We start from the raw sequence: 72089 nt of genomic DNA on the forward strand, positions 1-72089 counted from the left end.
GCGTGTTTCTTGTTTTGATTTTAGGTATTACATGACCCGAGGATCCAACACACCCCTAGTTCCTCCATATGAAGATCTAGAATCCGCTCTTAGAAAGAACAAAGACAAGGCCGTAGTAGACACTAACCCGTCACAGAAATCACCTTTCAAAGACCTTAAGTCAGTCTTTGGGAAGAAGAAAAGCAAGAAAACAGGTGAAACCAGCAGTCAAAAGAGCGAGGAAAGCAAGTTAGAGCATTTTGAAGAAAATCCAATTAAAAAAGAAACCGATTCTGATTCCGAGTCCGAAGAAGAAAGCGACTTTGAATGCGAACTCGCTAACACCATGTCTAACATCGATAAAGTTCCCATGGGTGAATGGAAGAAAAGGATACGTGACGATACCGGCCCAGGACTTGTGAAACCTGCAATTCCTGCAACTGCCACCTTTGAACTTAAAGGCCACATACTTGCTCAACTTAAGGAGATCCCATTCTACGGGAAGGATCATGAAGACGTATACAAGCATCTATACGAGGTCAACGACGTAGCCGACTACTTCAATGTTCCTAATGTACCTCGTGACACTGTTTTACTTTGTATGCTACCAGTCACATTTAAGGAGGGCGCGGAAGATTGGCTGAAATCACTCCCTCCAGGATCCATCACTACTTGGGCTAAAATGGAAGTAGAATTTATAGACCAATTTTTCCCTCCCTCAAAGATAGCCAAGTTGAAGAAGGCCATAGCCAATTTTGAACAACAAGCTGGAGAGTCACATTATGAGGCATGAGAAAGATACAAAGGCTTACTAAGGAAATGCCCACACCATGATCTAAACAGTCAGCAAGAAGTGTCTATTTTCTATGATGGAGTAAATGTAACAACTAGGCAGCTCCTTGATTCGCAAGGACCTCACACAAAGACGCCACCCCCGGTGATAAAAGAGCTAACTGGAGAATTCTCTAAGCACTCTAGAGAATATCATAATCCAAGGAATGACTTAACTCGAGGGGTGGTGAATTCTATTACTGATGACATGGCAGCAATGATGGAAAAATTGTAAAGCATGGACCGAAGAATGACTAAGATGGACCAATCCATCCATGCCATTAGAGTGAGATGTGAAAACTGTAGAGGGCATCACCTTATTAAAGATTGAGACCTTGACGAGAACGGGAACCGGAAAGTCCAAGTGTGTTATTCAAGTGGTGATAGGTATGATGACAATTGGCGAAAACCCAAGAAAGAATGAATACCATATGATGAGTACAAAAAGACAAGGGATGAAAGTATAAGCAAAAAGAAAGAGGCTTTTATCAAAAGGAGGAACCGATGCATGAAAATAAATCAGAATTTGAAGACATGCTTACAAGATTCGTAGCCATGTCCGAGAAAACGCATAATGATACCGATGCTGCGATAAAAGATCAACAAAACATGTTGAGAGAACACCAAATTATGATGAAAGATGAACAAGCTCTGCTTAGGAATCAACAAGCATCTATTCTCAACATAGAAAAGCAGTTGGGCCAACTTGCATAACAAGTGAACGAGAGACGACTAGGTGGACTTCCTAGTAATACCGAAAGTAACCCAAAAGCCGCACATATAAATATCGTGACAACTAGGAGTGGGAAAATTATAACTCCTCTGACCTCTATTCAGAAAGAAGATCCTAAATTGGCGCAAGAGGAAGAAGCAGAAGATGAAGAATCAAAATTTCCCGATCCGAATCGCCGAGTCAAAGTTATGGACTCGACGAGTCCCCCACCTGAATAGAAAACAAGCCTCTTGTTAATCCATATCAGCCTCCACTGCAATTTCCAGCTCGAGCTAGACAAGAAAAGAATGATGTTGACTACCAAAAGTTTCTGGAACACATAATGTAACACCGTGAATTTCAAAATAATTTTTCACAATTTATAAAAACATATCTCATTAACTTTCCATAAAAACATCAGGTTTAAATCTCAATTCACATTATACAAAATCCCAAGATCAATGTATATCAAAAATCCCATGCGTGTGTACAGATCAAGCCGGCGCCTTCCCACGGTCATCGCTAGTACCTGAAACAACAACACTAACACTGTAAGCACAAAGCTTAGTGAGTTCCCCAAAATACCACATAAACACACACACACACACACACACATATATATATATATATATATATATATATATATATTAGCCACTCGAGGCTATAACACTGTGGGTCCGTGCACCCAAGCTCTGTGAACCCTCAGGTTCTAAATCTGGGAACCTTCCGGTTCCAACTCTATAATCATGCACAACATAAATCACATAGACATCATGCAGTACAACACATAGCATACACATAACATACACATACTCTGACACATAACTCTGATTACCTACTCAAGGTAAAGTATAGTGAGAAGACTCACCTCGCGTATCTCGATGACTCACAATCCTGGAATCCCTCGTGCTTGATCCTTCGAGCTATAATCCTCCTATAACATCATATGTCTCTAATTAACACTCTTTACACTAAGGTTGACTACTCCTAAGAAGTCAACACTGTTCAACTCTGGTCAACGGTCAACGGTCAACTTTGACCGGACTCGGCGAGTGCACTATGGCGACTTGGCGAGTCTAGACGTTTTCACCAACCTCTCCGGAATTCCCTTTTGACACGTCGAGTACTCCCCCTGACTCGACGAGTTCCACCTGGAAGAATCGCGGGGCCACCCCGACTCAACTCGCCGAGTCTCAAGAACAACTCGGCGAGTCCCATTTCAACTCAGACCACCTGTCAACCCTCTCAGACTCGCCCTGACTCACTGAGTCAACCTATGACTCGACTGGACCACTCACTGGGCGATCTGAGGGCAATCTTCAAGCTACTCGCCGAGTCTGCTCATCGGACTCGGCGAGTCCATGCCATGCAATCACTCAAACTTGATTCTAAGATTAGATCCGCTCCAACAATTCATAGATCTGGCCTTCCTAGACTGGTTCAACACGTAAAGTCCTTATCTTGGTGTTCATAACATACCCCATGGCTCATAAATGGAATTTTGACCTAAGGCATAAGGATTCCAATCCAAAACCTCCATTGATTCACAAAAAGCTTGGGCAAAGGGACACTCTGGACCTCCAAAGGTCCAGATCTACAACTTAACTCACTCAAGGGACCAAGGAAGCACTAGATCTTATCATAAAAGGGCTCAATAAGCCCTAAATCAACATAAATCTCGACATAGCAGAAATAGCTCGAAGAATATACCTCAAATGCGATGCTCTGGTCCCCAAACTCTCAGAAAGTGGCTCCTCTTGCCTTTCCTTAGCTGATCCTCCCTTTTCCTTGCAAGATGACACTTCCAAGATCAATAATGGCCTCCTTCTATGCTCAAAACACTCACACTCAATTAGGGTTTCACTCAAGGGACTGGTGAGCACAAATGATGGCCATAAGGCCCTTTTAATAGGTCCCAAACCCGAGAAATTAGGGTTTCATTAAACAGCGCAGACTCGCCGAGTCCATACCCTGGACTCGTCGAGTCCAGGCGCGAACCCGCGTCCAGAACCGCGATCCTACTCGGCGAGTCTGAGCTCCAACTCGCCGAGTCCCCTCTCAAAACACCAAAAACATAAACATAAAAGATACCTGGAAATCCGGGCTGTTATAGCTAATTACTTAGAAATTGAATACATTCCAAAAGACTTAACCCACCAACAAAAGAAGAAATTCTTTTCAGAAATCAAGTACTACTTTTGGGACAAGCCATACCTTTTCCGAAGCTGCGCAGACGAGATGATACAGAGATGTGTTAAGTCGGGAAATCTTGGAACATTACCATAGCAGGCCTACTGGGGGAAATCATGGAGCACATTATACGGCTAATTTTTTTTTTTTTATATTGGGTTCTATTGGCCTATAATTTTTAAAGATGCTGCCCAATATGTCAAAGAATGTGATTCATGCCAACGAGCGGGGAACATATCATCCCGAAATGAGATGCTCCAACATAATATTCAAGTTTGTGACATATTTGATGTTTGGGGGATTGACTTTAAGTGACCTTTCCCAATGTAAAAAGGGAATAAATATATCTTAGTGGCATTCGACTACATATCTAAATGGGCGGAGGTACAAGCATTACCTACTAATGATGCTCGAGTGGTGGTGCGATTTCTCAAAAAGTTATCTACAAGGTTTGGAGTTCTTAAAGCTCTTATTAGTGACGGGGGCACTCGCTTTGCAAATGATCAATTAGCTAAAGTGTTGAAACGATATGGGGTACACCATAGGTTCTCGACATCCTATTATCCACAAACAAGTGGACAAACTGAAGTGACAAATCGGGCATTAAAAAGGATTTTGGAGAGATCGGTTGTAGGAAATCGAAAGGAGTGGTCGGATAAACTTGATGATGCACTTTAGGCGTTTCGAACAACTTTCAAAACGCCTATCGGTACTACACCATATAGGTTAGTTTATGGGAAGAATTGTCATTTTCTGCTTGAAATAGAGCATAAAGCATATTGGGCTTTAAAGATGTGTAATTTTGAGTTGGCTAAACTTCATACCAACCGGTTAATGCAAATGAATGCCCTTGAAGAACTTTGAAATGAAGCCTACACAAATTCCTTGATTTACAAAGAGAAGACTAAGAATTGGCATGACAAAAGACTAACGGGTAATAAGGACTTTCATGAAGGACAAAAGGTGTTACTCTTTAATTCAAGATTAAAGCTTTTCCCGGGCAAGCTAAAGACAAGGTGGGATGGGCCTTTATGGTTAAACAAGTTTTCCCACATGTAGCTATTGAGCTTATCTCAAAAGATGGAACCCCTTTCAAGGTTAATGGGCATAGGGTGAAGAAATATGAAGAAGGAATCCCAAAAGATGAAGGACTTGAAGAAGGGATGCATTTGGAAGAAAGCACTGAAACGTAAAGCGGGAAAGAGTCCAGCTAACGACTCCTCAAAAAGAAGCGCTTCCATGAGGCAACCTGAATTTAGAGTTTGCTTTCTTTTTACCCTTCTTTTTCATTTTATTTTCGTTTTTTAGGATTTGCTTTTATCAATCTTCTTTTGTGATTAAAACGATTGCTTGAAGGAAACCAATGCTCAAGTGTGGGGTATGGTGGCATAAAATTAATGAACTCAAATAAAATTTCAAACAGAATGAACAACTTTTCGAGTCCACTCCTCTACTCGGCGAATCCATTTGAAAAATCCCGGAAAATCACGGATCCGCGTATCTATTCGGCGAGTAGGAATCCCTACTTGGCGAGTCCACATATTTACTCGAAAAAAAATAATTTTCACATTTTGTAAAATAGGGGGTTTAACCCTAATTGGTAAAACACATTCACAAGTGCAGCCACCAACCGCTTGACAAGTCCATGTTTCAGTTGCCCAAAATCTTTACAATTTTATTTTTTCTGTGTTTTCTTTGTTGTGTTATGGGTTTTGCTTTGCAGAAAACATGTCGAGGCGTGGTTAGAGCTTGAGAGGAGGTGGTCATGGGGACATCTCATGGCTAGACTTCCCAAAACTCACTTCCAAATCCTCACTAGCCCGTGCTAGAAACAAGCTAAAAGCAATTAAGCGCAAGGAGATTTATGTTCCCAACGAGATAGATTGGCATTGGATTGGACAAGCGGGGTTGGAGGAGGAATTAGCCCCATATTCAGTCAAGTCCTTTCAACACTAGGTTTAAGTAGGAATTTCTTTTATCTATCACTAGTGGTTGTGTTTATCTTTTCAGTTTGAAGCTTAGGATGCATGCAAAAGTCTAGAGTTAAAGCTAATCGAATGAGAGTCGAGTCTAAACGAGGACATGGAGGTTTTGAGTTTAAGATCGATTCTGGTAGTGAAAGGGTTAAAGAGTGTTATTTATTGAATTAAAATGAAGGAGGAATACTAATTTTCAATTGCCAAACACCTCAGAAACGGATTCAAGGCAGAAAACTATTTTTTTTCCACTCAGCGTTGTACTCGCCGAGTGCACACCCTGGACTCGGCGAGTCCGTGATCAATTTTGCGACTTTTCTGCCAGATACGCTACTCCTCGGCGAGTTATCATACTGACTCGACGAGTCGCTCAATATTCCATTCTCAAGCTTATGATTTGACCACAATTGATACGGACTTTACTCATATTCTTTGAAGACTAATTCGTGAAGATTTTTTAGACTATTTTCCTACATATTTGTAGCTTTTCCGCACGAGATTTGACACCCAAGATATGGATGAGTTGTTCCCATGTCTAAAGTCAATTAAAGATGGAGCTTTGAAAGAAGAAATATCGACCTTGCCACTACTATCCCATGGGAGTTTGTTCCAATTCCCTCTTTATTTTGTCATTTTCTTTTTTATGCATAACATGTAATGGGGACATTGCATAAATTAAGTGTGGGGTAAGGGGTTGATTATATTAGTTACATTAGAATCCTAATTTAGGTATAATTTTGAAATTTTTGCATTAAAATTTCTAGGATTAATTTAGAAAATTTGGTAAAAACAATTAGGATTCCATGCTAGTGTTATGTTTGATGATTGCATGAAGACCCAAATGTTTAGTTAAGCCTATACACGTTATAGTGCATTTGTGGCCTCCTTTATTCTAGTGAAATCTTGAGACCAAAACACGACCTCATTTAGTTTGAGGGATGCAATATGTTTAGCATCGTGTACTAGAAATGTATCCAGAAAAACTAATACTTTAACCAATAAGGGTTGAAGTTGAGCGCCCCTGCATAAGCATGTAGGTATTATATGAAAAAAAAGAGAATTACAAGAAAAAAATTGTAAGAATTTTGAAGTAGTCAAAGTGAATATCAAAAGATCAAAATTCTGAAGATTCAAAAAGTGAAGATACCAAAAATCATAAAGGTGTGGAATTCAAAGAGATTAAAGATCAAATTATCAAATAAGTGAAGAATTCCAAAAGTTCCATAGTGGTATCAAAAAGTTGTAATTGTCTAGATTATGTATGCTTGGGTTGCTCAACCAAAAATACCTTGAGGTTAGGAAGTTTTCTGCGGATGGATTCGGAGGGATGCATAAAATGAGCATTGTTCAAAAGAAGTGGGTGAGTGTTTATGAGGATTGTGAGTATTTATAATTGAGGGGGGTCCATAGGAAAAATTTTAGACACAAATGCATGTGTTTTGGTCTTGGCATAATGGTTGGGTTCAATTGGGATTGTCTTATGCGATATTAGTATGCTAAAATTTAGTTTTGCTTGGGGGCAAGCAAAAGTCAAGTGTGGGGTATTTTGATATGTGCATATTTAGCTATATATTTAGTATAGATTTTTATTATTTGTTGGCTAATTTATTGCAATTTATGGACAAAAGGTACTTAATTATGTCCAAATTGTATTTTCAGTCCAAAAGATGTGCTCGGAAGCAAAAGGAAGCAGGAGATACAATCGGAAGCTCGGGAATTGAAGAAAGAAGAAAAAGAGCAAAAATCATGAAGGACTCGGTGAGTCTGAACGTCTGCTCGACGAGTACCCACGAATGTTCGCGAAGCAAACACAAAGTCCTTGTTGTACACAGATTCTACAAAGGGGACTTGGCGATTCGGTTACCTACTCGATGAGTCGACCGTGTTTTCTGAAATCTATAAATAGAATCCAAATTCCCGAATTCAAACATTCTTTGGAATCCTTGGGGAAGTATTTTGAGACTAAGAAGGCAGCTGAAGCTCTGGAAATCGTGAGAGAAACCCTAATCTTCAATTCTAAGGAGATTTAAGGCAACACAAGTTTTACTCTTTACTTTATTCTTTAATTGAACCATGTGTGAATTGTTAAACTTCGATTTTGAGTTGTCTTTTACTGTAATTATGAACTAAAACCTTATAGTTTCTGTTTAGGTTAGATAAATTTACAACTACGGATTGATTTATGGATAGATTAATTGTTTATTGGTGAATTATGTTTTATTAAGCTTGTTAAAGAACCTTATGCATTAACCATAACTATTTTCTGTTAATTGACAAGTAACTAAGCTGCATGAACATTTCTTAATTGCTTACCTCATGTGATTTATGTGAAAACATTATTATGTGCCTAGTAATAGCGAATGTGAAACTACGGTTAACTAGAAAATGGGTAATTAATGTGTGAGTTTGTGTGATAAACCATCAACAAGAGGTTAATTGAATTATTAATTTGATGAGCTAATTACAAGTCTTATTTAACCCGAATAAATAAACTAGGAAATTCATTAGTTTAATCAATTGATCAATGCTTAAATTAATTTGTTTTCTAAGGATTGGTAATAACGGATGTGAATCTAATCACATTAATCGGTAGCCAATAACAATTAATCCATTCCACTAGCCATAAAATCAACCATAGGAGTAAAGGAATTGAACCTAAACAGAAGCCTTTTTATTATTGAATTTAGTTGGTTTTTACTTGTTTTAGCTTTCAGTTACTTAATTTGTATGTTAGTTAGTTTGTTAAGTTTCTAGTCTTGTAAAACTAGAGAAAACCTTTTACTCTCATTACATCTTTAGTTAATTCTAGTTATTAGTTTAATTACCGTTCCCTGTGTTCGACACCCTACTTATACAACTATACCAGCAATTGACAGGTCCACTGCCTTTGTGTGTTTAAATTATATCTTAAAATTAGGATTAAAACTAGTACATTTTTATACACATAACTTGTCCAAGTGGGAGACTGTTGGATAAGGTGTCTAAGTTCATAACTATATTTGGTATGTACTTGACCCGATTTAGCATGGTCCATTTGGGTTGCACTTCACCGGAACAATTTGGACTTTGAAAAGAGGATATGTATGATTTATTAATATATTATTAGTTATAATATATTAATATGAAATCATATTATTTAATTATTATTGATTAATAATTAATTTCGAATTAATTTTGTGGTCAAAAGAGACTAATTAAATATATAGGGATTGATTGTGTAAATCATTCATTCTTATAATGTGGGCTAATGATCCATGATTCCTTATGATGGGCTTAACCCATGTGGTGACCCATGGATGCTCCATGGAGGTTAAAACCCATGGATCATAAGGAATGTGGAAAGTCATGAGTTACATGGTGTAACCCTAATGAGCACACTATATAACAAGCCCTTTGGCTCAAGAAAACGGCACCCTAGAGTATACACAAGAGTCTGGCCGATTTTTGAGCTGGAGAGAGTCCTCTTCCAAGTTCCAAAGTGTTAATGGTGATTTGTGATTCCACTTGAGGCATTCACATTATTGGTGCTAAGCTCTTAAAGCTCCAAGCAATAAGTCACAACAAAAGGTATGTTTCCTAACTTGTTTTATATGTATCATAGTTTTGTATGCTAGTTAGGGTAATACCTTGGAAACTTCAAGTTTGCATATATAATATTCAAAACATAGATCCAAGGTATTTAGGGTTGCATGATATGACATCCCCATTTTCACGGCTAGAAAAGACCGATTTTGTTTATGATTTGTTTAAAAATCAGAGTAACATTTTAAATAAAAGTGTTGCGGAATTTGTTCTCATAATAAAATATGATAAAAATATTTATCAAAGCATTTCTGTAGAAATCTATTTCATAAAAACCTCGAGATGCCATGTTCTAAACAGATCAAAAGCATAAACAATACAATATCAGCCTTACTAAATTTATTCATATTTACAGGCTTATATCCGTAATCTCTCATCCCAAACATCATATCTATGCTCGTGTGCCACTAACTTTAATACAAGAAACTGAGTGGGTCAGGTTTGGGAGCTTGGTGAGCACATAGGGTTTTCAACCCACAATAAATAAGTTTATTAATTTCATCAACCAACAATAACCCGATTACCCGTTCCCGTTATCCTCACATTGCGTCCCTAAAACACCTATCATAAGGGACCTAGAATAAGGATTAACATCAAGATGGATACTAATGCTAAGGGGATTACTCAGCAATAAATGTCCTTAAGGCAACCATGAGGGGGATGGAGTACACCGGTGAGCACATCGTTCACAAACACCTACAGGTTGAGAGCCTGCTAGCGTTCCACTGGACTCCCTAGAAGAGTCTGTGGTCGTCATCCATACTTTGCTGGATGACAGAATCAACAACAACAACATCGAGGCCTCTCATCATTTTATCACACATCGTCTATTACATCTACCCATGTTTTACCCCAACATTTTTGTAGATATAAAATACATATACAATTTAAATCATTTAAAACATGTATAAAAATCTTTCATCGGCATAGACGGAAAGTATTCAAATAATATGCACACATAGCACGTAGTTTATATTAAATACTTCATATCTATGTGTAAGTTGAAAGTAACTATGCACTCACCTGAAAAGATGGTGATTCCGAACTCAGACAGCGCTTCGCTTTTTAAAAATAATTTCCTTAGACGAAACTTAGTATTATTACCACTAAATTTTAGTCTAATATTTACCGTAACTAATTATTATTATTATTATTATTATTATTATTATTATTATTATTATTATTATTATTATTATTTTTATTATTATATTATTATTATTATTATTATTATTATTATTATTATTATTATTATTATTATTATATAAGCGATTAAACAATATTTTCCAACCACTGTGTACAGACAGACAGGGGTCAAATATAAAACACCGGATGACAGGAGCATTTTGGCATATAGCACTTCTGAAGTCCAACAACCCTATGCGGCCCTTTAAACCAGATTCCCCATACCACGAGTAGTTAAAAAGATATTATAACGACACTTATATAACTTCTAATAATAGCCCAAATAATTATTATAAGGTCCTAATAACATTACTATAATTAATTAAAAACTATATTAAAAATAGCGTAGGCATAGCTTACCTACAATGGATTTTCTCGAAAACCGGGCTTCGCTTGGAGCAGCGTTCCCGAGCCGAAAAGCTCTTCTTCTCGGAGCCTTCGAGCACTACAGGGCTTTCTTCTAGCGCTAGGGGAGTTCCCTTAGGCTTAGGGTTTTTTTGGGAGGTTTAGAGAGAGAGAAGAGAAAAGAAAGAATGCGAAAGGTGTGAAGAAAATGAAGGTGAGAGAGGTTCTATTTATAGGGTGAAATATGGCTGAACTTGGTGCCACATGTCACCATCTGGTGGCTAGACTTGGGGAGAAAGCAATGGCCAAGATTGTGCCACGTCACCCATTTTCGCACAACACACTTCCGACTTCTAAAATCCGTAACTCTCGTATACGAGCTTCGTTTTTGACGTTCTTTATATCCACACGCAGGTAAAAACAAGATCTACAACTTTCATTTTGACTCTGTCGGCTAATTCTCGACTGATCATAAATTTAATAGTACGAGGAGATTATATTGTTAAATGTCCGCGTAAAATTCATAACTTCTACATACAGACTCTGTTTTCATCTGTCATTTTACCGTTGAGTTCATTATTAATGAGATCTTAAATTCTCATTTAGGTCGCATAGGCCAAAAACCGCTTGATCTAAAATTTGAGTTTCGGGCTGTGCACTGCTAAGTCAAACCTTAGAAAATTCATAACTTCCTCATACGAAGTCAGATTTGGGCATTCTTTTTATACACACTCTCGTTTTAACATATACTACAACTTTGGTTTATATTACTAAGGCCAAAAGGTCCTCTATCGTAAATTCACTATTTACGTCACACAGTGTCGTGCCAGTTTTGTCGTGAAACTTTGACAGGTCATAACTTCTTCGTTATAACTCGGATTTCGGCGTTCTTTATATGTCCGGAATCCTTGTCACGACCAATACAACTTTCTTCATCGATATTGGGTTTATCTAACACTTTACTTTTGACGCTTATTTTTATCCTTTATTTATTATATCATTATAAACAAGTAATAAGCACATAAATTCACATAATTCACTTATTAATCAAATAATTCATCTTTATTACTTCAAAATAGGTTACAATGGTTGACCTGACTATTACATCACTATACTATTGCTTAGCCCAGAAACACGGGCGTTACAATTCTCCCCCCTTAGGATGATTCTGTCTCGGAATCATGCATCAGCAAACAGATGCGGATAGCGACTCATCATGTCACTCTCTGTTTCCCAGGTGAGATTCGACCCATTCGAATATTTCCAACGGATTAGCACTAAATCGACCATCTTGCGTCGTAACTTCTTAGTCTTACGGCCAACAATTGTCTCGGGCTCTTCGATTAGCCTCTTATTCTCATCCATCCTTAACTCTGAGATTGGAATTATGTCGGGAACTTCTCCCGTGAACTTTCTCAGATAACACACATGGAAGGTGTTATGAATACCATCTAGTTCTTTGGGTAATTCGAGCTTGTATTCTTGGTTCCCAATTCTCTGAAGAACTTTAAACGGTCCAATAAACCTTGGACTCAACTTTCCTCGTTTCCCAAATCTTATAAGTCCCTTCCATTGTGAGACTTTAAGAAAAACTAAATCCCCAACTTCGAATGTCATCAGTCGTCTCTTCTTATCAACATAGCTCTTTTGACGATCCTGAGCTGCTAACATCCTCTCCCTGATTACTTTCAACTTTTCAGCGGTCTCATGAACTATCACAGGGCCCATAAACTGCTTTTCCCCAGCCTCAAGCCAACAAGACGGCGTTGACACTTTTGTCCGTACAAAGCTTGATAAGGTGTCATCTTGATGCTCGAGTGGAAACTGTTGTTGTAGGAAAATTCTACCAAAGGTAAGTGCTTATCCCAGTTACCTTGCAACTCTAGGGTACATGCTCTCAGCATATCTTCCAGTGTTTGTATCGTTCTTTTGCTCTAACCATCAGTCTGCGGATGGTAAGTTGTACTCAAACACAACTTTGTACCCAATTCTTCTTGTAGACTTCTCCAAAACCGTGACGTGAAACGACTATCACGATCCAATACAATCGTTATAGGAACAACGTAAAGTCTTACCACTTCCTTCACGTAAGCATTTACGAGCTTATCCATAGACCACCTTTCGTTGGCTGCTATGAAGTGTGCACTTTTGGTGAAACGATCCACGACTACCCAAATCATGTCGTGACCGTTCTTCGTCCTAGGCAGTTTAGTCACAAAATCCATGGTGATGTCTTCCCATTTACCCATGGGTACAGGTAAAGGTTCTAAACTCCCATACAGTTTTTTATGTTGTGCCTTAAATCGTGCACATGTTACACACTCGACCACATATTTTGCAACATCGAGCTTCATCGTCGGCCACCAGTAGTAGGGTTTTAGGTCCCTGTACATTTTTGTGTTGCCGGGATGAATTCAGTACATGGTCTTGTGCGCTTCTTCCATCAAAAGATCTTTTATTCCTCCCGTTTTAGGTACCCAAATCCAATCTTGGAATATCTTCAGTCCTTGACTGTTTGTACCGAACACTAACATTTTGCCCAAACGTTCTTCCTTTCGGTCATCCTTCCCTAAAGCTTCTTTTTGAGCTTTCTTGATACTTTCCACAATCGTCGAGACAACTTCTATTCTCAACACTCTTGGCCTTTTCCTTTCAAGGTTGAATTTCCGACTGAGAGCATCAGCAACAACATTTGCTTTACCGGGGTGGTAAAGTATCTCACAGTCATAGTCCTTGAGTAACTCTAGTCAGCCTCGTTGTCTCATGTCCAATTCCTTCTGATTAAAGAGATACTAGAGACTCTTATGATCAGTGAAAAGCTTGCACTTCGTACCATAGAGGTAATGCCTCCATATCTTCAAGGAAAAAACTACCGCTGCCAACTCCATATCATGAGTGGGGTAGTTCCTTTCATGCTCCTTCAATTGTCGAGATGCATATGCTATCACCTTCTCTCTTTGGGTCAGGACACAACCCAACCCGACTCCAGATGCGTCACTATAGACCGTGAACTCTTCAACTCCATCGGGTAGAGAAAGAATCGGTGCTTCACAAAATTTCTTCTTCAGCTTCTCGAATGCTTCTTCGTGATTCTTACCCCATGTATAAGTAGCTCCTTTGTGGGTCAAAGCTGTCAATGGAGCTGCTATTGAAGAAAATCCTTGGATAAACCTTAGTGTATGCCATGCTCCTCCTGGCTTTTCGAGTAGATCAGAATGTCATCTATGAACACTATCACAGATTTATCGATGAATGGTTTACAAATCCTGTTCATCAAATCCATGAATGTTGCTGGAGCATTTGTTAGTCCAAATGACATAACCAAGAACTTGTAGTGTTCGTATTCTAAATGCAGTTTTCTCAATATCCTGCTCTCTCACCATCAAGTGATGATATCCTGACCTAAGATCGATCTTTGAGAAATAGCTCGAACCTTGCAGCTGATCGAATAGGTCATCAATGCTTGGCAATTGATACTTTTTCTTCACTGTTGCCTTGTTCAACTCTCGGTAGTCTATACACATTTTCATGCTTTCGTCCTTCTTTTTCACGAATAACATTGTAGCTCCCCAGGGTGATGAACTAGGTCGAATGAAATCACTGTCCAGCAACTCCTGAAGTTGTGTCATAAGCTCCTTCATCTCCGTCGGTGCTAATCGATACGATGTTTTTGCTATTGGTGTCGTTCCTGGTAACAAGTCTATTCGGAACTCTACTTGTCTATTAGGTGGTAATCTAGGAAGATCCTCGGGAAAGACTTCCGGATAATCACACACCACTGGTATGTTCTACACATCCTTCTTTTCTTTCTTAGCATCGATCACAAATGCCAAATACAATGTACATCCCTTGTACAAACATTTAATAGCTTTCATCAAGGAGATGATTCCAGAATTCACTCTGCGTTTGTCCCCATACACCATAAATGACTCTTTATCGGGTGGGTTCACCCTTATTATATTCTTCCTGCAAAGAATCTCAACATCATTGGCGCTAAGCCAATCCATTCCCAGAATGACATTGAAACCGTTCAACTCTATGGGTAATAGCTCTTCATGGAATTCGTTTCCATTTAAGTCGATGACTATGTTCTTAATACAGTCACTAACAGGTACAAACATGCCACTGGCAACTTCTACAATCATGGCATTTTCAATTTTTTCTACGGGCAATGCTACTTTCCTACCGAACTTATGTGACACAATGGAGATGTTTGCTCCGGTATCAAACAATATATTGGCAGGCAAACCATTTACAAGTGAGGTACTTGAAGCGACATTTGTTGCCTCCTTTGTAGTCTCGAGTTTCATCTGGAAGGCTCTTGCTTCGACTTCGGTGGAATGTTGGGTCTTCCTGCCTCCTTATTCTTCACGCAGTCCCTCGAAATGTGCCCTTCCTCGTTGCACTCATAATAGACTTTCTTAGTGAATGTGCACTCGTTGGCATAGTGCTCGGGCTTTCCACACTTGAAATAGGTGACCCCTCTGTCACATTTTCCTTGGTGCTTCTTCTAGCATTTGTCGCACCATTTGGCCTCACCTCCTCCAGACTTCTTCGTACCAGATTTTGAGAACATGCTCTTATTGCTGAAATTCGATGACCCATCAAAATTCCTTTTCTCTCCAACATGCGCTCTCTCCAGACCCTTTTCTCGTATCTGGGTCTCCACATTCTTAGCAGCCCAGATGGTGGCTTTTAGAGTGGTTTCTTGCTTGACCATTGGACCAAAGTCCGCTGGTAATCCGAGGGCAAAATTGTTAACCTTGGAGAGTTCGGTTGGAACTAGGTACGGAACAAGCTTCATTTTATCTGTAAAACTTGCAGCATATTCAGTAACGCTCATTCTTACCTTCTTCAGATTCTGGAACTCATTGTTTATTTCCAGAAGATCCTGTTCAGAGCAGTATTGCATCTTCAGTTGTACCAGAAAATCCTCCAAAGATATCTTGCTCGCTTCACCCTTGTGCATTGAATCAGCTAGTAACTTCCACCAGCTCAGTACTCCATATTTTAATAGAGGAACCGCGAGAGCGGTCTTCAGCCTGTTGCTACACTCGCAACTCTCAAACATTGTCTCCATCTCGGAGATCCAGTTTATGACTTCCACTGGTGTCGGGCTTCCAGATAGACACGATGGTTTGGATGCCATAAAATCCTTGTACTTGCATCCACGTCCGTCATTTCTTCCATCCTGGTTGTTTCGGTGAACTATTGGCGGGTTGGCTTGACCAACAGTCCCACTGTAGTTACCTCCTTTTGGCTGCCCAACATTCAGTTCGGGTTGTTCGATCGGTATGGTAGCTTCCTCTCGATTATGTTGGAGTAAACGCCTGGTTTCCTCCACTTGATGATCCAACATCATTTGGATCATCTCTTGTACTCCGGTCATCGTTATTGGCTCAGGAGCGGCTACCACAACCGATATTTGTTCAATCACAGGTGGTTGATTTCTGTTCCCATTCGCATTCCCAGCTTCACTACGGGTTCTTTCCATTTTGATCTATACACCGAATAAGGTGAATTTAGATCTTTATTTTGGATAGAAGTTTAAATCATCCTTATCTCTCTGAAATGTTTATATGCTAGTTCTAATGTCATAGTCGTACGTTTAGAATCCTAAATACATTAGGTTTCTAGATTCGGTCGGCAACATACCATAGATCCGAACAAATGATAGCATATAGCATATAAAATCATTATAGGCATCTTTCTTAAAATAAACTAGTGCTTGTGTCTAAAATATACTAGACACTTATCTCACAATCATCGCTTAGCATTCTAAGTTTAAGTCTAGAAATCCTACAAATTCCTAGTTCGCATAAACTAATGCTCTGATACCAACTATGACATCCCCATTTTCACGGCCAGAAAAGACCGATTTTGTTTCTGCTTTGTTTAAAAATCAGAGTAACATTTTAAATAAAAGTGTTGTGGAATTTTTTCCTATAATAAAATATAATAAAGATTTATCAAAGCATTTTCGTAGAAATGTATTTCATTAAAAACCTCGGGATGTCATGTTCTATACAGATCAAAAACATAAACAGTACAATATAAACCTTACTACATTTATTCATATCTACAGGCCTATATCCGTAATCTCTCATCCCGAACATCATATCTATGATCGTGCACCACTACCTGTAATACAAGAAACTGAGTGGGTCAGGCTTGGGAGCCTGGTGAGCACATAGGGTTTTCAACCCACAATAAATAAGTTTATTAATTTCATCAGCCAACAATAACCCGATTACCCGTTCCCGTTATCCTCACATTAAGTCCCTAAAACACCTATCATAAGGGACCTAGAATAAGGATTGACATCGGGATGGACACTAATGCTAAGGGGATTCCTCAGCAATAAATGTCCTTAAGGCAACCATGAGGGGGATGGAGTACACCGGTGAGCACATCGTTCACAAACACCTACAGGTTGAGAGCCTGCTAGCGTTCCACTGGACTCTCTAGAAGAGTCTGTGGTCGTCATCTATACTTTGCTGGATGACAGAATCAACAACAACAACATCGAGGCCTCTCATCATTTTATCAAACATCGTCTATTACATCTACCCATGTTTTACCCCAACATTTTTGTAGATATAAAATACATATACAATTTAAATCATTTAAAACATGTATAAAAATCTTTCATCAGCATAGACAGAAAGTATTCAGACAATATGCACACATAGCACGTAGTTTATATTAAATACGTCATATCTATGTGTAAGATGAAAGTAACTATGCACTCACCTGAAAAGGTGGTGATTCCGAACTCAGACAGCGCTTTGCTTCTTAAAAATAATTTCCTTCGACGAAACCTAGTATTATTACTACTAGATTTTGGTTTAATATTTACCGTGACTTATTACTATTATTATTATTATTATTATTATTATTATTATTATTATTATTATTATAATATAAGCGTTTAAACAATATTTTCCAACCACCATGTACAAACAGGGGGCACACATAAAATACCGGAGGGCAGGACCATTTTGGCATATATCACTTCTGAAATCCAACAACCCTATGCGGCCCTTTAAATCAGATTCCCCGTACCGCGAGTAGTTAAAAAGATATTATAACGGCACTTATATAACTCATAATAATAGCCCAAATAATTATTATAAAGTCCTAACTTCTTCGTTATAACTCGGATTTCGGCGTTCTTTATATGTTCGGAGTCCTTGTCACAACCAATACAACTTTCTTTATCGATATTGGGTTTATATGTCACACCCCCGAACCAGACGGCGGAAACGTCCGAGGGCTATTGTGACTCAATTGAATACCATCACAATGAATATACATGAAACATAATATCATACAATACCAAGCATTGGAATATTACAACTGGTAGCGTTTACATTCAGTACATAGTTTCAAAACATTACATTCTTAAAAGTAGATTGTTCAATACTAGTTAAACAAACAACAAGATATCACTGAGTACATGTTTCCCTTCGATTTACCTGTTACCTGAGAATACAAGTATTTTGAAAAAACGTCAACATATGAAATGTTGGTGAGTTCATAAGTAATGTTTGAAATATAGTGGTTTGTATTGTTTTGAAAATCACCAGAAAATCCGATATTTTCTGAAAAGAACTTAGTATAAAAAGTGTGAAGATCCGTAAGTATGCTTGTTTGTTTCTATAAATGTAAAAGAAGGATTTGTAAAACTCGGTATGTAACTCGCAGGTGTATTAATTGAAAACCCTAGGAAAACCCGATGTTTTCCTAATACTTTGCATCAAATAATTTATATCTTGTTATATCGTTACGACAGGTGTATTCGTTGAGTCCCAGTGACGTTGGATTAATTGTGGATTGTGAATTGTTATAAACACACATTAATGAAAATGACTAGTTTACAACCATACAAACGATCCCTTAGGCGTCGCTCGCATTATTCACTTAATCCAAACACTCGGACTTCATGTAGCCCCACAACCGAGGAGGAAAAGAGGGTGCGAAGCCCCGATATTTTCCGTAAGTCGTTCGAGACTATCGTGAATGCGAAGGGCCCTTAGCCCGACTCATATTTGGTGAATTCTCGACTTTACTAGCAGCACCAGAAGGCCCTTGGGGTCCAACAGCACAAAGCCTGTAAAAGTCCTTTTACACGAAATTAGGTCATATAAGACCCAACTACATGTAAGCGAGTTTCCTTCGGGCCTAAAGATCACGCCATTGGGCTAGCTAGGCCCAACAAACATGATTTGAAACTTTTGGGCCCAAAGACGGTGTATCGACGTCTGGTGTATTCTCATGTGTGTATTGACTTCCCGAATTTTCCGCGTGTGTATTGAAGTTTCGTCGTGTTAGTAATTTCGGATTCATTATTGATTCGAGACCGAATCAATTCGTTTGATAACGATTTTTGGTGTTGAAGGTGTATTATAATTTGCCGATAGTCGAGATGCTAGTATTTCCTCATGACGGATTTATTATTTAAAACATTAGGATGTGTCTTTATTGCAGCCCCTTTCTTTTTGGATAATTTACACATTTAACACTTTGTATAAAATAAATTTCTATTTTAGTCCTCAAACCATTTTTCTTGACACTTTAGTATCAAAACTTGTAGAAAAGTTATTTTTCAGCTCAAAGTTATTTGAAAAACAGTTTTAGTCCATCAAATAAAGTTTTTCTCGGCTGAAACCCTTATTTTCGCAATTTTTACACTTTTGGCCCAAAATAGAAAAATTTTGCATCTTTGGTCCTTTTTAAATATGAAAAGCATTTTTAACCCTTGAAATGGACTTGGAGCACTAGTAGTCCCCTGTTTTATAGAAAATCACAGTTTCAGCCCCTCTAATTTGAAAATCTCGCATATTGGGCTTTATTGGGCCGAAAAATTCATTTTTGGCCCATTATGCTTAAAAATTTCACATTTAATCCTTCCAAGAGAATATTTCCAGAAAAATACCTTATTGAAACTGTTTTGACTCATTTCATCCATCAGAATTTGTATTTTGTCATTTTGGGCCCTTTAACTTTATATTTTTAACATTTTAAGTCCAAAAATGGGATTTTTAGCCCAATGAGTTCATGTTAACCAACTTGGTTATTTTTATAGAAATGATTTGTGTGTAATAATATGTTTAACACTTGTTTCATACATCCTAATGCAAATCTCGATTTTTAAGGACTTTTTGACTAGTTTCAACACCATAATCACATATAAACATGTAAATAAGCATAGAAATCATACAAAGCATACATATACTCATAGATCTACACATTTGCTTGTATTCCCCCCCCCCCCACAAAACTTATAAAAACCGAAAAATAGGGGGTATGAAGCTCACCTTTGGGTGTGGTTTCGGTTTTGGAGAAAAGATGGAAGGAAATGAGGTGATTTTCGGCCCTAGCACACTTTGATGAAGATCTCGACCTTGAGGTGATTCTAGGATGCAAGATCATGATTTCTTATGAGTTAAGAAGAGATGTTTGATAGATCAAGGAACCTAGATCATAGATTTAAGTATAACCTTACCTTGGATGGTGATTCTTGTGAAAAATCTCCTTGAAATGCCCTTAATTCTCGAAAATTTAGTGAAGAGAGGTGAAGGTGTTCTTGAGAGTGTTTGATAAGTAAAAAGTGATGAAAGTGTGTGTGTGTGGGTGCTTTCGGTCGAGATCAAGAAGAAGAGAAGAGAGAGAGTTGAGTTGACAATCCTAGATGCATGTTGGTCCATGCATGGAGATATGTGGGGTATAAGTGAGGTGGCAAGGCTTAAGTCAACTCCTTACCTCTTGGACTTGGGCTTTGGGCCGAGAATTTGGAAGGAAAATGAGATCATTGGGCTTTAATGCCCTTAAGCCCATATTATAGTTAGTTTTGATGATTTTTGGCCCAAAAAAAATATAATATGATTTTTACACTTTGTTAGGCTAGTTTAGGTTAATTATGGTTCATAATATTTAATTTATTTCATTCTAGGTCCAATATGGCCCAAAATGTTGAAATAAATGAATGTGGATCCAATTAGAGCCCATTTAAAGGTTCTAAGTCCATGATAGTCAAATTGGAAGCTTATTGGTCCAATGAGTCCAATAAGGAAGTCCTAGCCCAAAATGGACCTAACAAGAACTTCTAGGGTTTCCAATTGCTTGTTGACTATTTGTAGTACTTGTATGGTGTATTGGATTGAAATTTTGTTGTCATAGAGTAAGTATCATACATGCTCTTAAGTTTTTGATTCTACATTTTACTTGAGTGTAGTGATTACAAGACACAAAATTTCTAGTTGTGACATTATATAACACTTTATTTTTTACACTTATTTTTATCCTTTATTTATTATATCATTATAAACAAGTAATAAGCACATAAATTCACATAATTCACGTATTACTCAAATAATTCATCTTTATTACTTCAAAATAGGTTACAATGGTTGACCTAACTATTACATCACTATATTAATGCTTAGCCCAAAAACACGAGCGTTACACATGAACACCTTAGGAGTGTTAGAATGCTCAAAACCCTTCACACCCAACATACTAGGTGGCTTCCGCGTCAAAAACATGCTTATGAGTACGCTAATCATACACTCACGTACGCCCCACGTAACCATTTACCACCCTTTTCTCATATAACGACCAAACTTGACAATTACTAATAGAACGAGGGTTTATAGAGTATACCTGGTCTTGGGATGTTACATTAATATGTGTACGGGGTTGTGCGGAGTGCACACATGTATAAGATCGAATTAGAAGCCGGTTTGACGACTAGTCGAGGGTTCGGGGGACAGCACCCCTGGGTCCAGGGTTTCCAAAGGGGTAGTGCCCCTGGCGAGGTCCAAGAGGCGGAGCCCCTGGCTGGGGAGCATAGTGGAAAATTCAACTTCTTAAGGGTGATTATAGTAAAACTAACGAAACTCGTTAGTTTTGGTAACCCTAATCCGTATTATCCTTACTTGCTTCCAAAGCAACTAATGACGGCCCAACCCTAATGAAACCCTAATCTCATTTAATATATAAACGGTTCTTCATCTTCAGAAGGAGTTTATGAAATTTAGCTCTTATTTTCATCAAATTCTCACATAATCTCTCTAGCAAATTGGCTTACGATTTTTATGCCTAGAATCGTAAGTGTCCACTTGGATTATCCTAGGCTGAATTTCTTGCAACCCAGGCATAGGGTAGAAATATCAGTTCAGAAAGTGTTCTCCCGATTCAAGTTGGTATCCAGATCTTCACTACAAACCCTAATTTTTCTTACAGTTATTACTACTACAACTTATGCTGGAGTGATAAGAGTCATGAGCGAATTACAATTGCATATATTATCATTTATGCACTTTAAATTCAATTATTCAATGTCAATTGACAATTAAAATCGAAGTAATCTGAACAGTGAATATATGTAGTTAAACAAATAATATAAACAAGTATGTATACTTCGCATATTTGACTCGAGATATTGATATAATAGGAGCTCTACATAAAATTGTTGATGAAGAAAGAGATATAAAGATCAAATGTCCTCTAGAATATGAACTTTGGATATTTAAGGTATCATATCATGGATTAAGTAAATAACCTTAACATGCAACTACACTATGAAACGATGTCTATTAATAAGGAAATGAGTAGTGTGGGAGCACTTATTGATTTTTTTTAAGACTACCAAAAACATGAGTTTGAAAAGGCTTAAATTGTCTGATTTTGGGATTAGTACAGTGTTTTTTGAGACAAATAATAAAATAATAACTTTTATTCGACCAAGTTAGCTATTATCCGATTAGATTAATGGCCATAAATATACGGTAATAACTTTTAAGAAAAACAAACCTTTATAAGAGTGATATTTAATCATCGACACTAATACATGAACTTTTAGCTCAATATTTATTCAATATTCATTGTTTTATATACATGGCTGATCAAGCTACTGGTTCATTGGAGAAAATGTTTGAGCAATAGAAGTAGTATAAAAACATTTTGGTTTCTTATTCACAATATAAAAGTTAAAATCATTGAATACTGGTAAGCTAAAGGCAAGTTGCAAAGATCTTGAAAAGAGATTGTGAAATGGTCATATCTCAAACGTTAATGGTTTTTATTTAACAAACTATAATTGATACAAAAGTTTTACCAATTGAACATAATACATATAATGCAATACTAAATTTATTAAAAATCATAAACACATATCTAGTTTCTTATATAGTATACATAATATACTTGATTGTTCAGTTGCATCAACCATTAGAAGCTTTCAAAACTATATCTTTTAAGTCCTTAATTGCGATCTACCATGTCTTAAAAGAGAATAAACTCTTTAGCTTTGATTTTGATTTAGAATGAGTTTATTGAACATATTGATTATAAAAAGTATAGTAGATAATTTTCTCAAAAAATGCTACAATATTAGAACTTACAAGGAAAATTTTTATAAGGCCTCAATTTGATTTTAGCACAAGACCTCCAAAATATAAGGGTCGAGTTTAATACCATATGTTGAATTTATAGACATAATGACATAATCAACTCAACATAAACTTGATAAATCTTAAACCAAATGAAGAACACTTACTTAGAGAAGATGATATTTTTTGATTTTAAATATGGCGATTTCATTATTCATTTTCACTTCATGTAATGGTATCTTATTGATCAATCTGATAGATGGATAACATATGTAAGATTTTGGTGTTTTTTTAATGAGTGAATATTATAAAAGACCCTAGCAAGGAGACATCTAAAAAGGATTTTAAAGACATAAATTCCAATCAATGTGAAATTTCTGCTTCTTATGCACAATCCATCTAAAATAAAAAGACATAATATTAAAAAAAAAAGTTATATATTCGGGGCCTATTCTTCGCGAAAATGCAATCATTTTTGAACTTCCATAAACACAACCACGAAGTCGACATAGTGATATCCAAAAAACCTCTTCCTGGCCGAAGAAAAAGTGATCAAATTTTGGAAAAGAATCATATCACCTATCGAGGAAATGGATGAGAATCAACATCACACCACCAGGCTATTCTCCCCATAATAGTAGAAACTACATCATGCTCCAACAAAACATGATTCATGGATTCAGCAAAATTATTACAAATAGGACAAAGGACATTCGAAACATTAATACTTCGAATAATCAAGTTATCTCTCGTTGGCAGATGATTTAAAGAAGTCTGCCAATAGAGATAAGATTATAGTGTTTAAATAAATAGAGAAATTATGTTAAAGAAGAATATCCATCATACTACATATACTTAAGTCTAAAGATTTGTCATGTCATTATAGAAAATATAGCGGTATATAATATAATTGCATCTAACACATAACAAGAACCCTATGAAATAATATGATAGCCACGTTAATGGGCAGGGTCGATCCTAAGAATTCAAATGCCCAGGACGAGACGGAAAAAATGGCCATTAGGCTTTAACGTGCAACAAATTAAATTACATATTTTTTAAAACGATGATAAACTTTATACCAATAAACATAGCAAAATCATAGTATTTTAATGAATAATTACATATCATAACAGTTAACTGACGATCCGTGAAGCTCTTCTAGTATTCTTTATAGCAAATTGGTTGAACAACTCTTCGTAATCTATACTATCTAAGATTTCGTTCTCGATAGATATCATCGTCAAACCGCTAAGTCTTTCTTGGGACATTGTGGAGCGTAAGTCAATAACTTCAATTTCGAAAAACTTCTTTCAACAGATGTCACCATTACTGGAATAGTCATTTGAGAAATAATCAAATTCTTTCAAAAACTTCAAAACATCTATAGGGTTGTTAAATTCATTGGTTTCCAATATCTCAAATAATTTCAACTTCGTATAAAGTTCCTCGGCATCAATATCCAATTTGAGGGGAATTGAAGATAAAATATTTGGTTTTCTATTTCCACATAATTTGAGGGAAACTAAAGATACATATTTTAAGTCGTCTTGTCATCGTCTTGAAAAAACACTCAAGTTTGAAGAAAGATTGAATATTGATGCCGATGAACTTTATACGGAATTGAAATTATTTGAGATATTGGAAACCAATGAATTTAGTAACCCTATAGATGTTTTGAAGTTTTTGAAAGAACTTCAAGCATTGCATATAGAATAATGTTGACTATTCTAGTAACAGTGACATCTGCTGAAAGAAGTTTTTTGAAATTGAAGTTATTGAAATCTTACTTATGCTCCACAATGACCCAAGAAAGTCTTAGCGGTTTGACAATGATATCTATCGAAAACGAAATCTTAGATAGTATATATTACGAAGAATTGCTTAACCAATTTGCTATCAAGAATGCTAGAAGAGCTTCACGGATCGTTGGTTAACAGTTATGATATGTAATTATTCATTAAGATACAATGATTTTCTATGTTTATTGGTATAAAGTTTATCATCGTTTTAGAAAATATGTAATTTAATTTGTTGCACGTTAAGGCCTAAGGGCCTTTTTCCGCATCGTCCTGAGTATTTGAATTCTTAGGACCGGTTCTAGTGGTCGCCTTAAACATTTAATTGTGCAAGTCATAGTAACATGTAAAATATTTTGACTCGAGTACACAAGTTACACCTAACATAAGGTGTATAAAAAATTCTTATTGATTGTATATCAGGGTATACGAAGTTACTAAAACAATAAATCTTATTTATCTAAATTAAATTCTTATTGATTGTTTTTAAAAAAATCATATTTTTAGATGTATAAAGTTCATTGATTTACCTACTGATGAGTCATAAAAAAAACTATTCATGATTCAAATACTTAATAACAAAAAAGAATAATCAACTTGAATTTGATCGATTTACCTTAGGGGGTCAATTTAAAGACCAATAAAGGATTTTTATCTTCAAAACTCCTCAGAGCTAAAACATTCGGTTTAAGATGTATATTAATTGGCTACACATTGTCATTTTAGATATTCTAGATCTACATATAAGATGTTGGCTAAAGTCTTTGTAATTTGAAGATGTTAATATTATTCATAACACAGTTCCATTTTTTTTAGTACACCAAATAGTTGCATTTATTGATACCACAAGAAAATTTTGAAATTCCTGAAAATCACATTATCGTACCTAGAAAGATAAATTTTAAAAACTGACGGAAAAACATAATTTGCGGAAAATTAATATATACAGATTTTAATATTCTTTAATTTTATCCCATATTTACTATCTTCTTTCAACAATTTAAAGAATTATAAATCGAATTCCGTTGTAGTCTAGTTGGTTAGGATATCCGGCTCTCACCCGGAAGACCCGGGTTCAAGTCCCGGCAACGGAATAATTTATTTTTATATAAGATTTTCAAGTTTCACAAACTTCAACTAAATTTATAAATTTGTCATTTTCTGTCCCTCCAATTGTCTTAATTCTCAATCATTCACTGCACTTGAAATATTCATGGTACTAGTTGTATCCCCTTCAATATTCCAGTTTTGCTTCTAATTTTATTTTCCCGTCGAGGGATGTCAAAAAGTTCCGTGGGCCCCGTCCCGTTTGGGGAAATTTTTTTAAAAAAATCGGGAGCGGGGACAAGGTTAACCCCCGTTTTAATTTCGGGGGCGGGGGCGGGGGTAGGCAATCATGTCCCGAAACCCCATAAGGACTCCGTTAATAAATTACACATATATTTACATATACTAATTATATGAATAAAATAAACAAAACCATGATTGTGAGCTTCCAAAATTCATAAAAAAAAAACATGTTTTTAAGTTGTTAGTATAATGTTTTTAAGATGCCATAACTTTTTTGTGTATGTATGTTTCTGAAACAAAGCTTCGATTTTTTGTAATTTAGCTTTCTGAATTTTCATAAGTACTAAAATTTATTGTATTGACGAAGTGTTCATATATTTACGGATGTGTCCAAGTGTACATGGTCATGGTTTTTCTGAAGTTATGCTTGAATAAGAGTCTACAAGTTGTCCTCCTAAAACAATCTGAAAGGTTTTTGTTTTTTCTTTTGATGATTTGCATATTTGTTACAACATTTTCTTAATAATATAGATTTTCATTGATCATTTTTGTTTTTTTCAACCAAATGATTCAGAAAAAATCAAAGCAATGCCCTACACATATTAATGCTTTTCATTGATCATTTTTTGTTTATGTGTTTTAATAAGAATTTAGGTTAAATGAATATTAAACGAAAATCGGTCAAAATGCTGAGACTTAAATTAGTTTTGATGATTATATATACCATGTTCAAATCAGGTGAGAAAACAACCTATATAGCATTCTTGTGCTTATCTGTGATAAAAGAACAAATGGAAATAGGAAAACAAGGTTGGGGTCAAGGGACCTCGTGTATTAGAGAATCTTATATAGGTCACACCCCACTAACTTTGTTATATATTTATTTTACATTAGAGCACCAAGAATTAAACAAAATTAATAGTACCACTATATAAAAGTATATGCATTTCAATTAATATGTGTTAAGACTTTGATATTCAGACTTCACCATTTTTCCATAATTTTAATGTTCACTGATAGTACATGGGACTATTTTAACTGCTTGAACGGAACAAAAGATAGTCTTATCATACGAAGGATAGTTTCACCTGAAAGATTATTTCCTTTATGATACATAAGTGAAATGTGTATATATTACTATTATATAAAAGTATGACGTGATTGGCCTAATTTAGCATTCCTATAATATATAAAATTGTCTTTATGACAAGTTTATAATATGAGAAAAATGCAGGAAATAGCAATTTACTTTATTATTTCTATTACTGTAAGCAATTTACTTTACTCTTTCCCTACAATAACAAGGTACTTACATATTTTTTTTACCAATAATACCAAGGTACTTACATTGTCTCTTAAACCTTGGCTCAATGATTCCCTTTATGATGGTTTCTCATTAAAACTATACTTGTGATTAATTGCTTTGTTTACCATTCTTATAATCAACTATTCTTTTCAAGTAAAGTATTTGTTAATAGTTGTTCCATGGATGGTGCATGTTAGAAAGATTTCTAGAAAATTGTTTGTGATATAAAGAAAAACTAAATTGTTTGTTTATTTGCAAAATAGTCATGGTCGGAAAATAGTTGGGATCTTTGTTTAGGATATATGTTTATTGTCAGTTTAGAATAACATTTACCATAGTTCTATAAGTTTTTTGAATTTAGCATGATATTAACAAAATTTCATTAACCTGATATTATATTACATATACTTACACATTTATTATAATAATAATCATTCATTAACACAACATAGTTATATTTTACTTTTATTTTTAATTAAATACTACAATTTTGCAGATCAAACTGTTATGGTTATTTTTTTACTTTTACATAATATTTCATGTTTTCTTACAATCAAAGTTATGCTATATTTTTTTGTTGGTATTTTATTTTATTTTTTGTCTATATAATAACTATAAATATCAACCGTGGTTTTCACAGGTTATAACCCAGCTAATTATAAAATAAAACATGAGTGTTAATTACACACTCTACAATGAGAATTAGAAAATAATACTTGCTCACTTTGTCCCTTTTAATCTCTCTTTTCTTGACATAGGCGAATGAAGAAAGGGGCAACGAAGGGTATGTTGGTGTGACAGGCTTCTACGATTGACCAAGAAAATAAATGATTTATTAACAAAGGAGACTTTTAGTAACCTCGTGATTTGGGGTTAGAAGCTTGTAACCTTAAAAGTGTAAATTAGACCATTAACAAATTTAAGTGATATTTAATAACAAAACAAAGTGTTAAAAAAATATTAAATTAATTATAAATTAAAACATTGTTGATTTATATGTACTTAATACCCTAATTTTAACGGTGTAACAAAATGTAACCAAGTTGATTGGCCATGTAATGACATGCAAAGTTGAACTAAAATTCAGAGACTATTTTTGTAATTTACTATTGTTAGATTAACAATCCAAGTACCAAATTTCCATAAAATGAAACCAAGAGTGTTGTCCATACAAATAAATCAAAGATCAACAAAACGTGAGGATTTCACCAACTTGTATGGACAATTTCTACAACTTACTCTACTAAGTACATTGCAAAAAGACTCCACAATAGGAAAACACAAATCACAATATCCGGGTTTAAATCTAAAACCTCTTTGATATTCCTACATGTCACCACCAAACCACTTATGCATAAACTAATAATTATGTTAATAATACCTCAATAGCAACCACTAAAAGGTTTGTAGGCTAACTTAATTCCATAAAAACACCGACATTACCATAACCAAAATGAAGTTATCAAGTAGATACAAACAAACCGACTCCAACAAAAAAAAAAAAAAAAGAGACCTAAATTACCGTTTTCTTGCATACTTTATGAAACCTATATATTACTCAAAACCTTTGGTATTCCAAACCATAAACGATTCCCTTTTCTGAAACTTACACTGTTGAAACCCACTCATGGCCTTCCCCATCAAGGCCATTGCAGCAATACTCGGAAACTGCTTTTTCTCATCTTCCTCCGGAGGCCCCACTTTACAGTCTCCCTTTTCAATTCTTTCCACCACCGGACTCTTTTGCCCCTGATTACTACTCCATCTTTGAATCCAAGCATTCGAAAGTCCAACAACCTCTTTATTATTATTATTATTATTATTATTATGACGATCACTAGATTCAGCTATCGCAGTTTCTGATGGTGGGCCCACTTTTACTTTTGTAAAAAGCTTGTTTTCAGGTGAAGTTTTTGGAAGCAAACTTGACCCGGTCAGCTTGAGGCGTTTGATCCAACGGCTACCTGGCTCTGAACCATGGTTAGTTGTGTGGCCACATGAGTTTGAGTTTGAGTTAGTTGTGTGGCCAAGGTTGATGTCTAGGCTTTGTGTTCTTGATGTGCATGGGTCGCTTTTTTCTTTTTCTTTTTCTTTTTCTTTTTCGGTTGAGCTTGATGAAGCTGGGAGAGAGGATATTTCTAGGTTAATATCCGGGAGTTCCATTTTACGTTTTCTGTGTGTGTCTTTTGGTTTTGACAAGGGTAAAATGGGAATATTTGACTCCATTGTCATCTCCTGAAATGTTACAAAAAAAAATGAATGAGTTCAATGTTGGCAACTTTTTCACAGTGGATTTATGCAACATTGTAATAAGAATAAAATGTTTTGATTTTATAAATGACTATTTATGCAACAATGTTTTATCTTTTTACTAATTATGCAATAATGTTTCAGATTTTTTATAGATGCTTATCAGTGTAACAATGTTCTACTTTTTTTTTTTTACCAATTTATGCTTACAACGTTTCACTTTTTTACCAATCTATGCTTACAATGTTTCCTTTCTCCATCAAACTTTACTAAAATGTTTCACTTTTTACCAATTTATGCATCAAATTTTCACCCTTTTACCAATTAATTGCTACTATGGAAGTATATATTTTAACCTAAAATTAATCTATTCCCAGTTGGACACCTAAAAATCAGAGAAAAATCAAGAAAAAGAAACCAAAAAGGGTTTAAGGTACAGTAATGGACCTTGGTTCGTGGGGAGAATTGTACACCTGTAATAAAAGATAAGAAAATGTAAGTTAACTACTGATGTCAAAAATTTAAATAAAAATGTCACATCAATAGCAACAATAGATATGAAAAAAGAATCCTATCAATTGGATAAAGGATGTGGTTCAAAAAAGCTTACCAGAAAGATGATTCTCCTTGAAAGATTCCATATCCATGGTGTCAGTATCAGCTGATGACTCATTTTTTTGAACATCTTCAATCTTTTCCTGAGATTCTTGATCTGAAGACTCCAAAAGTTGAAGCTTTACCCCTCGTTGACTATTAGCAAAATATGCAGGGCTGCGGTTGACCTCCCTTACAGTTTCTTCTTTAAGCCGAGTTGATACCATGGACTCCCTAAAGATCTGCTTTTCTTGATACACTTTAACATCAGTTTGTTTTGTGATTAACACACTGTGAGTTGTCTTGGAAAAACTATGAAGACCCTCTAAATGTGAAACATTTTGAAATGACTGCATTGTCCCTGGTTTGATCACTTCTGGACAACTTTGATGTGGAAAGAATCCCATTCCAATATGTTTTTGCATCCTTTTGTATTGTTCTGCAATTAAAGAAGGTGAAGAATTGCTGCTTGTAGAAGGGTCAGTCTTCAAAAGGGATACATTATCTTGTCTTAAAAAAGATGACATCTTGTGTTCTTGTTCCATGGCTACTGAATTAGTTTTTGGCAAGTGGTTTTTGGATGCGAAAATGGTTTTAAGCTGGCTGATGTTTTCTGGTCCATGGGTTGTTTGGCTTTCACCAAAAAACATGTGATACTTCACCTGTTCAGAAGGAATTTGTGATGCTTCTTCACGTTGAAAATGACATTCTCTTGATGAAGATCCTATATTCAAAGCAGCTGCTGATTTCATGTGAGAAACTTGAGGTCCTAATGCTTGAGCTTGACCTACTTCGTTCATTATGAAACTTCTCCCACTTTCTTGACCTCGTTTGAAAAATGGGAAAGATTGAGTACCTGGTTTCTTTAAACTCATTGCTAATTCCAAGTCGTTGATCCCTTTTGAAGATCCACAGCTATCAGATGCTATGTCAACTCCCTTTGTGTGTATCTTCATATCAAGATCATCTTCTTTTCGAATAAGGCGAGTTGAAGGAACATGTGTGCTTGATTCAAATCTTGTTCCTGTCCAATGTGTGAGCCATGCAGATTGGTGAGGTTCTATGGATTGTACAGCTTTTCCGTTGTTGTTGGGATGAGATTTCTCAGGCATGATGATTGGAACTTACAGCTTGCTATAAATATACCACCAATTCACCTTCAAGTCTGACAAGAACTTAACTAGACTGTTCAGCAATGTCACTTTCAAGTTGCACACTTCAGAGCTTCATCTACCTAGGATGGAAACATTCAAGAGAAGAAAAGAGTTAAACTATGATCACGTCAGAAGAAATGAAGGTCTAGAAAGGAACATAGACTCTTAGATTAGGACCCAATAATTACACATGGCTTCATAGATGCCCTAGTTTTTGCGTAAAAACCACTGTCTTACTATTCTTAATTTTACATGATTTAATTCTTCATATCCCTTCAGGTGTTACGAGTAATAGCTAGGATTTGAAATCCAGACAGATTTTCATCCGTTTTCTACTCCCAAACTCGAATTCCACCCTGCCAAACCCTATCGCAACTTCCTTCCAACCATTACAAAAACAATTTATAATTTTACAAAGCGTCAACGCCTCAACCTCTCAATTTTCTGCACAAAATTGAAACGGAAAAAGCTAACAAAACAAGGTAAACACGATCGCACAAACAGTCAAAGAAACAATTGAAATCTTACGGCATCTACAAAAAACATATGAGCATACAAATTGTCATTTTAGGTTTCGGATATGCCAACAGAGTGTCGAAATTTAAAATCAAACTTACTTGTGATATCGACGAGTTGGAAGATTTACAGAGAGAATTTAGCAGATGACTACGAATTATAAGGTGGAAAATGATGTGATCTATAGGAAGACACGACAAGAAATCAGAGCCGCAGGATATTATTCGTTACAGTCAGGGCCGTACGGGGAAGAAGATAGAGATGAATATGTGGCCGAGGCGATGCCTGTCCATGATGCATACATAACATGTCATATGTGTGTATGTATATGATGGTGCAGAGGAAGATGAAGAAAACGAGAGAAGGGAAAGAAGGAAAGCAAGTGAAGCCGGCTGTTGCTATTCAGGGTTCAAGTCCACAACTGTGGACATAGGTGAAATAGTTAGAAGGAGATTAGATGTGTCAGTTAAAAAAAAAAAAAAAAAAAAAAAAAAGCCGGGTGTTGCTATTAGCACCCAATTTATAGGTCAAAAACCACCTCGATCAAAACAATTTTGACTTTGATAAAATAACTCAGTTGGAGTAACGTTGTCTTGATTTTCTTCCTACCCCGTCAAACAATAAATTTATCATAAGATTTAATAATTTTAACATTTTTATCCTTATAGTTAAGACATATTTTCAGTTTATATCCTTTCTTATTTTAAAAAAATTGCTTTGAGTCCTTCTTACTTCAATTTACTATATGTTAATATTTAAACTTTATATATATATATATATATATATATATATATATATATATATATATATATATATATATATATATATATATATATATATATATATATATGAGTAAACTGCATAAATGGTCCCTATGATTTGGGGTAATGTACGAGTTTGGTCCATAACTTTTTTGGACCGTTCCTATTATATCATTTTGTTGCGCGTTTAGTCCGACCTAAAAATACTGTTATGCCTTTATTAACCATTTTAATTAATTTTTTATTCACAAGTTATTAATAAAATTAAAAGATAATAAAACTCCCACTCCTTCCATTTATCTTCATCAGCGTGCAATTGACCACCACCTTCTTAAACTCCTTCCTCCTCTCTTCTCTAAATTATTTATATGTGGATTTTTTATTTAATGTTTTTTACTCATTTTTTGAATATAAAAAAACGAAATATGATATTTTTCGTATTAGGCAAAACTAATAACTATATTTATATTTATGGTCTTTTAACTTATCCTACATTTATAATAAATACCTTATCATTATTTCAATGTGGTGTAAAGGTATTTATTTAACATATTTTTTAGACATCGTTTCGTCCATCCAGCCAAAAATCAAATTGAGATCAAGGAACACATGAATGTTGATTTACAAGAATCGTATCCAACGCATAGAGTTTTGTCACTTTGACGTCCCAACATATCATAACGTTTTACTAGATGAGAAATAATATATAATGCTCGACTTGATACCTATATTCCATCAAATGCACCATGTAATAATTATAATCTTCATATAGTTGATGTCTCTGATAATTAATTATATTAATTTATATATTATTAACATTACATATTTTATTGTTAATATTAACGTATTCTATGTAAAAATTAATCAACTAGGTGGGACCAAGACAACCCCTATCGGTTAAGGAATAATCGTAGATTAATATGAGCTTAATCAATATAGAAATTAAAACAAAATATTAATATGAAAATAATCAAAGATAAATAAAAGTACAATCATTATTATAGTTTATAACAAATCCATTTTGTATGTATAGATAAATAAAAATACAATAAATTTTTTTGTCTTTTTCGTTACATCATTCGTTTATGTGTTTTATTTTTTTATTTTGTTTTAAGAGATTTTATTGTTACTTTTTAAATGAATAATCTTAACTGTTATAATAAAAAAACTTAACTATCAAAATAATAATTATATTTTAACAACTATTTGTTAAGATAACAATTATATTTTATCAACTATTCGTTTAAAAAGTAACAATAAAATATTTTAAAGCTGAATAAAAAAAATAATAAAGGATATAAACGAATGATGTAAACGAAAAACACATAAAATAACATTAAATAATTATATTTGATGTTTAATAGTTATCTGTGGTTCTATTTTAATTTTTTTATTCGAGAAAAAGATAAATAAAAAAATAAAAAAAAAAACGTTGTATATTGTACCGAGCAAGACGTAAAAAAAAAATATTAAATCGTATATTCGATTAAGACGTCAAAAATATTAAAAGATTTTTAAACTACAAAAACAAATATGAATAAATAAAAGTAAGAATAAATAACAATATGATATATATATATATAATTTATATAATTAATTTTGAAAAATAAAAATAGTTTTATAAGAAATCTATACAAATTCAATTAAAATAAAGAACAAATAAATTTTTTATATAATAATAATAATAATCAATTGTTAAAAGAAAAAAGAAAAAGAAAAAGAAATAATAAGTTATTCTTTTATATGAAATAATGACTAAAACCGTAATATTTATAAACTACAAGGATATAAATATTAAATTGTAAATTTAGGAACCAAAACTATAAATCAAATCAAAATACAAGGACCATTTCTGTAATTTACTTAAAAAAGAACATGAAAATGATTTTGAAAAGTAGACACGGTAACAATCATTATATTTATAATATTACTTTAATTGAATTTACTGGCAGTGGTTTTGTGTAGGTGGTTTTGACTTTTTATCGGGTGTGTTTAAAATCCCCCGGTGAAGCCGAGTTGATCCAGCCGCCCGTCTTTGTCTAAAACTACTACTTAACGAGATGGTTTTTAATTATATGGATGTGTCGGTGTCTATGATTTAGTTGTGATTAACATTACAATCAGGCAATCTAGGAATATTAATTAAACTAAATAATTATGTAATCTCAGTTTAAAGAAATTAACCATATTTTTTTTTTCAAAATGGTTGTTTGTTAAAAAAAAATCTCACTATTTCTAGTTGCACCCTACTGAACACGCATAGCACTTGCACCCAGTTTTGTGTTCAATTTAACGAAAATTTTTTTTGGTGAAAATGAAAACAAAATAAAAGAAATTTATGTTCTTACGTTTCATTAAAGGAATGAAGTTAAGAGAAATAGAATGATCATTTTCTCTCTTAATTTTCCTTCTGATTTAAGAGGATTTGAGAAACAAATAAAAATGATTAATTTATTTTACACTTCTCTCCAATTCGGGAATACAAAATGAAATTTTATTTCTCATTTCTTTTTATTCTTTTCTCTCCTGACTTTCTTTTCTCTTCTTTTCTTTTCTTTTGTTAAACTCGAGAACTAGGCGTTGGTCTTTCAGGAACCAACGACCCGCCTCTCTCCCTTAAATGTTTTCTTCCATGTCCATTCACGAAACGACATCAAACGAATGGATAATGGATACAAGAGCTACCCACCATGTGCATGTTAATGAAGCTATATATTTGAAACTCTTAGACATAATATCAATTATCATTCGACTTTAGTCAGTAATGGGTCCTCAATTTCTGTAACAAAGAACAAACAATTGAATATACTTTGTTTTTGCGTTCTCAACATTTCAGGTGTTTTCATTTGATTCTTTCAATATATATATATATATATATATATATATATATATATATATATATATATAGCGTCGGTCCAAAGATTTTTTAGGGCCCAGGTTTAGGTATGATATGATGATACTAATTACTAAAGCAAAACAATTAGAAATATATTTAAAATACATATATTCAAACAATAAATTTATGACAAGAAGGGACTAAAATCTCTCTCTCTCTCTCTCTCTATATATATATATATATATATATATATATATATATATATATATATATATATATATATATATATATAAAGTCAATTTAATGCACTAATTCAGGCATATTAGTACGATTACGATTTACCATTGTCTTTTACCAAATCAAACAAAATTTCTTGAGTAAATTAGTCCTTATGGTTTGGGGTAATTTGCATGTTTGGTCCCTAACTTATTTTTTTAACCCGGAAGGTCCCTATGGTTTGTTTTTGTTACGCGTTTGATCCCTACTGTTTATTTTTATTACGTGTTTGGTCTCTGTCTTATCTAAAAAGACTATTATTTAAAGAGGAAAAAATGATGGGGTAGGTGAGGTAAGGTCAGGGGGTGGGATTAGGGGTGTGCTTATTTAAATAAATTTAAAAAATCAAGGGCATAATAGTCTTTTTAGGTAAGATAGGGACCAAGCGCGTAACAAAAGCAAACAGTAGGGACCTTCCGAGTTAAAAAAATAAGTTAGGGACCAAACGCACAAATTACCCTAAATCATAGGGACCATTTGTGTAATTTACTCAAATTTCTTTTTGATTGTAATGCCAAGTTCTATTATTTCAATTGAAACTCAAACATAATGCCCTAGGATCCTAAAGAAATAACCAAAAGTCTTCCTTATCAATTATAAGTGAAAGCAAAATTTGTCCATCGTGCTAAACATATCTTTCTATCTGATTACAAATGAAAAAAAGATTAAAGCTCTCAAAGTTAAATCAATTTTATCATGTATTATCATCATTTCTTAAATCTTAAAATGATTCAAATCCTCAAATTTCAACGCAAATTGAAGACATACCTCATAAGCGAATCATGGGACTAAGAATTGGATTAATTTTTTGCACCTGAGATGGCAGATGAAGTATCAAATAATTTCTAATGAAAAATCAAACGGATTATCAAACCAGATTTGATAACTCATAAATTGAGATTTTTTCTTCTAACTTTATTGATACTTGATAGCCAGTTACTTCAATTTCCTTTGTACAATTACCATCATTGAGAAGCAAAATCAATATAGGAATTGGATTTGAACCTATAAGAAAACATACCAAACTTTATATGAGATACGTGGCCATTTGCAAACCACACTTCCTATATGAGTTCAGCCACTTTTTATAAGATACGTGGCCATTTGCAAGCCCAACTTTCAATTGTTTGTTTATTATTTATTAATATTTTATTTAGAATAAGAAAACATACCAAACTTTCAATTGTTTGTTTAAATAAGTATTAAATAAATAATCATATATAACCTATAAAATAAATTGTATTAACTCATTAATAGATGTTTGTTATGGATTATATATTAAATTATTAAGTTATTTTGGATTCAAGTCCCTCTTAGACGGTTTTGATCTGATTTAAAGTTTTGATTCATATATTTAAGTTAAATTTCTGTAGTTTATAAATATTACGGTTTTAGTCCTTATTTCATATAAAAGAATAACTTATTATTTTTTTTAACAATTTATTATTATTATTATTATTCAACAAATTTATTTTTTCTTTATTTTAATAGAAATTATATAGATTTCTTATAAAATTATTTTTATTTTTTTTAAATTAATTATACAAATTACATATATCATATTGTTATTTTTTCTTACCTTTATTTATTCGTATTTGTTTTTGTAGTTTAAAAATCTTTTAATATTTTTGATGTTTTAATCGAATATACAATTTAATATTTTTTTTACATCTTGTTTGGTCACAATATACAATGGTTTTTTTTATTTATCTTATGATTGAATAAACAAATTAGAATATAACCCTAGATAACTATTAAACATCAAATATAATTAGTTAATGTTATTTTATGTGTTTTTCGTTTACATCATTCGTATATATCCTTTATTTTTTTTATTTAGCTTTAAGAGATTTTATTGTTACTTTTAAACGAATAATCTTAAATATAAGAAAAAACAACTATTAATAATAAAAGGCAACACTAGACACACATATAGTTGTAATTGAGCTTTTTAAATGTGTTTTTTCTTGACGTTAATAATAATAATAAAAGAAAAAAGACTATGCCCTGTCGATATATGACGAATATCATAACTTTACGAATTGTCTATGTAAAGATTAATCAATTAGGTGTGGCCAAGACGTCGACTAATCCCCTAAAGAGTTATCGGATATTAATACGATCTTAATCAATATAAAAAATAAAAACAAAATATTGAGATGAAACTAATCAAAGGTAAATAAAAATACAATGATTATAATAGTTTAAAGCAAATCTTTTTTTATTTTAAGAAAATTTAATTTAAATATTATAATATAAATAACTGAAAAATAAAATATGTTTAGTAATGGTTAAAAAGCTAAATTATATAATTATAAATAATAATAAAAAAAAATATTAATATAGCTACATGCAAAATTGATGAGTTTTGAATAAATATACTAAAAATAATTTATTAATATTTTTTTAAGTATATATATATATATATATATATATATATATATATATATATATATATATATATATATATATATATATATATATATATATATGCTAGCTTTGAGGTATGGAGTATCATTTAATATTGTAAAAATATCTATTTAAAAAAGAAGATAGGTAAAGGTAAAAAAAGAAAATAATAAAAAATTAATATGTCAATGGTTTTGACTTTAAGGTAGTAATGGTTTTGACCAAAATTTTGGGTGCCATTAACAACACATGTCGGGTGTACGCATGTGTACGCTCAGCGTACTCATGTGCATAGAAGGAACGCAAAGGCCACCTAGTACGCTGGGCGTACTAGGCTCAAAGTGTAAACCCTAATTGTCTTGCGATTCACTATTTAAGGAACATGATGACCTCATTTCAAGCCACCACTTCCAGCCTCCAACTCCCCTCAAACCCTAAATCCCGTTTCCATAGCTTGTGTGGCATTTGTGGCTTAGTGAGTGTTCTTGTGGAGTTCTTTTGTGAAGAAGGAGCCTTGAAGGAAGAATAGTTGGTGTCCAAGCTTTTGGATCTGAGTTTTTCTGTGGTTGGTACATCATCTAGAGGTATCAAGCTCAAAGTTTTCTCATTGTTTTGATTAGCTCATGTTTTGGTCCATTTTTAGGGTTTTATGTCCCAAGATTGAAGCTTTATGAGTTTGATGAACTCCAGAGCATAATACCTGTCCTTTTAGGTGTTTTTAGTCGTTTAGATTCATAAAAATGAGATCTTGGTCGTCAAGATCTCTCCATGCATGAGATATGTGGACCTTTGTGAGTAAAGGATTAGAGTTTATGAGTTTTAGAATTGTCCAACCATGCTAAGGCTTAAAGTCACCAACTTTTTGAAGTAATAGGCTCTAGCTAGCCCATATATGATATTGTAGCAATTGCCTTAATAGATTAAGACCAGGAGAGTAATAAAACTGAGTATGTGACGTATGTCGTGCTTACCCCAAGTTACGCGCATCGTAGCGCTGAGTCCACCCCGATGCATGCAGGACCAGTTGTACGCCCAACATAGAGGGTTGTACGCCCAACGTGCGCGCTGGGTGTTGACTTCCGTTGACTTTTAGGGTTTTGGTCAAGTTGTGGACTTTGGAGGCCATAAAGGGGTAAAATGGTTTTTTACCCTTCTGAGGTTTAGTAGAGAAACCTAGCCAACATCTTTGAGGGTTGTTAATATCAATTTTTAATTAGAGGTATATGTGACATATGTTAGGCGGAGTCTAGACCGGCAGTTCGAGTGCGGGATTTACGTGCTTTACTTTACGAGGCGAGTCTTCTCATTATATTTACCTGTGTGGTAATGCATGAGTGACCGGAGGGTCTTATTTGTGTTATTGATCGGAGGGTCTTATTTATGTTGTTGACCAGAGGGTCTTATTTATATTATTGACCAGAGGATCTTATTTGTATTACTGACCAGAGGGCCTTTTCTGATTTATGTGTTATTATGCATTCTGTCTTTGTGACTTATGTTGTTATATTATTTTGTATATATGTTGAGCTATGACTGGAGGATCTATATGAGCCATGAGACCAGAGGGTCTTCACTGAGACACATGACCGGATGGTCCTTATCGAGATATAGCCATGAGAGGCTAATTATTTGTGTACGTGGTATTTTGGGGAACTCACTAAGCTTCATGCTTATAGTGTTTGTGTAAAATGTGTTTCAGGTACATCTCATGATCACGGGAAGGCGCCGGCATGATTATACACACCGGCTTGATGATTCGTGTTTATATGGGTACTGGGATATTTGACAAACAATTTCTGATGTTTTATGTTTGGGAAAAATTTCAAATTTGGCATGAGAAATGTTAAACTATGTTTTGTGTGAAACTCTTAAAATGAAAATTTTGTTTGAAAATTTAGAGTGTTACACTACAACCCTCAACCGATCAATCGAAACAGGTGATAGGTGTCTACCATTGTTACTACAACGTCCAATGAAGCGTTGTAGGGGGTACATTCAGTCATGTAGCTCGGTTATAGGACTCACTAAAAACATTAAATAGAATATATATATATATATATATATATATATATATATATATATATATATATATATATATATCACTACAACCATGAGCTTGGTTGTTTTCAAAACTATTTTTAAGTATGGAAATACTTATGTAACATAACAGTTTGGTTTTCAAGGATATTCTAAGGTTTATTACGAACAATGATTAAAGTATGGATTTACTTATACAAGAGATACATGTTGGCTTTCAAGGATTTATTACAAACGCAGTTTAACGTATGGATTTACTTATACCAAAATACATTTTAGGCTTTTAAAGACTCATTGCAAACACCGTTTTAACTATTGTTATACGTACAAACATAATACTTTTTAGACTTATTAAAATATTACTGCATTTAGCAGAAAACCTATAACACTCACCAACCTTGTGTTGACCCTCAAAACTACATGAATTCTCAGGAAACTACTAAACAGACATTCAATACGGATTGGATTATAGGTGACCTATTTACATGCTGTAAAATATGCCTATCTGTTAAGGCAATTCATGTATTATTATTATTATTATTATTATTATTATTATTATTATTATTATTATTATTATTTATAAAAACATTGTATTCAAACAACAAGATGGAACACGAATGCTATTTTGCTTATTGTTGTACTTGTGCTATATATTCAGTTTACATGTGATCCATGAACTTAGTTGCATAGCCCGACATGTTCCGCTACCTCGGCCGGGGGTGTGACAGATTGGTATCAGAGCTAAATTGGCTATAAAGAACTTGTATCCTCGAAATAGGAATACAAATATAGTAACTAGCTTCAAATAAAAGTATTATTATTATTAATTACACTACTTCTTGGCTACTTATGGTACGGGGAATCTGATTTGAAGGGACGCATAGGGTCGTTGGATTTCAGAACGACTTAATTGCTAAAATGGATCTGCCCTCCGGTGTTTCATGTCTGGCCCTCATCTGTACTTGGTAGTCTTGGAGTACAAAACAAAAGTTAATAATACTGCAAACCCCACCAACAATAATATATAAAAGTTATATATACTCTGACTCGTGATGAGAACACTTAATAAAATTCTAACATGCCTCCAACTAAAACTACCAACTAAACCCTTTAGGTCAAATGTCTCGATTAATGTTAGTACCGTACATAAACCATACCATAAATAAACCTAGAACGTACGCCTATGTTATTTATGGTCGGGTCAATGAACAACCAACCTTGAGCAAGGAGTTTGACAAACTACAATGGTTGAAAGTTTTAGAGATTGAACGATGTTCTCAAGATTCTCTGCAACCTTGTACCTTAGAAACCTTATATTAATCCCAAAGCAACATATACATTTAAAATACTTAAAAATCCCAGATAACGTTAAGATTTTCCTAGTTCGCCAAAACCCAACATAGAACAAAGAACCAATAGCTTCGCTACTGCCGTAGCAGAGAAACCCATAGTTCCCAACTAATTATTCAACAGTCTCCAGACTTCTCTCTATCATTTGAAATCAATAGAATCTCAATTCTCTCTGTATAATTGGGAAAATTATAGGATTTCTGGAATAGTTCACTCTCTATAATTTAGAATCTTAGCATGAAAGGATCAGAGATGAGTGCTTACTCATCCCAATTTAACGACCTCGTAAAACCTTTGCCCAGGAATGGTGAACCCAGAATACAAAAATACTGAAAGGTACATCTAGGGATTAGCTTCACCAGTTCAAGGTCTGGTTATTGCATCTAGACCCACTACCTTAGATCATGCTAAGCAATTGACCTATCAATTGACTAAGCAGTGTATCCTTGAGGGTACCATAACCCCACAAACTGAAAAGAACCAAGTTAGGAGTACAAAAAGGAAGTTCCATGGCAAGTCACAAGGGAACTTCAAACATTGCAAACCCAATCCAAAACCTATGGATCTGTACGCCGCAATCTGTAAAACCTCAAATTTCAAGACAAAATTTTCATTTTTAATTCTCAAAATATTACTCATAAATTCCAGTCATCACAAAAATTATAAGTTATTATCAAACAATATCAGAGTATTCCAAATTCCTCAAATCTCCATATGCCGACGAATGTGTAAAACCATGCCTCCGCCTTCCCGGAAACTACAGAAGTACCTAAAACAAATTTAACTCAACACCGTAAGCATGAAGCTTAGTGAGTTCCCCAAAATGACACACACACAAATAATAAGCCTCTCATGGCTATATCTCGGTATGGACCCTCTGGTCATGTGTCTCAGTGAGGACCCTCCGGTCATGTGTCTCAGTGAAGACCCTCCGGTCTCACGGCTCGATATGGACCCTCCGGTCATGTATCTCAGTGAAGACCCTCCGGTCTCATGGCTAGGTATGGACCCTTCGGTCATAAATCAACATATATACATAATAATATAACATCATAAGTCACACATACATAATGCATAATAACACATAAAGCAGATAAGAACCTCCAGTCAGTAATACAAATAAGACCCTCTGATCAAAAATAAAAATAAGACCCTCCGGTCAACAATATAAATAGGACCCTCCTGTCAATAACACAAATAAGACCCTCCGGTCACTCATGCATTACCACACAGGTAAGAATAGTGAGAAGACTCACCTCAACCGCTACACGCGAAATCCTACACTGTCGTTGCGCACTGGTTCCTAAACTGGCCAAAACAACCCAACACCATAATCAAAAACTGTGCTTGGCTACACCTCATCACTAAGCCCAAGGGTGACCCGACTAACCAAGCCCACTACTAACCCACTCATTGGGCCCACCATGGCCTAAGACCAGAAAGGTTCATATAGGTCCACTAACGACCCATCTTTCCAAATTGGGCCCAACCCCCATATGGGCTTTGTCCTAAGCCCAACACTTATCTTAGTCCAATAATACTCCAAGATGGCCCAGAGGCCCAACAACAAGTCCAACAAATGACCCAAGGAAGCGAAGCCCAAACGCAACGAGCCCACAGCAGGACTACACTGGGTGTACCTCCCCTGGTACGCTCAGCATACACGCAAATCCTGATTGAGGCAACTAGACCAGTACGCGGGGTGTACTGGGACTTATGTGGGGCGTAATAAAGCTTCGAGCTTGGGACATAAAACCCTAGAAATGGACCCAAAACCAAAACTATCACAAAAATGAGCAAGTTTCGAACTTGATAGCTCTGGAGAATGCACCAACTAGATTAGAACTTAGATCCACAAGCTAGAAGCACAAGCTTTCCTTCCTTCAAGACTCCTTCTTCACCAAAAGCTCCACAAGAACAATCAAATGAGCCACAAACCCTCACAAAAGCTAGAGTAACGGTATTAGGGTTTGAGAGAGCTTGGATACTGGAAATGGTGGCTAGAAATGAGGCCATCATGTTCCTTAAATAAGGACACTCCAAGATATTAGGGTTTTCTTTCTGGACCTAGTACGGCCAACGTACCCCTTGGTACACCCAGTGTACTAGGTGGCTCCCACGATCATGCAAAGCGCATAAGTACGTTGCGTGTACTCAAGTGTACGCCCAACGCACCTAATTGTCACCCATTTCCCAATAAGGACTAATGTTGCCAAAACTTCAAACTATCATATCTTCTCCGTTATAAGTCCATTTCCAAAAAACCTTATATCCACAGAAAGGTGGTGAGAAGCCCTATGCTTTGAGCAACTCATCACAGCCTCAAAACTCCACGAATAAAACCCAAAATTCTTAAAATTCAAACCAACGCTTCACCGATACTCTTGGACTCTAAAGCACAACCCGAACTCTTTTATCACACAAGCTACCTTATCCATATCCAAAGTTAGCCTAGACTTTCTCCCTTAAAGCCTCAAAACCTTCTCATACTTGGATTACGGCCCACGAGCCTTAAATCTAAAAAATGATCCGGAATAGGATTTTACAATTCTCCCCCACTTAAATTGGAATTTGCCCTCGAAATTGCTCCTTATCAACACGTAGAACGAATCTAACAACCCTAGAAGTGCAACCGAAAAACTTAGAACATACAATGATCTCACCAAGACAACCAAAACCAATCAGGAACTTCCAACCCGAAGAAGGACGAATCCTTTGTCGATGCAGAACCACTTCTGCATCTCATAAACATGGAATCTATATTGGTATGTCTCTCTGACAGACCGCCCCTGCAGAATATCACCATGTCGATCGCTCATCGAACAACAAACCCGGTAAAACACTTCCAACCCTGATTATCTTGTTGCGACTGATGGGAACAAGTCGCTGACCGTAATCAGCTGCTGATCACTCATGCCTGACATACTGGTCGATCCTGAATGAAACTCAAAAGGAATGGAGTGGTCACCTCTCACCAAGGACCAATCACCGATACTGCTATCAAAAACCATCTAGAGAATGAACCCCAATATTCTGCCCTCAAACACTAAATGAAAACCTGCCGATCCAAATGCAAACCGAAGCCCTACACTAGGTCTGACCTCCCGTCAGACTGACCCATCTCACTACCAATCCAAAGACGATTCAACTCCGACCCCAAACTGAATGACCATGCCCGACCGAAACTATCCACTAATATCCGAAAACACAACTCCAGCTACCTTCCAATGCTGAACACCAAATCCGAATACAGGATCACTCCCAACCCAACAGTTGGACCACCAAGGCTACCCTAGCACATCCGACAATACGACTCCACAGTCGTCTAATCCAACCGGGCTATCTCAACCAATCACACTGTACACGCAATCACTAAGTTCTCTTTACCCCAAGCGAATATTACAACCGATCTGCAGTTACACATCACCTCCAATGTCACACCCCCGAACCAGACAACGGAAACGTCCGAGGGCTTGTGCGTGACTTCATCTTGTAATATCATCACAATGTATATAACTGAAACAAGACAACACCATCATCATACATATCAAAATACAACCAACATTGTTTACATCAAGTATAGTATCATAAGTTACATGCCAAAAAATTCAATGTATGATGATAACAAAATTCAACAAATTCCACATGTTTTTGTAGACCTTTCCGCTTAACGATTCCCCGAGAATACAAGTTATTTTGAAAACGTCAACATATATAATGTTGGTGAGTTCATAAGCATATTTGAATGAAAAGTTTTGTATTGTTCGTAAAATGCCAGAAAATCCGATATTTTCTGAAAAATAGTTTGAACGTGATGTGTCAAAATCAAGTATTATTGCGTGTGTGCTTTCTGTTTTTTGAATGCATATAAAGATGTAATCCGGATAAAAATCTTGTATTTTCTGTTGTAAGTAAAAGGTATTGTTTAACTGTGTATTTCCTCAGAAAATCCAATATTTTCTATTTATAAGAGTGTTGTGGTCTCAACCCTAAGACCGAATATCAGTGTATGTATGTTTTCATATCAACAAGATTTTATAGGTGTTCCATAAAATTATGTTGGAGAGAATCTATAGGTGAGCCGTTTTAACCATACTTGATTATGACGAATTCTCCTGTCGTGGTGTTTTCAGGCGTCGACTTGATTAAGGTAAGTTTTGTCACCCCGTATAGATCTATACACAAACTCTCGCTCTCACTCCAGGAGACTTTGGTTATAACTACAGACTACGATCGTACACTCTAGAGGTGTCAACTGACATGTCTCACTAGATCCTTAACTGTGTTTACGCGAATATGGTATCATGTTATGTATAATGTTTTTCCGAGTACGTTTTATGTTTGAAAAGTCCAACGAGTATGTATATGAATGTACGAGGCCCAATGGATATGTAAGAGGACCACTAAGGCCCAATAAACATGTAATGCATAGTATAGGCCCAATAAACATGTAATGCATAGTATAGGCCCAATAAGCATGTAAATGGGCCACAAAGGCCCAATAAGCATGTGTTGTACATTTCGGACCCAATAAGCATGTAAATGGACCCTTAAGGCCCAATAAACATGTAAGGTATGAATTAGTCCCAATAAGCATGTAAATGGACCCTTAAGGTCCAATAAACATGTAGGGTAAGAATTAGGCCCAATAAGCATGTAAATGGACCCTTAAGGCCCAATAAACACGTAGTCAATGTATTTAGTCGATTTGTTATTACGTTGTTTGTTTTTGTTCGATTGTTTACCAAAATAACATAAATGCCTAATTTTTGTAATAGTGATATTTTTGGCCCGATATCATGAAAATTGACATCTTCGGCCCAATTGTCTATAAGTTGACATTTTTGTCCCAAGTAAAAATAAATTGAAGTTTTCGGCGCATTATTATAAAAATTTACATTTTCGGCCTATTTATATATATAATTTACATTTCCAGCCCTTTTTAGATAAAATTGATATTTTTGGCCTTTTTATATATAATTACATTTTCAGCCCCTTTTAGATAAAAATGACATTTCGGCCTATTTATATATATAAATTACATTTTTAGCCCCTTTTAGATAAAAATGACATTTTTGGCCTATACATATAAATTACATTTTCAGCCCCTTTTAGATAAAAATGACATTTTCGGCCCAAGTTTTGTAAAAATAACATTTTAGGCCCAAATCCAAATAAAGTGATGTTTTCAGCCCATAAAATCGTAAATTTATATTTTTGGCTCAAATTTGTGTTAAATGACAAATTAATCCATAAAAATCATAAATTTACAATTTAAGCCCAAGGAAACCATGAACGCCCACATTAAAGTCCATTATACGAATTTTAACACTTTTGGCCCTTTTAAAACTATGATTATCATATAGAACCATTTTTATGTATATATGACTCTTTTAGTCCATGTAAAACCGTAAGTTTCATAAAACTCCATTCTTTTTGTTTATTTGTCAAAAATGGTCCTTTTACAAGATTTTGTTTAGTTTTCAACATCCTTAACATCCTTAACATGTTTAACACTTCCATCTTTATGGTAAGTTGTATAATGTGTTTCAGTTTACATATATTGTCGAGATCTATGAAGTTCTTCACGTAATCACAACATATAACTTAGAAAACACACATAAACATGCACAAATATATAGATCTAGCACATAAGCAACTTGTATCCTCCCCCAAAACATAGTAAAACCGAAAAACAAGGGGTATGAACTCACTTTGGGGTTTGGATTCGGTTTTGATGAAGAGATGAGAGGAGATGATGTTGTTTTCGGTCTTGAGTACTTTTTTGGAAGGAGTTTCAAAACTTAGATGGTCCTAGGAAGCAAGGGTGTGAAAAACTTGATGAAAACCTCTTGAAAACACACACCAAGTCATGAAAATGGAAAGGAAAATGAGGGAATTTTTCTTGAGCTTGAGAGGAATTATGTGAGAGTTTGAAAGCGGAAGTGTGTGTGTTTGTGGGTGCTCTCGGCTAAGGGTAATAAGAGAAGAGAGAGAGGAAATATTGAGGTGATGTTGCATGGGTGCATGAGAAGTGTCTTGATATCTGGTGTATTATAGCATGGAAGTCCACCATGCAACAATGAGGTGACACTAGCAAGTTGAATCTTCCCTCTTTTTTTTCATTTGTTTTGATTGGGTCGAGAATGGGCTAGGAGGAAGGAAATGAGATAGTTTGGGCCATTCCTTGACTTAGTTCGAAATCATGAGGCCTAAAACAAATGTTTTTTGGCCTATTGGGCCTTTATGAAGGTGCACAGCCTAATGGTGCCCAAGGAGGTAGTTTACGGTCCATTAAGGCTTATGAAACTAGTTATGGCCCATCATGGCCCATTAGAAGTAAGATGGATTATTCTAGGCCTATATGATCCAAAATCCCTTAATCCTTTGGAAGTGAGTCCAATTAGAGCCCAAATAGAGTTCCTGAGCCCAAAGTAGTTAAATTGAAAGTTTATTGGTCCATTAGGCCCACTAAGAGAATCATAGTCCATATTAACTTGAACTGGGATTTCTAGGGTTTTCAATCCAAATGAGATGTATTGTATTAGGTTTTGAACTTAAATCAAGAGTTTGGATTCAAATGGATGGTTTTGATTAAGCATAGAGTATGATTTTCACTTAGAGTACATGCCTTACAATAGATGATTTTTAGATGAGAATAGAATTTACTAGCTAAAATGCGAGTTGTGACATCATCCCCCCGTTAGAGTGAATTTCGTCCCAAAATTCTTTCGAAAGGTAGGATCATGAATGAGGGAATAGGTGAGGGTACTTTTTCTTGATTTGGTCTTCGCGTTTCCATGTGAATTCTGATCCATGCTTGGCGTTCCATCAAACCTTCACAATCAGAATGTGGCTCTGCTTCGTACGCTTCACTTCCCTATCTATTATTTCGACTGGTTCTTCGACGAACAGGAGATTCTCGTTTATTTTGATCTCTTCTAAAGGAATGACAAGAGTTTCATCTGACAGGAACTTTTTCATATTCGAGACATGGAACACGAGGTGTACGTTGCTGAGCTCAGAAGGTAGCTGCAACTTATAAGCTACTGGACCAATTCGGGCAAGGATCTCAAACGGTCTGATATATTGTGGGTTCAGTTTTCCCCGTTTCCCAAAACGGATCATTCCTTTCCAAGGAGAGACTTTTAATAGTACCCGATCTCCGACTTGGAATTCTAGAGGTTTTCGCCGTTTTTCAGCATAACTCTTTTATCGGTCTCGCGATGCTTGAAGTCGGGCTTTGATTTGGATTGTATTTTCGGTCGTTTCTCGAATGATTTCTGGTCCTCTGAGAGTGTTGTCTGGTGATTGTCCTTTTGCTAGTTGGCTGTCACCCACCTCAGCCTAACATAGAGGCGATCTACATTTACGACCATATAAAGTCTCAAAAGGAGCAACCTTAATGCTCATGTGATAACTGTTGTTGTATGAGAATTCAACCAAGGGAAAGTGGGTATCTCATGACTTGCCAAAATCAATCACACAGGCTCAAAGCATGTCTTCAAGTGTTTGGATGGTTCGTTCGCTTTGGCTATCGGTTTGAGGGTGGTAAGCAGTGCTCAGGTCTAGTTGTGTTCCCATTGCCTTCTAAAGTGACTGCCAAAATCGTGAGGTAAAACTACTATCTCGATCTGAGATAATAGACACTGGCACCCCATTAAGTCTCACGGTCTCTTTGATGTTGATTTGTGTCAACCTTTCCATCTTGTAAGATTCTTTTATTGGCAGGAGATGAGCGTATTTAGTTAACTTATCGACGATTACCCAGATAGCATCCAATCTGTCTGTCGTCTTAGGAAACTTGGTTACAAAGTCTATAGTAATCATTTCCCATTTCCACTCGGGTACAACTGGCTGTTGTAATAGTCCCGAGGGCTTTTGGTATTCCACTTTCACCTTGGCGCAAGTGAGACACTTGCCCACATATGTGGCGATCTCTGCCTTCATATTTGGCCACCAATAATGCCTCTTTATGTCTAGGTACATTTTATCCGAACCCGAATGGATGGAATATCGCATCTTGTGGGCTTCGTTCATGATCACCTCTCTAAATCCCCCAAGTTTAGGGACACATACTCTATTTATGAAGTGGTAAGTTCCGTCCTCCTTGGCTTCAAAATTCTTATCCATCCCATGCAGTGTTTCATTTGCGACGTTCTTCGACTTTAATGCATTTGTTTGAGCTTCCTTGATCTGCGAGGTTAGGTGGGATTGGATAGTTATCAATAGGCTTTTCACCCGACAACCTGAGTATTATTTTCTGCTCAGGGCATCTGTAAGTCCCAAATCTTCTTGTGTATCAATAAGATCCAGTTGATGGTACGGAATCCCAATCAATTGGATGATGCCAGATCAAATAGAAGAGAAGGAGAAGAAGAATAACTTGAATCTATGATGTATTCAAAGATATGAGTGATGCTCCATACACATTAGATTCACACACACACACACACTATTCTTCTCTCTGGTTTCTCTCTCTACAATATGCTCCACTCCTTGTCTAGCCTTACACTCCTCACATGCACTCCTCTATTTATAGGACCACCAGCTGTACACGCGTGTACAGCCGCACACGTGTGTACGGCCGTACACAGACACACAACAAGCTACAAACACTATTACACTATAGAAAATTACTGTTGTCTAGAAAAGCAAAGTACAAACCATAATTTTAGACCCAACAATCTCCCCCTTGGTTTATACCTTTCTTTTCTAACTGACCCAACAAACTCCCCCTAAAAAGGTAGCTAGCTTTTCTTGTTAATCTTCATTGGGAGCTTAGCTTCAACATTAATCTTCGATTTCTTCACAACATCAAGATGAACATATGAATCTTCAATAAATGACTTCATCTTGAGCAGTTGAGCTTTTCTTCAGAATTTGACATTGAACGCACATTGGGTGAGGAGGCTTCTTGAAAAGATTCTGAAAGATAGCGCTTTCAGCTTGAGAATCTTCAGAGAGAATATCAAAGAGAAAAAAATCTTCTAGATCACTTCAGCAGGTTCATAGATAGCAGCAAATTGATTGAGGAGGCTTCAATGCAATCTATCACATAATCTTCAAGTACAACTTGACCTTGCTTCTGGGGTTGAAGGATTGAGTGTTGGAAGAATAATCTTCATTTCTTGCTCCTTTGAATGAGAATTCTTCGATGCTCATGGATGAAGCCTTGGCTCAGAAAATCTCGATACAGTCTCCATGAGTCTCATATACATCTGAATTCACTTTTTAAGACAAAACAAAACTAAAAGAAAACTTAGCACAAAATATTTTTGGATTTTCCATATTTTCTAAAAAAAATTAAAACAAAAACAAAAATATTTTTTTGGATTTTCTGATTTTTCTGAACAAGAAATAAAACTATTTTTGGATTTTTAATTTTTCTGATTTTTGTTTGATTTTTGAAATTTTTAATTCTCGCCTAAAATTTGTACATAAAGGAAAACTATGAACAAATTTAACAAAAATAAAAATATTTGGGATTAAAGTTGTGAGATAGTCTTAACTTTGTTTATCAGAATCTTCACCTTCATGAATAGATCTGGTCAATTGCCGGTATTATGGTCCACTTAAACACGAAGAATATTTGACAAACTTTTCTAAATATACCACTTAGCTGACGACGACCACGGGTATTGTTGTCCACTTAAATTAAGCAGCGAGATCTACAGACAACCTCTTAAATGGTTCAATTTTAGTTGCACTAGAACGTGTTCCCCACTTCCCGATATACCCTGGTTATCAAGAACTTCCAAAGAACTCTTTACTTTAGGTGAGTAAACAATTAAGGAGGAAATTAGATTTAGAAATAGGTGCATATGTTGTGTCCCAGGTCGGATCTCTTTCAATCACGCAGAGGGAACAACATATGGCTAACTAGGATAGAGGGATTGAGGGGTAGAATATTGCATATGTTGTGTTCCAGGTCGGATCATTTCAATCATGCAGAGGAGACAGCATATGACTAACAGATAGAAAGAATTTCATAGATAAGAAGGTGCGTAGAAATAGAGTTGCATATGTTGCATTCCAGGTTGGATCTCTTCCAATCACACAGAGGAAGCAACATATGACTGACAGATAGAAAGCAAGAAAATAATTTCCTACAGACCTACTTTATCAGAACCCCCCAGTCGCCCTATCAGAACCAGAATTAAGGACATAAGTCCGTACATCAAAGAAAAGTTGAACCACTATTCTAGATGCGTATTAATTTAGTGTATCCCGTGGGTTCCCGAGTTTATCTTACTGCTCAATCTACTCGAGCGTCGTATGGTCAGTCCAAACAATCCTATCTAAATCTACACTGTCAAATCCTTCGATCCTATCAGCACATTAAACACAGACTCTAGACAATTCAGATTCAGTCCCTTACACATGTTTTAGACTGCCCGTTATCACTTTCTTGATATCACTTCCCAAACAATACATACTAAAGAAAGACATATAAGGAAATAAAAAATTGTCTTCAAAATGAATCAGTTTAAGATAAACTTAGGAGTGTTAAGAAGAAAAATCAAACCGTAAGTCACCGATTGAATTTGCATCCCGGAGTATTAAGAAGAAAAATCAAACCGTAAGTCACCGATTGAATTTGCATCCTGAAGGTCTGAGAACAACACTTAAAATCTCAGAATAGATCCGAAAATTCTTCATGTTATTAAGCACATAACCCTATTTGTGATCATCTCCTTCCTTACTTCCTTTCCCGCAAAGGACACATACTCTTAAACAATGTTCTGAGTGTTGTACATTTGAGAGATGCCCCCTATCATGTGCCTGGAACAACCACTACCAACAAACCAATGTTTGATGATATGCCTCCATAGCTACTCCGACACAGAGCGGGATCAGTTGGTCTTTGGAACCCAGTCCATTTTGAAACTGAGTCGACCTTTTTCATCCTTGCAAGGTACTTTCTCCCATGACATATCCTGCTTATCACAAACAAAAGATGTAGAAATATTAGAATCATTGGAAGATTCGGGTGATTGAACCTTTGGTACCTATCTGTAGTCGGGTTTAACCCATTTCTTTTTCGAGCGGATGGGTGCCTTATCGCTTGCTTTTGAACTTGAAACCGGCTGCCGAGATGGCTTTGACCTAACCGGTCTTGGCTTTATTGGAGCATCTCTTGGATTTGGCTTCTTGGCCGACATTCCCTTCTTGACCTTGGGAGATGGATTCTTTGCCTTCTGCGCGTTCCATTTGTCATTGTCTGAACATGACCTTGAGGGGTTTCTTTTGGAAAATCTCCCTCTTGGCGCGTTCTACGACCCTTGTGCATAGTAGGGAGCGTATGCGCGATTTGGATAGTTTCGGGCAATATGTCTAGGTGTTCCACAGTGAACACATGTCTTTTTCTTCACTGGGAAGTTGTTTCTTCCTGACCATGGTGGCGTATCCTTGCCTCATTTCTGATTGTTCCCATGACCACACTTGCAGCAAGTCAGTTGTTTCACTTGATTTGGTGGCCTGTATTTCTCAACAACAGGCTTGTTAGGAGTAACAATATTAGAAGCAATATAGTTCGAAGCAATAGATTCAGAGATCAAGGAGTCATTGGATAGTTCAATAGTTTTCTCCTTGTTCTCATCCTCTACTACTTTACCTGCACAGGAAGTAGAATCATTAGAATCTTTCATCTCAACACCCTTAGTTGCCTGTTTAGCAGCTGGTTTACCGTATACCATAAATGTTTGTCAGTCAATCTCTTCCCGAGTCAAAGATTTGGTAGTGTATTTGTGATTGAATAGGGGAGGGACACCCTCATAACCTTTTCCTACTTTCTTTTGGTCCTTCCATTTCATTAGTTTTTCAATCATTATTGCCACTTTGTCACTTGACACATCGAATTTTTTAAAGTTGAAATCGGCATTTTCAAAACTTATTTTCCATTTTTCAAGTTCCTCAATGACAACAGTAAGTTCTTTCTGAAGATATCTATAATGGACACACGTGTCACTATACTCTGCCTGTAATTTCCTAAAGTCCTTAGTTTTGGCCTCTAGTTGTTCTTTCAATGGTTTCTGGCATTTCCTAAGTTGGTATCATTCGTATTTTAATTCCTCGTTCTCTCTTCGTAATAATTCATAATGTTCACGTAAATTCTCCAAGGAAATTTCATTAACATTGATTTTTGAAGAACTCATTGTTTAAAAAAATGACCTTTGACTTAAAACTCAAAAGTCAACCTTAAAAGTCAAATTTAAAAAGTCAAACTTAAAATTCAAACCGAAAAGCTAAATTTGAAAATTTGAAGGTTAAACGAGAAAGTCAAAGTCAAATTTTAAGGTCAAAAGTCAAAATTAAAAGTCAAAAATTAAAAACTAAAATTTTTGGGTTGAGAATGAAATTTAAAATTAAAAGAAATTGATTTTGGGGTTAAAAGTGTCAAAAATGCGAAAGAGGAACCGAGAAAGCGAATCCTTAAGAATTAAAAATGGAAGGAGGATATCATCTCGCGACCTAGATGAGTTGGAAGGGGCACTGGTTGAGTTGGGAGGAGACCCGGGTTTGATCCCCGGCACTCTCAATTTCGCTTCCCCCTTTTTTTAATGAACGCTACTGCGAGGACTTCTGCTGCTGAACAAAGTGTGATGTGAAGCGAGAACGAGGCGCATGTACGAAGATGGCTGAACACGTGTTGGAGCTGCTAGGCCGTAAACTCCGAAACCGGACTCCCGTGTACGGCCGTACACCGAAGACCGTACACCAAGCCGCACACTCCGAACTGTACACCGAGGACCGTACTCTTCGAGCCATACACCGAGGACCGTACACACATGTGCGGCCGTACACCTTCAACTAGCCGCACACCTTCAACAGATGCGAAGAAAAAATGATGTTTTCACGCTTTTTGCTCCAAAACTCGATCAAAAACTCGTTTTTAGGAAATACGCGAAGAACAAACCCCCCCTTATTTTTCCAAGATCTATCCAAAAACGCAAAAATCTTTCAAAAATAAGATCAAATAAGCTCCAGATCTGACAAAATTGATTGATACATTCCAAGCTCTATTACCAATTGTAAGTCCCAAATCTGCTTGTGTATCAATCAGATCCAATTGATGGTGTGGAATCCCAATCAAACGGATGATGCTAGATCAAATAGAAGAGAAGGAGAAGAAGAATAACTTGAATCTATGATGTATTCAAAAATATGAGTGATGCTCCATACACATTAGATTCTCTCACATACACTATTCTTCTCTTTAGTTTCTCTCTCAACAGTATGCTCCAATCCTTGTCTAGCCTTACACTCCTCACATGCACCCTTATATTTATAGGACCACCAGCTGTACACGCGTGTACAACCGCACACGCGTGTACGGGCGTACACAGGCACACAACAAGCTACAAACACTATTACACTATAGAAAAATACAGTTGTCTAGAAAAGCAAAGTATAAACCATAATTTTAGACCCAACATCATCGGCTACCACGTTAGCCTTTCCTGGGTGGTACTTAATCTCGCACTCGTAATCATTTAGCAGCTCAATCCATCTTCGCTGGCTCATGTTTAACTCCATTTGGTTTAGAATGTGCTGGAGGCTTTTGTGATCGGTGAAGATGGTGCACTTTGTACCGTAGAGGTAGTGCCTCCAAATCTTTAGGGCGAAGACCACAACTCCCAACTTGAGATCATGAGTGGTGTAATTTACTTCATGTGTCTTTAGTTGAATGGAAGCGTAAGCTATCACCTTTTCACGCTGCATGAGGACACAACCTAACCCTTGATTCGAAGCATCATAATAGACTACAAAATCGTCGGTCCCCTCTGGTAAGGATAGCACTGGTGTCCTACAGAGGGCTTGCTTCAAGGTTTAGAAGGCGGATTCTTTCTTTTCTGTACAGTTGAAGGGCACACCCTTTTGTGTCAATGTGGTATGGGGTTTGGCTATCTTGGAAATTTTTTGGATAAACCTTTGGTAGTAGCCTGCGAGACCCAAGAATTGACGGATTTCTGTTGGTGTTTTCGGAATCGCCCAACCTTCAATAGCTTTGATCTTTGAAGGATCTACATGAATCCCTTCCTTGCTGACTACATGACCCAAAAAGTTTACATTGCGGAGCCAGAATTCACATTTGGAGAGCTTCGCATACAATCGTTCACTTCTCAGGGTTTCCAAGATTTAACATAGGTGTTGACCATGCTCTTCTTTGCATCGAGAGTAGATTAGAATATCGTCAATGAAGACAATCATGAATTTATCAAGGAATGGGCGACATACTCGATTCATGAGGTCTATAAATGCAATGGGGGCATTTGTTAGACTGAATGGCATCACGACAAATTCGCAATGACCTTACCGAGTTTGAAAGGTAGTTTTGGGAATATCCTCTTCCCGAACTCGGAGTTGATGATACCTAGATCTCAGATCTATTTTTGAGAAAAAACTAGCTCCTTGAAGCTGGTCAAATAGATCGTCAATCTGAGGAAGTGGGTATCGGTTTTTGACAATGAGCTTGTTTAATTCCCTATAATCGATGCATATTCTGAAGGATCCGTCCTTTTTCTTGACAAACAAGACCGGAGCTCCCCAAGGTGAGAAGCTTGGTCGGATGAATCCCTTGCTCAGCAGCTCGCTTAGTTGGCTGGATAACTCCTGCATTTCGGTGGGATCTAACCTGTAGGGTGATTTGGCAATTGATGTGGCTCCTGGTATTAATTCGATTTGGAATTTGACTTGTCTTTCTGGGGGTATTCCCGGAAGATCTTCTGGAAATACATCCGGGAAGTCACATGCCACTGGAATATCTTGAATGTTTACTTCTTCTTTGGTCTTATCCACAACATGAGAGAGGAATACGTAGTTCTTCTTGTGTAGGCCCTTTTATGCCTTGATGCACGAGATAAGGCGAAGATTAGCGCTAGGTTTATCACCATATATTTTTATGGTTTCTTGATTGGGGAGGTGAAGGCGAACGGCCTTCTCGCGACACATAATATCAACATGATGGGGGCTTAACCAATCCATGTCGATTATCACATCAAAACTCCTAATGTTTACTAGCATCAAATCTATTTGAAAAGAGTGATTGTTTGGTGTTAATGTGCACCCTACATAGACATATTTGGTTGTTTTAGTTTTCCCATTATCCATTTCCACCGTGAAGGCTTCGTTGAGCTTCTGGGGTTGTTGATTTAGTAAGTGTTTGAATTTATTACTTATGAAGCTTCATATCGCCCCACTATCGAATAAGATGCATGTGTATGTGTTGTTAAGTAAGAACGTACCAGTAACAATTGTTGGGTCCTGAACTACTTCACCTTGACCCAATGCCAGTACCCTTCCTGATGTTCCTGCCCCTGGTTGTTTGCTTTGGGGCAGTCGCGCTTGAAATGATCGGTTCCTCCATACCATAGCAAGTGTAACTGGCCCCAGCATTGTTGTTGTTGTGGCTGTTGTTGCGATTGTTGTTGTTTTTGTTGTTGTTCGACTGTTGGTTCTGTTGTGGATGAGTTCTACAATATCTTGCAGTGAGACCCTTTCGGTTGCAACTTGTGCAATGCATCTCCCTGCATTCTTCGTAATGGTGGAAATTGCATTTGATGCACTTGGGTAGGGTCCCTTAGTATTGTTTGGGAACATTTGGTGTGGATGAGGCTGGAGTGTGTGGTGTTGTGGTAGCTTGAGTAGCATCATGGACAACCACTGTCTGTTACTTCTTTGATTAGTCAGTGTTTTGTCGCCCCTTTCGCTTGTTGTTCTTACCCTTCTTGTTACCACCTTCCTTTCTAACTTCCGCCTCCCCTGCTTTGGTACCCTTTTTGTTGCCATAGTCGTATAGTTTCTTGGCAAGTGTCTTTTTACTGTCATATGTGGTTGGGTTTGCTGCTATCACATTACCTTGGATTGGCATGGTGAATCCCCAAATAAACCTTTCAATCTTATTCCCTTCGGATGTGATCATTCCTAGACACAAGAGTGACAGCTCACTAAACCTTGATATGTAAGCATCGATGTCAGTGTTTTGAACCGTGAGGTACCACACTTCTTGCTCCATTTTCTGGATTTCTCCCCTTGGATAGTACTCGGCTAACAATATTTCCTTAAGCTCCTCCCATGGCATAGCGTTCGCCACTGGGAGTGTCATGGCCTCCACGTGACCATTCAACCAAGAGAGAGCTTGATCGATGAATATGCATGCCACAAACTTGACCTTGCACCCCTCCGGACATCCGCATATCTCAAACACTGATTCAACATCCTTAACATGTTTAGCACTTCCATCTTCATGGTAAGTTGTATAATATGTTTTAGTTAACATATATTGTTAAGATCTATGAAGTTCTTCACGTAATCACAACATATAACTTAGAAAATACACATAAACATGCACAAATATATAGATCTAGCACATAAGCAACTTGTATCCTCCCCCCAAAAAATAGTAAAACCGAAAAACAAGGGATATGAACTCACTTTGGGGTTTGGATTCGGTTTTGATGAAGAGATGAGAGGATATGATGTTGTTTTCGGCCTTGATTGCTTCTTTGGAAGGAGTTTTGAAACTTAGATGGTCCTAGGAAGCAAGAGTGTGAAAAACTTGATGAAAACCTCTTGAAAACACACACCAAGTCACGAAAATGGTAAGGGAAATGAGGGAATTTTTCTTGAGCCTGAGAGGAATTATGAGAGAGTTTGAAATTGGAAGTGTGTGTTTGTGGGTGCTCTCAGCCGAGGGTAATAAGAGAAGAGAGAGAGAGAGAGAGAGAGAGAGAGAGATAGAAAGAGAGAGAGATAGAGAGAGAGAGAGAGAGAGAAAAATGTTGAGGTGATGTTGCATGGGTGCATGAGAAGTGTCTTGATATTTGGTGTATTATAGCATGGAAGTCCACCATGCAACAATGAGGTAGCACTGGCAAGTTGAATTTTCCCTCTTTTTTTCATTTATTTTGATTGGGCCGAGATTGGGGTAGGAGGAAGGAAATGAGATAGTTTGGGCCATTCCTTGACTTAGTTCGAAATCTTAAGGCCCAAAACAAATGTTTTTCGGCTTATTGGGCCTTTATGAAGGTTCACAGCCCAATGGTGCCCAAGGAGGTAGTTTACGGCCCATTAGGGCTTATGAAACTAGTTATGGCTCATCATGGCCCATTAGAAGTAAGATGGATTATCCTAGTCCATATTAACTTGAACCGGGATTTCTAGGGTTTTCAATCCAAATGAGATGTATTGTATTAGGTTTTGAACTTAAATCAAGAGTTTGGATTCAAATGGATGGTTTTGATTAAGCATAGAGTATGATTTTCACTTAGAGTACATGCCTTATAATAGATGATGTTTACATGAGAATAAAATTTCCTAGCTAAAATGCTAGTTGTGACATCCAAAGTCCGTCGTCTACCGCTTGCTAATTCCATGTGTGTTTTAGTCCTCCTCAAACCAAACGAGCCAATCCACCTAGGTCTAAAAATTCAGATGGAAATCATAACCACTCAAAATGGAACCCATCTGAAAATATTAAATCCTAACCTGCCCATCCTTTACACAGATACAACCAAACTCAAACACAAGAGTCTGGTCCGAAAACAAAATTGGAATCACTTGTATCCAATTTGATACTCAACTCATGACCCAAGATCCACGAATCTACGCGTGCATTACTCTCCAATCCTTTTAATTTGGACAACCCCTACCTACATTGGGATATGATGGTACCCGACCATTACTGAGACCCCAGTGTCGCCCCTGGCTTGTCACCAGGTTCCCAAAGACTCAATTGGCAAGGCTCCCTAAGCCTAAGAACCCTCTATGTCAGAAACTAACTAGTGAATGTTACGACTCCCTGCAACCTTACAACACTCTCTCATTAACTAGTGAATGATATGGCTCCCCACAGTCTTACAACACTCTCTCACTGACTAGGGAATGCTACGAATCCCCACAGTTTTATGACACTCTCTCCCTCGCCATGGGCTCACCCCATGGTTTTCCCTGACAATCCTAAGTGATTACTCCCACCTCGACCCATCCACTCTCTTATCACCTCACATCCGCTAGTTTACCGAACAATCCCACCACCTTGTCATCAAATCATCACCATGCTGAGTTCACTAAACTCATGCTCCGCAATCCAAAATAGATAAGTGCGCACACCCACCCAGATTAAGCATCACTACTCCTGAAGACAATCCAAAACCTCATCCTCTACTGATCAAAACCCATGCAAAATTACACATACCGACTCTAAAGTTGATCAATTGTTTCCCCTCCTGGAGTATAGATAGCAATCTATACGTTGAACTATCAAATCTCTCAATAATCGAAACTTGACCTCATGACCCAACCTCCTCGAAACTCGAACATTTGCAAACCGAAGAAATACTGATCACAACAAGATCCCTGACCAATGGCTACCTTCCGTGAAGACACTTATTCCCTCCTGAGCACATACAACATGTATCATCTCGCATTGTACTCTGCCTTGACTACCACAAGACCCAAGTCTCATATATCTTGACCACAGATCCCCATAACCCAATCTTCTGAACTGCAAATCAAAAAGATTGCCGATCCTCCCAAAAAAATACCTAGTTCTCCCCTACTTAGGGTTCAAACCATCGCCAATCGACATACTAACCAGACTACACTACAAACTGGCTCACCAAATATACCATACTCGACTTTTGGAACGTACCCCACAACACTCGATGATCTTCCAGATATAGACCAAGCAACTCCAAGTATTCCGAATCTCAGATGGAAACCTCGGAAACCTCCCAATGTAACTGCCTACAGTCACCTACATCTCATCCGGCTGTACAGACAAATATTTTGAAAGTCCAAAAATAGCACTAACTCTTTCTCTAGAAATAATGGACTAACGTACACTTCATTCTCTAAGTCCTCAATCACCACCCATTGCATGAAACGACAAAGAGACAAGAGAACTCACTCTCACACGCGATTCGTAGCATATACACGAAGGTCATCGCCCCGAGATACTCCCCCTGGTTATCTAGAACTATTGCTAGAATACACCTTACCATACTCATTTGAGGCGCATCCATGTCCTCGTCAGTCACAATCCCCACTGATGACTCCCTCCCAGCATAAGGAATAAATCATGACACTCTTACCATAAAAATCCCTTTGGTGCTAATACCACAACTATTTGGTACCCCACGGGGTCTTCCTCTAATCCCTGAGATCAGAAGCTCACTCACCCTTCCTTCAAACATAGAAAACAGGAATAATATAATTCTCGTCATAGAAATTTCCCTCACACTCCATAGGCCGATCACTCAACTCATACTGCAATCCTCCTCAATGCATCATCTCAAATCCCTTTTTGAGTCCTGCGACTCAACCTGGAACCTCACCAGTCAAATCCCTCGAGGCATAAACTCGATTTTTCTTCGCAAGGTATACTCCATTTAATCTAGACCGACAGGGCCCTATGGACCCACAAATTACCATATCCACTCTCAGTCTGAACAACCACGGTCGGATAACCGGTAAAGACGGAAACACACTCTGCCACAAATCATGGTACCGAAACCATGTTATCTCCCCTCAAACTGCTACTTAGAACTTCTAGAATTATCCTTGTTTTGAGTATGGGTCCTCTGCTTTTAGTAGTATGGGCCCAATACTACCTTCCACATCTACCCATACTTTCCTCAAGGGTCATCCCCGATTTCCTAAGTAGCTGCTCAACTTTCCCTATCGACCAATCTCATTCCACATGCTCGTTCCCCAGAGAATACTCACTACTAAATAGTGTTGGATTAGTGTCTAAGCCCGTAACTATATTTGGTATGTACTTGACCCAGTTGTGCATGGTCCTTTTGGGTTGCCTTTACCAAAGCAACTGGACAAGATGATTTATAGAGAGAGAGAGAGAGAGGGAGGTTATTGAGGTTTATTAACATATTATATGAATAATATATTAAAAGAAAAATCATATAGTTTAATTAATATTAGTCAAGAATTAGTTAAGAATTAATTATGTGGCTAAAAGAGATTAATTAAATAAAGGGGACTGGAACTGTCAATTATAAGATAATTGACTTTGGGCTGTGAATCCTCATGGGCATAAGGGGGCGAAATTTGGAGTGGAAGCCCATTCTAATTTCGTCCAAGGGGGGCCTTATTCCAGAAGATTCTTAAGTTGCTTATGGCCTCAGTCATCCAATTAGGGTTTTGACTGAAACCCTAGTATCTCAGCTATTTAAGGACCCCTAGGGCACCCAAAAGCAGCCACAACTTATTCCAGAGAGTCCTTGAGCCGATTTTGTGCCTTTATTCCCTTCTCTTCTAGATCATCTTCTTGCTTGTGGTGTTTGTGAGCCATTAGAGGTGTTACACTTGTAACACTAAGCCTCTTGAAGATTGAAGATTCTTGCAACTATTGAAAGGTATCATCTAAACTTGTTTTGTTATAGATCTCGATTTCAATGTATGATAGATTAGGGTTTATGAGCTTTGGATAAATTTGCATGTACAATAGAGAAACCGAGATCCAAATCTTTAGGGTTTTGCATGTGCACATAGGATGTTCTTTTGCTCAAAACCCATCAGTGGTATCAGAGCTTTGCTTGGTTTCTATTGTATTTGATGCATAGTGTATTTGTTGATTGCTAAAAATCGAATTTTGTGCAATCTGCTTGACAGACTCGTCGAGCCCAATGAGGTACTTGACGAGTAGGATGAACTCAGCGAGTCCTGCAACGGGCTCGGCGAGTCGGGTTGTCAAACAGACGGATATTCAGGATTTTTACTGTTTTTGACTTAGGATAATTACCATAAATGTTTCTAATTGATAAAATACAAATTTCATTGATTCCTTATGATTATCCGTGTCAAAATAAAAAGATTTTGTCATTTAATTAGATAATTATTACCTTATTTGATAAATTTTAATTATTTGATTTATTTGATCATTATCTTGCATGAAAATTGATAGGTCAAAATTAGATAACCACCAAAATTAATTGTTTAATTGTTTATTTGAATTTTGATCTAGATGGTTTTGAAATGTTTAAAAACCTGCCCTCAAGTTTTGGAATTTAATTTTTTGGATTTAAAGTTTAATTTTGAAATTGTTAAATTCCAAACTCTAGAATTTTACAAGTTTAAAATTCACCTTATACTATTATAATATTATAAGAATTATTATTATATATGTATAACATAAATGCTAGTCTGACCGTTAGTAGACCTCATTCACAAAGCCGATCTATAAGGGGGTATAAGGTTATGGCCTATAAAATGGTCGTTTAATGGGTGTCCACTCTCACCCACCGCTTCCTTGATTGGTGGAGGGTCGTTAGCCGAACGGATAGGATAGGGCAACTCATTCCTCATTAAAAGTATAATGATTAATAAAGTAACTATTTTTTTTTATAAAATTCTCAATCTTAGTTACTTTAGGAAAAATGTGAATTTGATGCTATTCCATGAAATTACACTTTGTACCTTTTCTAAGATGTTAGTGGAGCATGTATGGTTAACCGCCACACTAATTTGGCTCTAAGAAAAGGTGGCAAAGGGTGACTCGATGTTTTTCATAGATCATTGGAGCGTGTGTGGTTAACCGGCACATTGATTAGGTGACTGTAACATTCGGGGCACCACGTACATTTGCATGGTTATTCTCACACTGTTTGTGATCCTCGGTATCCTAGTCATAGACTTGAGGGCATATCGAGATTTAAACATGCCATTGAAAAGTTCAATTAATCTCAAAAGATCTAGGAGTTTCAATACATTTAAAACTTATCTTTTAATTTGTTTTTCATGGTGGAAATTAGTGAATCGTCATTCAATTACCTTCAAATTATTTGCTATTTAGATTACGACATCCCTCTTCTAAATTGCAAATAATGTTGTTGGATCCTAGCCCTAATTTCTCGTTTGGGTGTTTAATTGGGGATTCTTATCTAATCAACTTTGTCTCTTTTCCTTTTCAGATGTCGAACTCAAACAACAATGCTTCAGGCTTAAACACCTCCTGCTCATTCTCACTCATGAATTTGTGTGGGAGGGTGATCTTCGACGGAAACAATTTTAACGAGTGGATCCGCAACATAAGGATGGTCACTCGTTACGAGGACAAGGCGTATGTCCTTGACAAGGAGCTGAAAGAGGTAAACATCAACACTGCTACTCCTAAGGAGATCGTTGCCTTCGAGGCACATGAGTGTGATGCCACGAAAGTCCATTGCATCATGCTAGAAACCATGACTGCTGAAATCCAAAAGTCTTACGAGGACTTCTATCCCTACAAAATGCATCAGGATTTGCTTGAAAGGTACCACCAATGTGCAAGTCAAGAGAGGTACGAGATCATCACTTCGATGATCACGACCAAGATGAGAGACGGAGAGTCTGTCACTGCTCATCTGCAGAAGATGCAAAGATATGTTAACCACCTGCTGAAGTTAAACGTTAACTTCGATGAAGATCTGGCGATTGACATCATTCTTCATTCACTGCCACCCTGCTTCAACCAGTTTCGCATGACCTACCACATGAATAAAGAGGAGGTTATGTTGAGCAAGATTCAAGTCTTGTTGAGGACTGCTGAGAGCAACCTCAAGGACAAGTCCGTTGCAAAAACTCTTACTCCTACAGTTGCCCCCGTCTTGGCTATTGGGCAGGGGAAGGGTTAGAAAAGGCAGGCTCTCTCAAAGAGCCACCATAAGGGAAAGTCCCATGATGGCACTTCCTCTAGTGGAACCAAGGTTGATCCCGCTGCACCCACCTCAAACCCAAAGGATGCAGAGTGCTATCACTGCCACGACAAAGGGCATTGGAAATGAAGCTGCCCGAAATATATGCAAGATATAAAGGATGGAAAGATCAAGCCGTCCTATGCAGGTATTTATATTATTCAATCTAATGATTTATCACATGCTATTTCTTGGGTACTTGATACAGGATGTTGTTTTCACATTTGTTCTGATTTGCAAGGTTTAAGAAGAAATAAGGATGTGGAGCATGGAAAGATAAACTTGATCATGGGGAACAGAAGAGCGTCGCCTATCACCAGGATTGGACTTTACTCTTTAGTGCTTAGTAATGATTAGGAATAGATTTGAATAATTGTTGCTATTCACCAGAAATGGCACGAAACATCATTTCTTTTCATGGTTTGTACAGAAAGTGATTTAGATATTCATTTGATAATGAAAAGGATTCTATTTATGCTTATCTTAGTGGTGTTTTCTATTTTGAAGCATTTCCTTGTAATGGAATATATGAAACTGTGATGGTTATAGACAACTTAGGAAATGATATATTGCATATCGAATCTTCCAATAGTTTGGACAAAGAATGCTTGTGGCATTGTCATCTTGGACATGTCAACAAGAAACGCATAGCCCAACTCCAAAAGGATGAAGTGTTATCTTGGACCTTAGGGACGATGGCGTGCGCGAGTCTTGTTTACTTGGAAAGATGACCAAGTCACCCTTCACTGGTACTTGTGAAACGGGTGGGGGTTTATTGGATCTCATACACATCAATGTGTGTGGGTCCTTTAGATCCACCACAAAGGATGCGAGCTGCTTCTATGTAACTTTCACTGATGATTATAGCAGATATGGGTATATCTACTTAATCAAGCACAAGTCAGAAACCTTTGAAAAGTTTAAAGAGTTTAAACAAGAAGTGGAGAATCAGATGGGCAGGAAAATCAAGATGCTTCGATCCGATCGAGGTGGAGAGTACCTTAGTCTTGAATTCCATAACTACCTCAAGGAATGCGGAATCGTTTCGCAATTGAAGCCACCTAGGAAACCGCAGTTGAATGGTGTGGCTGAGAGGTGTAATCGAACCTTGTTAGACATGGTTTGTTCCATGATGAGTCGTGCTTCGCTACCTATCTCATTATGGGGGTATGCCTTATAGACTGCCGCCCATATCCTTAACTTAGTCCCTACAAAGAAGGTTGCCAAAACACCTCACGGGATATGGACATGGAAAGCTCCCTCGTTAGCACATATCAAGGTTTGGGGTTGCAAGGCTTTCGTAAGAAGAGTGACTCACAACAAGCTCGAACCTCGTAATGAGCAGTATATTTTCATCGGATATCCGCAGAAGTCCTTTGGATATCTCTTCTATATACTGAGTGATAATGTTGTCTTTGTTGCGAGGAGAGGGGTTTTTCGAGAGCAAGAACTAATAAGACAAGGGGACAGTGGGAGGCAAATCGATCTTGAAGAGCTTTAAGAATCGAACAATGAAGGAACCTCTAACACTGGCGCTCAACTTGAGGAGGAAACTCCTATTGAACCCATTGACGAGTCCTTACCTCTTAGACGTTCCGAAAGGGTTAGCGTTCCACCCCAGTTTTATGGTTTCCATATTACTACTGAAGGGGATACTTTTATTAGTGATAGTACACTAATAAATTTGGACGAACCTAACAGCTATAAGGAAGCCATGGCAGGCCCGGAGTTCGCAAAGTGGAAAGAGGATATGGACAGCGAGATTGAGTCCATGTATGACAACCAAGTTTGGAATTTGGTTGACAATGTGCCATGTCGTAAGATGGTCGGGTGCAAGTGGATCTTTAATAAGAAGACCGACATGGATGGGAAGGTACACACTTAGAAAGCACGATTGGTTGCAAAGGGCTTTACTCAAACTCGCGGACTTGACTATGATGAGACCTTCTCACCGGTTGCGAAGATAAAGTCAATTAGGGTGCTGCTAGCCATTGTTGCATTTTCATGTCTATGAAATATGGCATATGGATGTCAAAACCACTTTCCTTAATGGGAAGTTGGCTTAGGATGTTTACATGAGTCAGCCAGATGGTTTTGTCGATGCAAAGCATCCTAATAGAGTGTGTAAGCTTGAAAAATCCATTTATGGATTGAAAAAAGCGTCTTATAGATGGAATCTTTGTTTCGACAAGAAAGTCAAAGAGTTTGGTTTTCTGCAAAGCGAGGATGAATCATGTGTATATGTCAAGCTCAGTGGGAGTATAGTTAGCTTCCTCGTATTATATGTCGATGACATACTACTCATAGGAAACGACATCCCGACCCTGCAGGAAGTCAAGTCCTGGCTTGGGAAGTGTTTTGCTATGAAGGACCTCGAAGAGGCTGCCTATATTTTGGGAATAAGGATAGTGAGAAACATGAGTAAAAGACTAATAGGACTTAGTCAGAATACTTACTTGGACAAGGTACTAAAACGTTTTAGTATGAAGAATTCCAAGAAAGGGGAGTTACCAATTCAAAGTAATGCCAAGTTAAGTAAGACTCAAAGTCCGAGTACCAAAGTCGAGATAGCAAAGATGAGCCGAGAACCTTACGCTTCCGCAGTTGGCTCGATCATGTATGCTATGACTTGTACTCACCCTGATGTGGCCTTTGCTTTGAGCATGGTCAACAGATATCAAGGGAACCCTGGAAGAGCACATTGGACCACAATCAAGAATATTCTTAAGTACCTTCGAAGGACCAAGGAATGGTTTCTAGTCCTCTGTGGGAGTGATGACTTAAGGGTGCAAGGGTATAGCGACGCCAGTTTTCAGACCGACCGGGACAACTACCATTCTCAGTCCAGCTGGGTCTTTACCCTAAATGGGGGAGTAGTGACTTGGAAAAGTTCCAAGCAGGAGACCGTAGCTAATTCAACGTGCGAATTAGAGTACATATTGGCAAGCGAAGCGTCAAAGGAGGCGATATGGTTGAGGAACTTCATTTGACATCTTGGAGTTGTTGTAGCCATAAAGGAGCCTATGGAGATTTTCTTTGATAATGAAGGAGCGGTTGCCATGACCATGGAATCGAGGGATCATGGCTAATCTCGGCATATCGACAGAAAATATCACTTTATTAGATATCGGGTGGAAGAGGGACTCCTTGTAGTGAAGAGGGTATCGTCAAAGGATAACGCAACAGATCCCCTTACGAAGGGACCGGGTAAGGTTAAGCACTTGCAGCACGCTAGGAGCATTGGGCTGAATGACGATATTAGTTTAGATTAGATAGTTTCGAAACGTGTAATAGATAAATTGTAATTAACATTTGATGATTAAATAAATGAGTATTATTTATAATTAAAGTTACTGTCTGATGTTAATTGTTTACCTATTGTTTCATTTTGCATGTTTTTACTTCCTGAATAAAAAGATTATTCGAACAATCCACAGTCGCTCATACTTTGGAAGTAGGTATGAAAGAAGATTGTCATGAACTGGTTTGTAGATTGTCTAAAGTGTATTAGATATAGCAAAAGTTTACTACAACGTTCATGAGTGCTTATGAATAAGGTTTGAGCATTGGATTAAACCCACAACTGTTGTTATCACTTCATGGAATTTATCACGAGTAATCGCAAGACGATAATATCATATAGTCTTTAAACCTAGATATACGGTTTATTGTTTGCAAGTTGGTTATGCATTGATAATGTGTAAATGCATTGTTGTGCATGATTTGATCAGTGAATTGTAAATGCATATAAGTCAAAGTTTATCTGTTCCTTTTATCCTAAGAGGGTAAAAGTGATATTTGGGCCCCTCGATGATTTGGTTTGGCTTATGTATTGGGCCCGGTTAGGACTGAATTGATGTGTTCAATCAATTTCTATGTCAGACGAATCAGAGATCGAGAAACAAACTGCTAGACAATAAGTATGACTGTGTTCCATGTAATTGTCCGCGCGATATCTAGAATAGAGGATTATACGATCCCTTATCTAAAGGACAGGTTACTGATAAGATCGGAGTTCGACAGCGTCTTTGAGAGCTACGATTGCTAATCGGATCCTGAAGTCATACTTACATTTATAGTTACTAGACTTATCCAAGTAGGAGACTGTTGGATTAGTGTCTAAGCCCATAACTATATTTGGTATGTACTTGACCTGGTTGTGCATGGTTATTTTGGGTTGCCTTCACCAAAGCAAATGGACAGGATAATTTATGGAGGGAGAGAGGTTATTAAGCTTTATTAATATATTATATGAATAATATATTAAAAGAGAAATCATATAGTTTAATTATTATTGGTCAAGAGTTAGTTAAGAATTAATTCTGTGGCTAAAAGAGATTAATTAAATAAAGGGGACTGGAACTGTCAATTATAAGATAATTGACTTTGGGCTGTGGATCCTCATGGGCATAAGGGGGACGAAATTTGAAGTGGAATCCCATTCTAATTTCGTCCAAGGGGGGCTTATTCCAGAAGATTCTTAAGCTGCTTAGGGCCTAAGTCATTCAATTAGGGTTTTGATAGAAACCCTAGCAGCTGAGCTATTTAAGGACACCTAGGGCACCCAAAATCGGCTACCACTTATTCCAGAGAGTCCTTGAGCTGATTTTGTGCCTCCATTCCCTTCTCTTCTAGATTATCTTCTTGCTTGTGGTGTTTGTGAGCCATTAGAGGTGTTACACTTGTAACACTAAGCCTCTTGAAGATTGAAGATTCTTGCAACTATTGAAATGTATCATCTAAACTTGTTTTGTTATAGATCTCGATTTCAATGTATTCTAGATTAGGGTTTATGAGCTTTGGATAAATTTGCATATACAATAGAGAAACCTAGATCCAAAGCTTTAGGGTTATGCATGTGCACATAGGATGTTCTTTTGCTCAAAACCCATCAAATAGAGCACTCATAGGACAAAAATTACTCCTTAGGCTCTCCTAGGTTCCCGCACTCCTTTGCCATCAGCTGCTGAAGAACCCCTATTGCTCATGAGTTCCACAAAGCACAACGCAAGAAACATTCGGGCATCAAGCAACCTCCACCAGCACATAAAACCACTCTGGCATACAACTCCAATTGCTCTATCCACAAAACAAAAGGTATCACCAAACTCAAGCAATCCTACCACTCAACTCCTCGGAGATCTCTAATCATACATATGCAAAAATACCAGCTCACATAACAGGCATAAAATCATCTCTCCTAAGCAGGCACACTAGCATGCAACTCTGAGCAGATCCCTAGCCCTAAACTAACATGCATTTCCATCAGCTCATAATAACAACACATAATCAAGTAAGGGTATTTTGGGAAATCACCGCTCAGGCTCTGTCTGATTGTACACACTGCTTCCGATATGCTTTCAAAACTCTTTAATCTATTTGGAAAATCATATGATGAAAAATCATTCTGTTGGGCTTATAGTGTTGCGTCATGGGCTCGGTCCTTAGCCCGGCTTTGGTTGCCGGTTTGGGCCTGTCCAACCGTGCATGTTTTATTCTAGGGTTTAGTATTAAGCAGCATGCATGCAGTCTTTGTAGTTAACGCTTTCATTATTTTCCTTATTGAGTTTTTGTAAACCCTAGCTCGCCTCTACAGTGGAATCTATTATCGAGCTCTGCTAAGGCGTGACTATATTTGAATCATAAGCACAACGTTGAATCTATTATGTGTTCATCATATTATTGTGTTTGTTTTGTTTGATCTTCATCTTTTACCTGTGAAAGATCTAATCAATCTGAGTTTTATTCTCATCAATTGGTATTAGAGTAGGAGACTGTGTAATTCATACACATCTCTTCTGTCGAAGAAGTTATTAGGGTTTTAATTCCGCATTGATTGATATTAATTGAGCCGTCATTCCATATTGACGCATCTCATTAATCATCGATCTTACTCTAATTGATAAAATTACAAGTTTGGTCTTTAAACAGGTAATTGATCAAACGCTATCACAATGTCCATGGATGATTCTCAATCCAATTCGATCAATATCTCCAACAACATTGGTTCAAATACAAGGATTCCAGTCTTGTATACTCAAGATTATGAAGTTTGGATGCATCACTTTGAAGATTATGTGATTGGATCGGGAGATAATGGGTACTTGATCTGGGAAGCAATCACTGTTGTCCCATTCGCTCACTCAAGCACCTCAAAGATTGTCAAAACTCAGAAGGAGTACAATCAGCTTGTTAACGATGTAAAAGATATTCCTCAAGACGAGAAGGAAAAGTTTCAATGCAACATCAAGGCCTTGAGGATGATTAGGTTTGCTCTGCAGTCAGATAGGTTCCGTTTGGTGAGTTCGTGTGCTACTGCTAAAGAGATATGGGACAGGCTAAAAGAATTGTATTCCACTGATGAAGATATGGAACATTCAATTCAAACTCTTTTGCTTTCTGAATTTGGTGATTTCAAACAGAAGCCCGAAGAGAAACTGGTTCAGGCTTTTGATCGCTTTAATCATCTTTTAAGTAAGATGATAAAGCATGGGATCAAAAGGAAGGTTATAGAACAAAAGGTTACATTCATGAATGGTCTGAGATCTGAATGGATGGCTGTCGCATCCACTGTTAAAGCACATGAACAGTTTAAATCGTATTCTCTAGCGAAACTGGTGGGAATTTTGAAATCCCATGAAAATGCACTGTCAAAGGAAACGAATGTGGTTTCTAGTTTGGGTTCGTTAGCCCTTGTTTCAAAAGGGAAAAGTTCAGTTGAAGAAGAAGAGGAATTGGATCTTTCTGACTACGATCTAACCGGTGAAGAATATGCCATGATGGTATCCAATCCTAGAAAGTTCATTAAAAGAAAGTTCCCAGCCAACAAGAACCGAAACTGGCAGGGAAGTTACAGCACTGAAAAGGTTAAAGAGGAACCAAAGATGGGGTCGAATTCAAAAGAGTCAAAGAAATACGTGAAAGTTGGTGGAGACTCAGGATTTGATTGCCATTACTGTGGAGGCAAGAATCACTTTGCAAAAGACTGTATGCTAAAAAAGAAAGCAGAAAAGATAAATGATGATGATGAGGAAGCGAGCCTCCTAAGACGACTGGAGGAAATCAAGAAAAGAAAGTCTGTTGCGAACAATATAACAATGAATGCTTTGATTGTACAGGATACAGGCAATCGTGATGAATTTGGTGGTGTGGAAGTATGGTCCACAGATTCCGATGATGAAGAAGTAAGAAAACCCACTCATGGCAAGGCGATGCTGGTAAAATAAGAACCTGCTGCAGGAAGGTGTTTGATGGTGACCGAAGGTGTATCCCAGATGAGAGGATATACAACCAATGGTGGGATAGAAGGCAAGAAGGAGCGAGAGAACAGGTGTTTTGCTGCAAAACCTGTTAGTGCACAGATCAATGAATGTGATGAGTTGATCAAGAAGGTACAAAATAGCCTTGCTTCTCTAAATATACATGTCACTAACTATGAAAAGGAATTGAATAACTTAAAATCAAAATTTTCAAGTATAAGTAGCAGTCTTACACAAACCCGTGTCACAAATTCTAACCCGACTGATCAAATTAGCAGGCTATCGTCGAAGAGTGTGGAAAGGAGGATGTGGATTGAACTGAAGGAAAAAGAATTGATTAGATCTAAGGACGATTCAATTTATTTA

General features: G+C 36.6%; 1 protein-coding gene and 2 non-coding genes across 10 annotated transcripts; 1 reads left to right on the plus strand and 2 right to left on the minus strand.

The window, feature by feature from the left end:
* Nucleotides 1–709: 709 nt before the first annotated feature.
* On the minus strand, nt 710–816 carry LOC145077292 (small nucleolar RNA R71). Its single transcript, XR_013693074.1, has one exon. It is a non-coding gene; the product is annotated as a small nucleolar RNA R71 (small nucleolar RNA).
* A 25196-nt stretch (nt 817–26012) lies between these two features.
* On the plus strand, nt 26013–26085 carry TRNAE-CUC (transfer RNA glutamic acid (anticodon CUC)). The gene has a single exon. It is a non-coding gene; the product is annotated as a tRNA-Glu (tRNA).
* Nucleotides 26086–29007: 2922 nt separating this feature from the next.
* LOC145074898 (uncharacterized) lies at nt 29008–36970 on the minus strand. 8 transcript variants are annotated; one of them, XM_079021225.1, is made up of 5 exons: nt 32203–32773; nt 31823–32029; nt 30448–31665; nt 30285–30310; nt 29008–29822 (listed from the first exon to the last, which is right to left on the minus strand). In XM_079021225.1, exons 3-5 carry the CDS (start codon nt 31541–31543, stop codon nt 29142–29144), a joined length of 1803 nt encoding a protein of 600 aa, XP_078877351.1. In that variant the 5' UTR covers nt 31544–31665; nt 31823–32029; nt 32203–32773; the 3' UTR covers nt 29008–29141. The 8 variants fall into 8 exon arrangements, with proteins under 8 accessions (XP_078877351.1, XP_078877352.1, XP_078877354.1 ...); XM_079021226.1 differs by lacking the exon at nt 32203–32773 and adding an exon at nt 32114–32171; XM_079021228.1 differs by lacking the exons at nt 31823–32029; nt 32203–32773 and adding an exon at nt 36789–36970.
* Nucleotides 36971–72089: the final 35119 nt, after the last annotated feature.

This window comes from Lactuca serriola, chromosome 9, assembly GCF_051521515.1.
Source record: "Lactuca serriola cultivar US96UC23 chromosome 9, Lser_US96UC23_V15, whole genome shotgun sequence".
NCBI lineage: Eukaryota > Viridiplantae > Streptophyta > Magnoliopsida > Asterales > Asteraceae > Lactuca > Lactuca serriola.

Coding starts and splice junctions, on each gene's coding strand:
- LOC145074898 (XM_079021228.1), bottom strand. CDS start 31,543: ATGCCTGAGAAATCTCATCCCAACAACAACGGAAAAGCTGTACAATCC. Junction 30,311..30,447: donor CAAGGAGAATCATCTTTCTG/GTAAGCTTTTTT, acceptor CTTTTATTACAG/GTGTACAATTCTCCCCACGA. Junction 29,823..30,284: donor AATTCTCCCCACGAACCAAG/GTCCATTACTGT, acceptor GTAACATTTCAG/GAGATGACAATGGAGTCAAA.